Raw genomic sequence first — 50,820 nt, 5'->3', positions numbered from 1 at the left:
AATACTCCACATGGATAAAGTTGTATGTATGCCAATGATACGCAGTCGGAAATGAGAAAACAATAATTCATCTGAGCTAATGATGAACAGGAAATTCCCTCGCCTATGCTGATGATGGATTATAGCAATATCCATTTCTCTCAGGAAATGTAAAATATTCCGCTACCGATCTCCTTCCAAGCCTTTTAGAATGTAAGTCAAATCTCTACAGTCTGACTGAAAAGCAATGAAATTTATAATCTAGCCAGATATAAAAATAGGACAAATAAGTGAGTGAAATATGTTATGCCCAACAGAGTTATAACAGAGGACAAATGACATAAAAATTATAATCAAGTTTATGTTTTGTACTGTATTACAGTCGCGAAGCTGAACGATATAATGCTTTAATCGTTTAGGCAAACTGAGAATAAATAGTTTGCTGTATATTAATCGATTAATTTTATATGATTATGCTGAGCGAATCATGTAAATACCAGAAGTAAACACTTTATTATAGAGTATCTATTATAGATTTGGTGTTCCGCGTAATTTCAATAAACTTGTCATGGGTACCATACACCAAATTTATAAATCTTTCCATAGATAAAATCTTATTAATTTGAGATGCATGAAAGACGATGCCATAAAATATATCTATATCACGCATACAAGATCCCAAGTGTTTTCCTAAAAGCTACGCCAGTATACCATATTTGTTCTGCACTGAGAGAACTTAAATTTGATGTCTGATTATCCTTCATGTGTCTGAAGATACCGTATTAATAGAAATTATGCAAATAAGAATTTAAAAATAGAATTAAGATCACTGCATGTATATATCCACACCAAATAAGAAACGCAAAAGATTAGCCCAAATCCACAAGACATGAATATACGAAAAAGATCCCAATTTATGGTATTATGATATTATTATGGTGATTATAAATATATGAGCATAGTTGATGATACTGATGTACTTTAATATTCAAATCACCCAAAAATCCATGCAAAATGTCGTTGGTTTACACATAGCTGGTTTCATAAACTTCTAGCTGCTGTTCAGTATCCAAAACAAAGTATTCGAATGCAGTCAATGACTTATCATGTTCGTCCCCATTGGAGTTGCAAATATTGTAAATGAGTGTTTTACTATATAATATGGTAGATACTGAATTGTAATGAAACTGTAATTGAAGTTGTTCAACGTCAAAGAGAAGAGTCTGTTAGTGAAACATTAGCTTTTATTTTAATCAAAGAAGTATCAAGTACAAAGAAGCCTATCATTCTGATAGAAGGGACTTGATATCTGCAGCTGTTCACAGCCTTTAAATTGCACACGTGTTATTAATAAGTGCACTTGAGTAAATCGTTTTTACTTTGCAAACTATTTGTTAACTTGAAATGAAAGCGTTATATCACCAATACAAAACGGTATTTGAACCTTCAGTACCAAATGGCGTGAGGGATTGAAACAGCTTCATGCATTGTTTTATTGTGATAATTACAAGAAGAAAAAATGGTTTTCTTTCTAAAAGTCCACAGCTACAAAGAGGTGATCCAAGTTTAGTCTTTCTACATTAAAAATGATTAAGTAAGCTGCAATTTGTCATAAATCGAAATTTTCTTCTACTCAGACACAAGTGTTAGGAGTCATGAAAGTCATAATTGTTCAATACGCTTTGAAGGTTTTAAACAGCCCCTTTTAATAATCTGCTTATACAATGTGTTCCATTGTCAAATGACGGAAGAAACTAATTGTAACAAGGACTTATTGTACTTTGTATTGGAAGTTGCTTACAATATTTCATTTTTATCTTGTAATATCACTAACAGATGGCAAAATCAGAGATGTGATATATGGACGGTATAACCTGTAATCATTTGTATAAAGCAGTAATTTTGTGTTTTGTTGTTTGGATTCAAAGACTTTTCACATTCTATTTCTCCAGGTGAAGTTTCCAATGATGTTATTTTAATTTTAACAACCGCGATCGTGGCAGCCATACTTTGCATGGTTTTGTGTTCATTTTCTAAAGTAGTATTACAGTTTTCCCCAAACCTCATCGTCATATACTAGAACAGGTTGAAGAGAAGACATGCATCAAGGTTTCATCTGAACCTGAAATCTGAGTCTGCGCGTTACATCAATTCTTGACCCTGCATTTTCATTTAGATGGTTCAATTGTTTGTTTGATGAACAGTCATTCTAGACAAATACTCAAAGATGTCTGTTTGAGTCACGTTCCTCATCTATGTGGTTCAATTTATGAAGCATTAATTGTAACTATTTAATACTGTTCTAGGAAAATTGTCAGTGATTCACATTGAGCTTGGTTAAAAGGTACCAGCCAATTATTTGCCGATTGAGACATATTTCCTATATCAAAGGTTATATTATTATTGATCTTTCTCTAATAAAACGTGAAAGCTTTATTTTCGATCATAGATACTGTTCCAAAATTACCTCTGATAAACTGTTGACATTGTCTGAAGTATTATAAAAGTGGTAATCTAAAATTTCAATTAGAAAAAATATTTTAAAATTGGGTCAAAATTAAATGAGCATATCCACCTATCGGTGGATGGCGGTTCGTATTATGTGTATGTGAGTGTGTGTGTGTGTATGCATGTATGTATGTGTGTGTGTGTGTGTGTGTGTGTGTACAGATTATTCACCAGACAGAGCGAAGAGTGTTGTCCTAAATGATGATGCATGATATTATTGATGCTATAAAGTAAAATGATATATTTAAAGGATGAATATTATCATACATATCAAAGGATTTTATATTCTTTCCCTACTGAGATTCGAAACCAGATCAGCGGGTTACAGCAGCAATCACCTTGCCTGCACGCACCGATTCCTTATACATTATCGACTTTGTGTTTTTCAATTGTGCATTAAAACTATTGGGAATAAAGTCTTCCTTCTTTTCACTTTAGTCAATCATAGCATTTTAAAATTCACTGCTTATTAATATCACTCTCTGTCCTCTCTTAACACACACACACACGCACGCACACACACACACACACACACACGTGTCACCCCCCCCACCCCCCAGTAAATGTGGTTCCATACATATTTTTGATCTTTGTCTAGTGACTATTGTTTGACGGTCATCTGTCATCCAGTTGATCTCTGACTAAAACCAACTCAGGAATCGTAAAAATATTGTGTTTTAAAACTGTGACTCTTTGAATGAAACAAGTGAATGGAAATGTTTAAAAGCTGGATCACCTAGGAACGCCAGAATTTAAAGTCGGTGATCAAGACCGCATTATGTTAAATTGTCCGTCATTATTCACGACTGATAGATCTTTTCTGCATTTTGTTGAACATCATCATAAATTTAAGACCGTGCTAAATTCTTTCCGGCAAAAGTTATTCCTGCGAAAATTCTAAAATTCTAAAATTGAGTTCTAGAGCTGATGTAGACTGACATTGTCATGAAAATTAGCCGCTTCGTTACCTTCATATAATGTGTTCACTATTGTGTGGCGGAATGGCAGACGGATCTGACCATTCATTACTGTAGAAGTGTATTGAGGTATAAATTTTAAACAGGAAATGAAATTGATTTTATCTTCTGCATAAGGTTATAACTTAAAATCTGAATCCCATACATTCATAATAATTTTGAAATTTGCCTTCCTGACTGAATAAGAAGGAGATAAAAGCCCCTTTTGCAAAGATTAAAGTGGTGAAATGTAATTTAAACAAAAGCACTACCCTATGTTAAATCATGTTTGCGTGTGATTTGGATTTTTTACGTAGCTTTAACAGTTTTTAAGTCATATCGCTATGATGTCTGCAGTGCTGCAGTTTATAGTCTAGCACTGGGGCATCATGTCACAAACATGAAGCACGATTGCCCACTCAGTCACATTATATTGACACCAGGCCGACCAGTCCTAACACTAACAGCGAGGCAGCTGTAAGTACCATTTTCGAAAGTCTTTGGTATGACTCGGCCGGGGTTTCGAACCCGCGACCTCCAGCATCCGAGGCCAACGCTCGAACCAATAGGCCACCGGAGTGGTTACTGAATTTACTGAAGATTAGTATGGAAGAAATATTGTCGAAAGAATGTCTTTCACCCACATATTTTCTCCTTTTGACTTGCGTAAAAAGTTACGAAGTACGCCTGCAAATTACCAAAGTATTTTGAATGTCATAACTGTTGATTCTTGTCCGAATTTTTCGAAATTTAGTTTTATTTTGACCCTTTTCTTTCTATACTGGCATTGGTCATAGGCTATTTCAGAATCTTCAAGTTGTATGCTTTTTTCTCCAGGAATACAGTGTCTCGGAAATGAAGATTTTCTTGACATACTCCAGAGGCTGTCGTAACATCTATGATTTAAGTCACATATATTACGTCTTACTGAATATATCATTCCTGCAAGGTTGTTATGGCGATTTTAGTATAAAACCTACTATCTTGTCAGTATTGTTCTTAAACAATACTGGTGTTAATGGTGTCGTAAACGATTATGGTGTGTAATTACTACTGCATGCAGTTGGAATCAGTTCACAATTAATACTTCCAGTTCAGTACCCACGAATGTAGTTCTAGTCTATTTTTAGAACATTTTTTCCTCTCTCATTTTGGTGGTGATAGAAGAGTTTTATTTATGCATTTTTGGTAGGGATTTAAAGGTAACTGTTTATTCTTCATAATATGAGCTCAGGGTGTTGTTGTATGTGTGTATTTCGGCGACAGTGCACAGTGAGTAATAAGGCCTTGGTGATGCTCCGGAAGTGAAATCTGTGTTCTGTTTACATGGTGATGTGTTGACAGTTCAGCATCTAAAAAAAGAGCAGGTCAACCTTTGACGAGAACTTCACCGTGAAGTCATCTTTGAAGGTAGTTTAGATTAGCATATGATTTGTATTGATTGTCACACAGTGGAAAGGTCAGTACTGAGAAACCAATGTAGATAACATATAGTAAAATTAATTGTGTCCTATGTCCTGTCAGGGAAGCATTGATTCAACTTTAAATTGCTATAATATTTTTATTATTAATGATAGACACATGAGATTTTCACACCTTGTGTATATTGACTGTAGCAATCCGAAAATATAATTAAAATTTTAAAAAATTAATTAATTTTTTTTAAAAATTAATTTTAAAAAATTTAAAAATTAAAAAAAAATAATTCCCTATAAATTCACAGAAATGGTATCTGTTGGAGATGACACTCATTATTATTAGCAGCAATGTATTCCTACACCATATTAAAGTTGCAATGGAGGATTTTTTTGAAAGCCTGTCAGCAAAAATTTCATTGAATTCTGTAATAGCACATAATAGTGTTTGTAAAATATGGACAGGAAATGTAACAGCCAATGGATTATATGGCCTATTGTCATATAAGGATCCCACAACAAACACGTGGAAGAAAAAACATGTTCACAGACTGGCACTGATGGTGAAGTTGAGAAGTCTGACTATACCAAAGGAGCTAGATGCATCCCATTTATGCCATAATAGTCTGTGTGTGAATGTGGATCATCTGGTTCTAGAGCGTCATTCCATTAATAATAATAGACAGTATTGCAAAGGTTATGGTCATTGCATTGGCCATGGTGACTATCCTGACTGCATGTTAAAGTTGAAATTGTAATATGGAATAAATTCAGGTATCATGATATATCCTTTACACCCACCCACATCCATATCAATGTATGTCTGGCATGGATGGAAGGAAGGAAGGATGGATGGATGGATGGATGGATGTATGTATGTGTTGAGTAACAAGGAGAAAGGAAAGAGTGTGGTCTTTATTTTAGTAGACCATGCTGGTATGACAGTGCTTTCTTAAATACATTCCTTCCTTCCTTCCTTCTTTCGTTCCTTTTATTCATTCATTCATTCATTCATTCATTCATTCATTCATTCATTCATTCATTCATTCATTCAGCTAGTCTAGTAAGTCATGTCTTGTCATGTCATGTTATTTTAATTTTGATTTTTTTAATCTTTATTTATTTTGCTTTTTAATTTCTTTATTTGTGTCTTCATATTCAGAGAAAACTGTTTCGACCTCTCCATAGGTCTCATCAGGTGGTAGTAAGTAACACAACTGCACATAACATGCGTTGTGTTACCTACGGATTTCCCCACTACAGTTTTCCCTTCTGTACAATGTGTTATTCATGGTGTATTTGAGCGCTTTCATTTTGCACATGGAATTAAGATAACTTTTTCTGTCTGCAGTGTCCATTGGCTCCTGCTAAACCTTTGCATAGGAGTGATCGCCCTTGGTATCTAGCAGTCCTTTGCAGTAGTCAGACTTCCTATTACCTTGCTGTGTCCTGTACCTCAGATGGGCCTGTATCATATTTCCTCGTCTTGTTAGAATACGTTTCCTGGTTTTGGGATGCTTTTGATACAACTGCTGGTAAGTGCAGTCTTTATCCATTGTCTCCAGTGATCTCAGAGTCCTTGTTGAAAGTTTACCTCCCAAGTGTGTCACTTTTTTTTTCAGTGATGATCCCAGGCTGTTATTGAGTCTGTGTATTGTTGAATGCACTCTTGCCTCAAAGTTTCTGGAATAGTTCACATTCTTAGGTAATGAAACACTGATTGATCTGTTCACTGCCTCACATTTCTGTGTGTTTGTGTTCAGTCGCAATCTTTCTACAACATCACAGGAGAGTTTCATTTTCAGAACTTCTAGCAGGATGTTCTTATCATTTTCTGTCATGTTGAGATGAGTCATTTGATGAGGGCCCAGGTAATGCTGATCGCATCCACCAGCTGTTAGTACTTCCTCCCCCACAGACCTTTGAATAATGCCGGCATTTGGAGCAGTCCCCTGAATAACAGCGCAGAGTGGCATCCAATACTTGGGGAAGTTGACATTTAATTTTTTTAACATCACCACTATTGTCCTCCATCATTTGTTTGAAGATTAAACCGCAACGTGCTTTAATGTCTTGGCTGAAAATTTTCTGTTTGAGCCTTTTTCCTTCTCTTGTTCTTATTCCTGGAAACATGTTTTCACTAAATATTGCAGAATTACACCGTTTGAACTGTAAACGACCCAAATGGATGGGATCCGACAGTCTTTCTACTTTCCACATTGGATGCAGAATGGTATAAGCATTTTGGAAGCCAGCAGCAGCCTGTGCATCTCCATCTGTTGTTGCATGTCTGATGAGAATCTCTTGCAGAACAAATTTTTGTCCCATTTCTCTTGCCATTTCATACTCTGAATGTGGTGCAACTGGTGACAGATTTGCTGTGCAATCAACATGGCCTCCTGGACATTTCACATCAAAACCTTTTCCCTTCAGCCATGCTCCAGTCCAACACAGCTTGTTTTCTATTGTAGTTCCCACAATGTATTGCTTCTCTGTAACAGTTTCGCAGGCAATTCCAACAGCTTGTGATGAACTTTGACCAGGTTTCTTTTCATGTCCAAAGCTAATGGCATTGTATCTCGCATCAAAAGCAACATTTATTTGCTCAGGATGCTGAACACCACGCATAACATTAACTTGTCTGACTAGTTTCAGCTTCTCTGTCATGTCCATTTCATTCAGCTCCACAGTTGCTTTGCCTACAAGGTTGGAGGCCCTTTGCATAGATGTTCTGCTAGGTGGCGGAATGTCAGTGGCTGCAAGCAAGTATCTAGCCCTGGTGTTGCCCATTGGTGTATCTTGTAATCCAGCTTGAAACATCATATTTACAGCAGCAGGATTTGGCCCAGGTTTATTTGTTTTTATCTCATCATACAACTTATACTCTGGTGACTTAAAGCTGCAGTTTTTACACATCATAGTATGCTTCCAAGCAAGTCCCCATTTTATTTCATTAGCAATTTGGAACTCTGGTCTACCACATATGTTGACTTGATTGCCATGGCGATGAATGATATCATTCCACATTTCAACATTTTTTTTCATACAGATCATACGTGTCCCATCATGCTCATTCAAATTTGTCTCTTTCAGGTCCAGTTTTGCTTTGGATGATGGTTGTAGAATGTTTGCAGTCCCAGGTGTGCCATTACAGTCTGGTGCCTGAACTGACTTGAGACCCCCATTTGTCGGCTTTGTCACTGCTGTGAGAGAGAACTTGTCTGCATCCATTCTTCTTGTCACTGGAACAGATGCAGCACTGGAACTTGGTAGAGTATTATCAGTCAGATATGTGACTCCTTTGTTATGTGGAATATATCCAGGTTTAAAAAAAGTTGTCTTCCTCTTCTTGTACCCTTTCATGGTTTCAGTTACGATAACTGCATGTAAAATACAAGAATCATCCTCTCTCTCTCACTTATATAGTTAGGAGAAGGCATGCTAGCTTGGTTTCAGAGAACTTCACCAACTCTTCAATACTACTGGAAGCCTGACATCTGAAGACTCCTCCCCTTCATGGGTGAAAATGATGTCATGTACTTGGTTAGACCTAGCTTGCGTATTTAGATGCTACCAGATTTCAGGTGTTACCTTTCATTGACAAGCTTTGGTTTAATTGCTTCACACCTGATAAGGAAAACCATTGATGTTTATGACAAAGGATTGGAGAGACTTTGCCATAGAACAAAATTTGTCAACTTCAGGTTTTAAAATTTCATTAAAATTTAAGTTAAATTTAAATTTTCATATCAAAATATGTATGATTTTTTAAAATTGAATTTTCTAAGAAAGTTAAACAGTCTAGTTTAATTTCTAGTAATTTCCAGATTGGTGTTAGAACTAAAAACTAATTACAGTTTATTTGAAGTGTTTATCTTGATTAGCAAAATCACAATTAAACTTTAAGTTTTGTGCATTTTTGAAATTCGGCCATTTGGAATTGAGTTGTGTCTGTGTTACAGTGGTGTCAGCTAAAAGCCTGTATCTGTCCTATTCATGGATGAAAGTCCTTAAAACTTTGCAGCAGCATTTAAGAGACATTGATTTGATCATGGATGGAAGTTTTATCCATGGAGGTGAAATTGTCTAACCCTGTCAGGAATCAGTTCACAATTAATACTTCCAGTTCAGTACCCACGAATGTAGTTCTAGTCTATTTTTAGAACATTTTTTCCTCTCTCATTTTGGTGGTGATAGAAGAGTTTTATTTATGCATTTTTGGTAGGGATTTAAAGGTAACTGTTTATTCTTCATAATATGAGCTCAGGGTGTTGTTGTATGTGTGTATTTCGGCGACAGTGCACAGTGAGTAATAAGGCCTTGGTGATGCTCCGGAAGTGAAATCTGTGTTCTGTTTACATGGTGATGTGTTGACAGTTCAGCATCTAAAAAAAGAGCAGGTCAACCTTTGACGAGAACTTCACCGTGAAGTCATCTTTGAAGGTAGTTTAGATTAGCATATGATTTGTATTGATTGTCACACAGTGGAAAGGTCAGTACTGAGAAACCAATGTAGATAACATATAGTAAAATTAATTGTGTCCTATGTCCAGTTGTCCCTTCTTGCGAATGAAATGCATGATCTCACGAGAACATTATCTCTGTGTTTGACCCAGTTTAGTTGAAGCAGTTGAACATAGCTTTAACAATTTCTCTGTCATATTGCTACGATGTCTGCAGTGTGGCAGTTTATAGAGATGTCTAGAACTGGGGCATCATGCCGCATACATTGAGCATGATGTCCCACCCACTCACATTAAATTGACACCAAGCCGACGAGTCTTAACACTGAGCGCCAATCAAGGCAGTTGCTAGTACTATTTTTACAAGTCTTTGGTATAACTCAGCCGGGGTTAGAACCAGCGACATCCCGCATCCGAGGCGGACGCTCTAAGCACTAGGCCCCCGGAGCGATCTAGTTGTGGCAGGCATACCCAGATCTATACTTTTCTTCTGGAAGCTGAGCGCGCATTGATATTGTGGAGTTAAAAAAATTGTGACCTATAACCTACTGATTATTTTGTACCTGGATATTCAGTGATCGATTTACCTGGTGAATATATGTTTTTAAATAGTTTTCAGTGTTATGTATCATAATCCTTTAAAATCAGATTCACAATCAGAAGATCGAGATTCTGGAGTTAAAGGAAAATAAATCAGCTGACAGCGCAGAACAAGCACCTGACAGAGCAGACGTCCAATGGAAGTTATCACTCGCAGATCTTGTATAGCAATGATTTACATATATGGGGAAACAATACCTCCTTTAATATTAGTTAATGTCTGCATAACTGACCATCAAGTAAGAAAAGCCTTTAAAATGAATTTATTTATTTATTTATTTTATATATATATATATATATATATATATATATATATATATATATATATATATATATATATATATATATATATATATATATATATATATATATATATATATATTATTAAAGCTCCGCGTTGGGATGCAGGAAACATATCGTAAAAAAGAACTATTCCTTCAATACGACTAACCACAGGTTTGCCTGTTCATTTTTCTTGTAATCAATAAACCTCTGCAATTCTCTTGCATAAATGGATGAAGTTTGATAGGTGAAGTGTTACACGCAGATTTAGAATGTTTTGTCGATTCAGATCCAATTTTGACGGAAGTTTTGCTCTTTCTGCTCAGTCTTAAATCTCATCTATGGGAGATTCTTTCAACCAGCATGCCCTAGGAATCATTGAACATATTTTGCATTTTAGTGTGCTCCTTCTCTTAAAATCCTAGAGGTGTTTTCAGTGTGCTATGTCTTGTCTATTTTATTTGTATAGAATTATAACTCTTGACAATTAACTTCATACTTTCAGACGAGATGTTGTTTAAAAGAGGTATACAGAAAAAAGATCATTCAACGTATTCTAATATAATTCGCTATAAACGATGTATAAGAGACTACGATGTGCCTTTTATCAGTTTTGTCTCATCTCCATCTCTATTAATTTTAGAGTTATGGCCCTTGACAATTAACTTTTTGTTTTCACATGGGATGTAGATTGTAGCCATCATATCTGTAGATATCCTGAGGTGGTTTACATATTATCTCATTGACTTACATATATTGTTTGATGGCCTGTGTTTCGTCTATTCCATTTAGACAGAGTTACTGCCCTTGTCGTTCAACTTCATATATTTTGCAAAGGGTATTGCTTGCATTCAGGAATTCTCAAAGGAGTTGGGGTTTAAGCCCCCAACTTCGTTGTTTATAGGAGTCCTGGTCATTGAATGCCAATCTCCAAAATTGTTTTCCATTTCAAGTGCTTTAGTCGTAAAAAGCTGTGCCATTTGGGATACATCCGTCGCTATTATCTTTTAGTTCGTTCGAATATTTATGACGTAGATTTATGCTGTAGAAGAAACAGTTAATTCAGTGATGATTCAGTGAACATTACATACACAGGAATGAATTACTCATGATTAATCTAACAGTTCTTGTGAAACGTTTACCTTCAACACTTTAAGAATATGCAAATGAACTCGACATTTAATTTGTTATGGGCATTATTGAAATGTTTTGTCGATCTAATTGTTATTATGGATGATCTATACATGGTGACTCACAAGTTACACTCATTATATCCAGTAACGTGTCGTGTTATGTTATGTATCCTTCTTTCTTCCTGTTTGATGTAAATCATCCATGACTCGCTGTTTCCTTGGAGCAGCTGTCCATTAAAATTATCTCTTGTTCCGTTTTTAAATCGTAAACCAGTGATTCTTGAAGAAAGAAATTGCAAAGTGATCATATTAAAATAGATGAAACATCTTTCACTTCTTGTTTTTTTAACAGTTCTATCCTTTTTAAAATTGCATTTGTTTTCCAGAAGCATTCGATCCACATCTTAGCGGTGTCTTCACTTACATAAAGTTCAGATAAACCCTGCGCCTGGGTAAGCATGTATCCATCTTAGATGGTTTTGAGTATGCCTTGTTTTGTATCATCGACGTCTCAGTCTTCTTTCGACTCATTTTCATAGTTAACAGCAGATTCTTCAATTGACGACAAGAGAGAATGTCTTAACGACGACTGTTCTATATTCTCATCCAGCAAGTCTGCGACATGGGGTCGGTTATATTTCGAACTGACTTCAGGCAAAGAGATGTATTGTTATTTTCATTTGTTTTTTACTTTTTGTGGGGTGGGGGTTGCGATGAGGTGGCTGAGGTCACGACTATGATAATCAATGTTCCTTCTTCTCCTTGGAAGTAAATTTTGATATAAGACCACACAAAAAAGTAGTACGAACTCAAAACCGTCAGATTCGCAGCTGATCTGATTTGCCGTCCAGTTTTTACTCTGTCACTAGTGACCGACTTAACGGAGTGAAATGTATGTAGGAACTAGACAGCGTCTGTGGGCTTTTGTTGAACTTGTTTCGATACTAAATCAATAGTCATCCATCATTACTGTATTATAAAAATGAAATACACCATATAAAAAAATGTAAGATATCCATAAGAATACGTTCCAACTACAGAACTGGAATCTGTCTCTACCAGGCAGGAAGAACATAAAGTCATACAAGCGTCGGTCAGCAAAACAGTTCTTGTCAGAAAATAAATCGAATGAAAGTATAAACCTAGGTAATTAATTTGTTCATCATAAACATTTATCTACATTACTAACTATTCATATTTCACTGGTCTTTATGGAATAAGTAGTCCTATTTACAATGTGACAGATGAGAGACCGAAAGTATCATGTTTACAACTGTTTCAAGAAATATTTCGTGACGTTAGTCAGTACGTGGAAGCATACGAGGATAGTGGACAGTAAAGACTGTCTGATGGGGTCATGGTTGGGAAAAATACAAGGATGACATGGCGTCATCCTAATGAATCAAGTGCTGCATTCGAAAATGAAAGAATGATACAATAAATCAGTCGATTCACCATGAAGACAGCCCTGTGTTCATATTGATGCTGAAAGGAAACTAACGAAGAATATTGGATACGTAATGGTCTAAAAAATTCGTTCCATTTATACTTTTATACTGACTAGAGTGTTTAATAGGCTAAGCAACATGGTGTTATCCAAGTTAGACTTATACAGACGAATCAGCTCTTGGGCACACTACGCGTATTTATAATCCCATTCCTGGAAAATAGGTTACCAGAGCCTAAGTATATGCATTAATGATTATCTTGCTACAACCGCAATATGAATACTCGTCTTAAGTCCCACCATCAGTCTTCAGCTTTAAAATGTCATCTTACAGCTATTTTCCGTTAGTAAGTTAGTTGGCCCTCTTTTATGGAGTGCTTAAGAGCAAAGTATTGATTTGCATCTGTATTTTGATTGATTTGTTTGAGCGTATCCATAGTTTTATAGGTCAACCCGACTTGGCTTTCGTGCGAAAAATGGTCATCCTTTGATCTTGTAACTGGTCTTTGATCAGTTCGTGCATCATTTAGACGGCCTAGAGCCACAATTCTCGAGAAAGAAAATCCAGTCTATTATAGATTGTATTAACTGATAATCCCAGCTGCTTTCCTCCCACCAATGTTGCTTTGAATACGACTACATGTTGAAGCTCTGTGTCTCTTCTATACCCAGTACACTTTATCCACCATATAGTATGGAAAACGAGGTTTATTTGCAGTCTGGGATTACTTTCGAGATAGGTTTAATGTCAGAAATTTAGAGCGTGTATTATATTGATCAGTATTGATATTAGCAGTGATACTGAAAGTAATTTAGACTATTAGCTGATATGTGGTCCGCATTCAGAAGAAATAACAAATGTATGTTATCGTGGTTGATTAAACGAAAATAATACAGTACTTCATTTTTTATCCGGTGAATCAGCGTTACATTAATCGATTCTGGTATGCAACCCATGAAGTTAGAGAAAATATTATCAAATTTATTCATTTCTATGTAAGTTTAATATTTTTTGAAAGGCTTGGATTTTACGATGATTGAGTAACTTAAGAATTGGCAGATATAACTTGCTACTGCTTAATAACGCATGCCAATTTTCCAGCTTGCAAAAGGATTAACATGAAACACCATTGAAATTGGCCACTGTTTGGTAATTCCAAAATTAAAATAACTAATACTTACATGAAGTTTGAAGTAAAATAACATTTATTATTTGGAAAATTCAGACAAAACTTATAGTTTACCATGATTCCGTTTTGCATTTACGTTTACGTTATAAGAAGTCTCCGTAAAATGAATATCTTTTTAACCAAAAAATTATCCTTATTTCTATCTGAGGCGATGATAAACGTCAAGCATACCAATTTCTCACCCAAAAATAAAAACTTCCACTGCGCATGCCGATATTCCATCTCGCTCCATTTAGTTTTTTAAAAACAAAAAACACTGCGCATTTAATACTTACTGCGTGCACTCAAAAAAAAAATGAAAATAGAAAATGGTGCACAATCTGAGGTCGAGAGAATGAGTATGTTATATTTCCAAGTTAAGCCTGGCTGAAGAGCACGTGTAGAAATAAATGTATTTGATATCAATGACAATAGTTTCGGATGTTTATAAATTAAGTATCCTGTTTCTTGAGCAGGAATAGCTACTGACGAAGCCTGTGTCAAGCATCTATTTGTTTGGTAAAATGAAATGATAGAGCACATTAGAAACATCATTATTTCTTTCAGACTGGAGCAACTATTTCTAACGCCGGTCACAACTCCCTTGTCAATGTAAACATCAGTGATAACCACGAGTTAATGTTTAGTGATTGATAACAAAAATCGCAACTCTTCCGACACGCATTCTGTGAAATAGGTTTCATTCTTAACAGTGATGTTCTGAAACAAAACGACCTAAATAAATAGGTTAAACTAATGTCCGTCATGAGTTTTGTTTTCATCTTTTTTAGTCTGACCGGAGTTAAAAGAATAAGAATGAGGAAGGTAGACTGGGTAAAAGCTAAATCACAGTGATCAACGAGGGCTGAATGGATACAATTGTGGGTTTGTGCAAGAGACACACAGAAGGATGTACGTTATAAAGGTTATAAAGGGATAAGCAAGAATCTGCATCCCATCTTTTACCCCCATGCACAATATGATGCATGCATACACAATCTCTCTCTCTCTCTCTCTCTCTCTCACACACACACACACACACACACACGGAAAATGCGACCTTCCCAGATCAGCGACAGTTCGCTTATTGGCTCTACTCTGTTTCTGAAACAAAGACAACTAGACTACATTTAAGGTCGCCTTCTATTGGTTTAACAACCTGTGTTCTGTTCCTGTTCATTTCAGTCAAAATCACACTAGGAAGCAGACAATGAGTGGCCAATATTCGCCAATATATAACATCGGGCATGCCCGTATGGGCGAAAAAGTCTATAGTTTAAATGATGATTATTATTGTTGATACCTGTAACCAGTCGTTGACACTGAAAATAGCACTCTCTGACATGTTTTATATTCAAGATACACGCGAAGTCGTCTAAGGTTTCCAAAATTCACCATGAAAAAATTCATTGGAACAAATTACATCCATTTATATGACAGCACGTTACTCTTCTAAACCGTAGCAATAAACCCGTATGATCGTTACAATCTTAAAACCGTATGATCTATAGAAAAATATACATTTGGATTCTTGTCATAGCCGAACACTATTTGATCCCGATGGGACGTTAAAACTAATGCAGTTTTAGAATTGTGGTATTAATTTTGTTCTAAAAGCACACTTCTGAACAATTTGTATGCCATAACCCTGCTTAAATTAGAATAAAATAAAACGTAAGATGAACTTTATCCAAATGCATACAATTCAGAGTTTCAGCAAGCCTCATATCGATCAATCTTGCAATCCATCAAATATATAACAGGTTACTGAGTGGAAACAAAAGTCGATATACGTTGCTTTAATCTATAGTCATGATAGATTCAACATAAGGGGAGGACGACAGCTGTAATTATCATTTAATTCAATCTAAAATAGACTGGTTTTATTTCCTACAAATATGGCCCTAGGTAGTCTATATTATTCATGCATTGATCAAAGACCATTAGATCAAAGCCGAATACTAATTACTTGATTAGAAGGATGATTATATTTCTCGAACTGATAGTCTTGACTTATAAAACTGTTGTTGCGCATAAGCAAATCAATCAAACTAAGCACGCCAGAAACGAGAAAGAATAACTGCGAGCCGAAAATATGTTAGATATCGTTTAATTGCTGAGGATTCTTGGTAGATCTCAAGACGATTATCCGTATTGCGTTGTAATACGCATGCTTAAGCTCTGATAACCTCTTTTCCAGGGATGTGATTATTAATAACGCCTGGAGTGCCCACGAGTTGCATAGTCCTATACAAGGCTAATGTGGATTACAATATTGTGCTTAACACTCAAACATAATGATCATAATAAAATGATAAATGGAACCAGTTTTGCGGCAATTACGTATCCAAGGTGCTTCCTTCATTCTCTTTAGTCATCATTCAGAACACATAGGTGTCTGCAGGATGAATCGGCTGATTTCCTGGTACGCAATCGTCTTCCCTTCAAATACAACTCTTGATTCATTATGAAGTCTGCATGTCACTGTTTTATTTTTTCCCACCCATGACCGCATCAGAAATTCTGAACTGTCTGACATCTAATATGGCTACTACATCAGCCAGGCTTAACACCTTGTTAATGCTCCTCATCCTGAAGGAAACGTCGTATCGGCATGGGGCTTTCATCAGAAGATTTCTTATACGGTATGGTATGATTGACCTTAAGCAAAAATCGTGCCGAGATAATAAGGGACGGCCATCTTGAAATTTCATCGCTACTCATCCAGGATGGATAGTTATATCAACATTGTCGTATGATGTCCAGTTGGTTTTAAATGAGGATAGTTCCTATCTGACTTCCAGTGTTGCCTCCAGTGCATCTATCTCGAAAATCTTGTTACTGCTGCTCCCCATAAATGGAAAGTCATATTGACATTGGTTTTCATCGGAAGAGTAATTCTGATACCTGGCTCGACCAGAATGACCATGGTGGCCATTAAAATTCAGATATGGATGCCACAATGAACATATTGAAAATCTTGTATCTAAGCCTCCTGCATGAATGCTCATATTAATTATCACATTAACATAGGGTTTTACCAAAGGTGTTCCAATGGTGCCTAGTTTGTCCTAAATTCAATGATGCTGGCCAAACATTCAGTATGGCTGCTACAATGAATAATTTGAAAATATTATCCTTCAAGATTGTCAGAGATGCTTTCACCACTCAACAGTTGAAAATAATACACTGTTTTACTCTGAATTCCTGAATATTAGTTTCAGCCAGGAGAGCGTTAACCCATTCAAGAGACTCTTGTTTTATATCATGGCAAGGTACTTGCAAGTTTGATAACTTGTAAGGACCAAATTAGTTCAATCCATAATAAACAAAACCACCAAATAAAACTGAAAGAGGCTTATTCACCGTATGGCATAACCAAAGCGTATACCGTAACCAATGGATCCAAGTAGATATGGAGCACTGAGAAACTTCACGCAAATGTTACCATAAAATGGCCAGGAAAGTCTCACAATAATACACGGAATTTGGTATTAGAATATCTTCTTTTCGTTAACACTATTTAATAGTGGCTGAATATTGAAAGTTTATTTTGAAAGTTATCTATATAGTTCCGAAATGGAAAGATGGTTCGCAGCATTTTATACTAATTTCGGAGTGTAACTTGTGTTCTTCATTAAACGGTTTCTTAAGATATTATGGGGCCATATTATTTATAACTTTGTGAATAAGTGTAGTTTTCATTAAAATTATTTAATCACGTACAGTTAACATTTAAATATTATTCAATGCATCTTGGATGTTCTCATTCTTACCTAGGATGAGTCTACACGTTATATTTTTCAGGCAGAATGATTTGTAAAAGTTCTTGTACGACGTATTGTCCCCAGTTCATTACAGTATTCTAGCTGTTGGTCGTATACATTATTTGTATTATATTTATGTATGTTTAGTTCAAGAAATGGCATTTTCTTACGTAATCATCACACAGATGAACTGGCTTTGTGACATATGACTACAATATGTTTTTCCATTGCAAATTGTTGTTAACCATTATCCCAAGGATTTTGTCAACCATTTTTAGACACCTTCAGATTCATATTACATTCTATTTTGTTTCTGCAAATTGTTCAGAAGATGTAGCATTCATATCAGAAGACATCGTAATATTTACATCACCTAAGTGCTGCGAAAAATATAAAATTCATAAACAGTGTTGTACAAGAGGAAAACTGACCAAGAAAAAGAAGGAGAAGAAGAAACCCTGGTTATCATAGCCGTATCTGCATCACCGCCACCTAATATCCTCAACCATCGGAAGAAAAAGAAACCGCAACGAAACAATATAACTCTGTGCTCAAGGTCATCTGGAAATCAGGTTGTTAGCGCGTAGCAGACTTGTTGGAAGGGAACCTAGGAAAGTCGTCATTGTTACATTTGTGCATCGTTGTCAATTGAAGGATCTACTGGTAACTATGAACAACGAGTCCAAATAACAATGTAATGTCGATGATACAAAACAGAACTAAGTCATACACTAAGCTATCTAACTACCAAGTATCTGTTTAACATGACTACGATATATCTGTTGAACATGACAACCATGCACCTGTCTAACATGACTACTATCCATCTGTTTAGGTGGAGCTCTACAGTTTCGTATTTTGCATAGGGGTTATACTTTTTTTTAAAGTAATTTCCCCGGGTTTCTTCACTGGTTATACCGACTATTTGAAAAAGACCTTGTATATCTTAGGTATTATTCAAAGAACCTTCAATTCCCTTTATTTTGGTGTATGATTGATGGGTGTATATGGGCTATAGAGCATACAGCTTGGCCTTACTCCAGATGTGCACCTTTCAAAAAACTGCTAGTTCCACTTGGTCATTGTCACTTCTCGGACTTCAGAGGTGAATTGTAAAAAAGGAGCCGATAACTTTTGCACATTTTATATATTTGATAATGTATTGTCTAGTTGGGCAAAATTCATTTTCCCAGTTTTAATAGGTGCTAAAGATAATGTACTTTTGACTAATTCAGGGTGGTTTGTTTAGCACAAGGGTGCAGTCATTTTAATTCGCAGTGTGCTTTGATCATGTACAATTTCCATAAGTACAATATCCAAAGAAATGTCAGCCATATTACATGAAAGTATCATAGAGATATGCCAACATTCTCTCAAATGTGCATGTTTCAAATGCAAACAACGTCAGCTTACATACGTCACTCTCTCAAAAGTACATAATAACTGGTGAGCGCCCCTTTAACATTACAACCATGCGTCTGTTTAACATGATTACAAAGCATCTGTTTAACATGACTACCAAGCACCTGTTTAACATGACTACCATGCATCTGTTTAATATATGACTCACTGGTTCAGGTGGCAGAGGCAGTTTCGAAAATTGGCCCTTGGTAAATTTCTTAACTTAAGGCTATGGTGTGACTTTTTCAGCTATTATTGTTTACTAATTAAAGATATGGCTATATTTGTACACTAGGTGTTTCGGGCTTGTGTTCTTCTTGAAATTGACGTCGAGCATGTACATCATCCATAGTTACTCTGCAGTTTGTAGATAGTGAAATATCAATAGTCGGCTAGGAAGAAGAGCTAGCCTCCCATATCATAAACGCGTGGGTTCGGGGTAAGTAGAATATTTAAAAAACGGCTTGGAGGACAAAAATTTTCAATTGCATCAGCCTGTTTAGAACACACTGTTTGCAGAATTATCATCTAGGAAAAGGGCTTGCGTTTGCACTGTGAAAATCATCTGGTGTCAAAAATGACATTCGGACGTGAAAATTTCAGGTATAAATTTGGGATTGGGTGCATAAATTTCTTCTGCTTTGAACTGCCATTGACTTCTCTGGTCAAGTGGATAATATTCTTATGCTATGTTTTAATATAGGTATCCATAAATATGGACCTTTTTGTCCTCACTTGTGTATTTTATTTTTTTTAATGATTTTTTTATACTTGGCCAGTGATTGAGGCATTAAATTTGTGCATAAATATTGGCCCTTGCCCCTTTATGATTTTATAAACGGTTTCTGAAGGCAAGATACGTTTATTCGACTGCTGCTAAAAAGAGGGAAAGTGAGAAATCGATTAGTTACATTAAACAGGAAGAAAGAAGGATGATAAATAACAAAATAAGAAACCTCACTGGACATAATAGCTTCACCGTGACATGCGGTGGAGATTCACTTCATAAAGAATATTTGTAAGAAAAATAAATTTGATTGACAAAACATTTCAGAAATATCCATACATTTTGAGTTGATTTGCCTATTATGAAGTTTTTACAGTAAATTTTTCAGGAGAACGCATTAGGTAAATCCTGAGTACTTCTCACCCGTATATGTAGTGTCTATTGAACCAACACAGAACTCACTAAGTGTTTCTTAGACAAGATAAATCTACAACGTAAATGTATGAACAAAGAAAAGCTAATAACCCAAATAGCACAGTTTTCTCCAACAGAAGAATATGAAATGAAAGCTAAAGTTAGGAGAGGGGCATTCTGTAACCATGACTACTCTCAATGAAGAAGCGTGGTGCTTAAACTCCAACTTCTTTCAGTATTCCAACTTCTTTCAGTATTCCTCAGTACAATCAATATTCCATACAGAATATACGAAGCTGGAATACAAGGGCCGTAACTCTATTAAAAATAGAGTAGACGAAACACAATCCATTAGACATATATATGTAAGTCTATGAGACAATGTTAAAACCAAACTGCATCGGAATATCTGATCAGAGATATGCTGGTTACAAGCTATTAAAATACGCCGTTAATTGTGAAGGATCATAGCCCTATCCAAAATGAATGTCAAATGTCAAAGCTATGTCGTAACGATGTATATAGCGAATATTTTGGGAATATAAGATGCCTCTTTCGTTGATTTATAGGGGGAAATCGTTCTGTGTTGTCACAGCGTCAGGATTAAGTTGCCTTCTGCATCCATCTACCTTTATATATCCTTCTACAAAATACGGAAGGCTTTGTGATCACCTGATTGCACGGAGACTGCTACTTCAGTAGACTTGTCAGGTCAAGTGTGTGATATAATTATTTCGTGCTTTATAATGCCTATCCAAAAATATACACATTTTTGACCTCACTCATGTATTATTGTTTTGGGATACATCTTTATATTAGGCAGGTGCGTGCGACATTGCATTTGTACATAAAAACTGGCCCCTTCCCCCTAAGCTTCTGCTGAATATATGTACAATTGGACTGGCTTATTAAAATAACAGGAAATACAATCTTTGTGTTTGACAGTAATAAAATCGTCGGCTTAGTCTGTCGTTACGTCACACACTAGTTTACACATTGTGAAGAGGTAAAAAAAGTGCATGATTCGGTCAGTGTTACTCTATATCAGCTCTGATGCTAAATTTAGAAAACAAATTTAGTAGGGATAGGTTTCACCGGGACTCCCCCCACCCCGGTTTTTTAAAAGTACACATTCAGTTTCACAAGTTGCTTTACCTAGAATTTCCCTACTGCAACCTCATTTCAATCGAATCAGTAAGACATCTCGACATAAGTATACAACCTGTGCACGTAATCCAAGGTAGAATGTAGCAAACGTGACTTAATTAATGAACATGGATGGAGATATCTGTATCATAAATCACTTGTTTACAAATTGGGGCCTGGACGGCCGAGTTTAAAACTTCCGTCTTCCTAGGTGTTCCGTGCCTGATAAGTAATAATGTACCCACAAAGCATGCAAAGCGTAGTTTTAACAGGGACGTCTTCATATAGATTGTTACTGCAGTACAGTTAGCCGTGAAAAATGGTAAGCATCAAACACATATCCATAAGATATCCGGAAACACATTGGCAGACGAACATGCGGGTATGTTTGTGTATACGAGAGAACGAGACAAGAGTCAGAGAGAGAGAGAGAGAGAGAGAGAGAGAGAGAGAGAATTCATCAGCATTGATTTTCTAATGCTATACGTGAGTAAGGTGTACAGAAGCAAGAATCATTTAAGACTTTTGTTCTCGTTGGTATTAATGTAATACACTATTATCATTCAGATTATTATGTTATTGAATCATTTCATAAGTCGAGATAGGGTTGCAACTGTGGATATTAACAGATGAATGCCGATCGATATATATATATATATATATATATATATATATATATATATATATATATATATATATATATATATGTATAATCCGTCGTTTGATTACCATGCGTACACAACATTTGTACTGTATCCATTCAGAAACAAAGTAATATGACCCAAATCAGATACATCCACAATGCCCACAGGTATTTCCAACAAACAGAAAATACAAATAAATCTTTACCTGTTGAAATGATATCATACTTTAAGACAGGGGTATTTTTTTAATGTTGGATGTAAATTAATGCATAAACAATAAATAACCAAATGCAGAACAAAAGAGACAATGAATGATTGAGAAAGTGTCAGAATTTGTGTATATAACTTTTATACAGGTTATTGCCAGGATGGATGGAAGCAATAATGCATATATGTAAGCATTAAGTTAGGCAGGTACGCTTAAATCTCCATTAATGTAGACAAATATTTACATAAAAAATGGAGTCCTAATTATATATTCAAAAAACTGATATAAATATAGATATGAAAGACGTCCAGTAGTTCTGCGGCCAGACAACTAAACAGACGAACAAAGATACAGATCAACGTATAGATTGATTGAAAGACATTAACACATATGAATACATTCTTTCCGCTAATATATTTTGGTTTTATAGGAACTGAAGAAACCACTTATGGTGGTTACCATCGATTTTGGTACCACCTACTCCAGCTGGGCATGTTCAATGAGACACGAATATGAGGACAATCCCACCAAAATATTTGTTCGCCAATGGATTGGTGGAGAGCATTTCTCACCGAAAGCTCCCACAACCGTTCTGATCAAGCCAGATGGGAAGTCCTTGGAGGCGTTCGGTTATGCAGCACAGGACAGATACGCTGAACTTGTGGAAGAAGGACAACACAAACCATGGTATTTCTTCACAAGATTCAAAATGAAGATTTTCGATAACTTGGTTCGTACTGATTCACTCAATTTACCTTTTTAAGTGGAATAGTTGGAATGATAAATAGGTATAGTTTTAAACCACACATGCACCCATGTCCGAATGCCAGAATCTATGTAGACATGTATATTCTTTCGGCAGAAAATCAGTAATATATTCATGCTGTATTCATTTAAACCCTTTAGCATGACCGCCATCGTTGTGGATGATATGTGATATGTATGTATCTACATTATACCAATATCACTGAAAAACTTTGAAAGTATAATGTAACTACTGAAGCACATCCATGATGATGATGCAAAAGAGCTTGAAGGAATAAAATATAAATATATTACTGAATCTCCTGTTGAATTAACACACACACACACGCACACGCACACACACACACACACACACATATATATATATATATATATAGAGAGAGAGAGAGAGAGAAAGAGAAAGAGAGCTCTATAAAGAAACAGACAGAATCCAAATGCCGAATACCTAATGCCAGAATGACAAACTCGTTAATTTTATTATTATACTTTTGACACTATCAACAGTCTTATCAGATGCAATTTTGGAATAATGGAAAGGATGCAAAATATATATTTCTAGTCTGAACATCTGACAGGTAAATTCCTTTTATTCTCGGAAATCCTCAGACTTCTTACAGAAATAAAGCAAAGGGAAATATAATGCAGTAGGACAGTCAGTGTTACAGTATGTTAGACCCCAATGTCTGCTAAATCTTCTATGCAAAAAGCACGGTTACAAGGCAGAGACTACAAAGTTAGTTAAATATCTCAATCTGAGACTGAAATTTTGAGATGTTTAATATAAAATAAAATTTCAAGGTTATACAAATATCGTGGTCACTTTTGTTATATATGTCTGTTTGGTGTGACAAAATAAGTGATATGCGAAACTTTTCATCTTGAAATAGATTTCGCACATGATTATGTCTTCGAACACGTTCCTACATAGAACATAATATAGTAACTAAATAAAAGTAACTAAATAAAAACAAGATAGGACTATTTCTGATTTGAAAATGTTCTGTTTGTCATTAATTTTGCAAAAATGAACAACGTGAAGTGAAAATTACTTTGCAAAGTATTCATCTGTGTGTCCAAAATACAGGGTCGGAAACAAATGTTCCATGTTTGCTGATGCTACCCAAGAAAATGTTTTCAGAAAAGTAGCAATTATTAAGTGAACTTACTTCTGCTATGTTAAGACATTACTTACCAAACTCTTTTCATTTAAATAAGTATATATTTTTTTTGAAGTACTGAATAATTTTTCAGTTACCAAATCGTTGTATCATGACATTCTGACTTGAACCGGCCTATGTCCATAACTCTTTGATACTAGTCCCGTCCATATCAAAAGATTGGACTAAAAGAGCATGTACCACAGAATAGATTTTGCAATAAGTTCTCCTTTATGCAAATGAAAAACCAAGTTGTATATTAGTGATATGCAACGAGAACACAGTATTCCCATACGTCCCGCGACGAGATTTGACGCTTGAGTGTGTTTAAGCTGTTGGAAGATGCTCTGTATTTGTACCTTTCCCCACTGTATGCATTCAAGAATAAGCATGAGATGAGAAATAGAAATCTTAAATACTAAAAATCAGATGAAATTAATTTATACGTTTGTCACTGCATCCGATAGTTTTGTAGCACCATCCGCACACTCTTTTATAACATTGTGATTATTTAATATATGTAATATGGAATTCAATAGGGCTTACAAAGTTTGAAAGAAGATAATGGTTGTGACACATTGGAATGTAGAGAGTATCGTATAGATCGCTTGACAACATTGTTGCTGTAGCGATCAAAAAAACATTTAAATATTTGCTATTTTCACATAGGAATTATCCCGTCATACGATGATAGAGGACATAACTGGAAAGACACTTCCCGCCATGACAGTATTTGCTCGAGCCATAGAATATATGAGAAATGATTTTCTGAGTCAGTTCAAAGGCAAACTCGAAGAACAAATCCAAGACCGCGACATATGCTGGGTGTTGACAGTTCCCGCGATCTGGAGCGAGTCCGCCAAGCAGTTCATGAGGCAAGCAGCTGTAGTGGTAGGATGTACATGGCTTTATTGACAAACTTACATCATGCGATTGAAACAATAGCTTTGTGCCTTTTACATGACTCCTTCACTTTTCTATCAAGCCGAATCTCTACCTGGTCCCGGGTCTCTCATATACTTCCACACTCACGTTCGTTGGACGATTTATTTAACTAGAGAAATTATTTATGAACTTTCCTTGGAGCTAACTTCTGGCTTCCCACATAGACTTAGACTGACTAATTTCGCGAGGGAGATTACTTAAAACTTGGATTTCGTATGGGAAACACCCACCTCCTTTAGCTTGGCCAATTAGGGGGGGCGAATCCGACATTTTGTCCAAACGTCATTTGGCTTAATTAGTACTTTCTGCACTCAGCGGATCCGGTGTAGTCAGCGCTGGTAAAAAAAAAAACGACGTCGTCGTCGACGGGATCGTCGGGACGTCATTTGGTTTAATTAATGCCTTCTGCGCGCCGATCCCAGCGTCGTCAGCGTCCGGTAAGCACATCGACGACCGCGTCGATGTCATCGCCCCCCCTGCTGCTATGATCTTACAAACAGAGTGATCACTAACTCCTCCTCTTGTAGATCAATTAGGTTATTTGACTGATCGGTAATTCTAAAATTAATTCTCGTTAAAAACCGATCATGGCATCGCATATAGACCGGATTAATCGGACTCTCAACGATTAAAAATCCCGGAGGGGCTGTTGGTGAAAATGAATAAAGGATATATCCCTGTTGAGCCTGATTTGATTGCTTGGTATCCACCTGGTAACTCCCTTCGATAACATCACATACTAGATTGATTGCTATCACCGATGCGATATTTACGTTGTACGGGGCAATATGCCTACCATCATCTCCGTTATCGTGTCTGAGGATATAAGTTGATGGGGGGGGGGGGGGGCGTCCGCGGGTGGATTCTTAGGCCATCCTAGTATGGTTCTTATTGAACTGTTATAAATATCAACCATATACCCCGGTGTGCTTATTTCAATCGTCGACGATAACGTCGGTTCATGAACCGTAATAGCGATTTTTGATTCTTTTCCTGTGATCGATTTTATCCTGCGTTGAAATTCTTTATTGATTTGCTCTATTTGGTATGACCCAGTTGGTATTGTAACCTCCTCCCAGTTTGGGGTCCCATCGGGTTTATTTGTCCGTGCAAAAACCAGCGAGTTATTAGGTTGTTGTCCGTTAAATGCGTTCGCTCGAATATTAGGCCAACTGTGATATATTCGCAATTTTGCCAGCGCTATTTCCTTCACTGGAACCGGCGACGGGAAGTTCACACTGAATTCGGGTTTCGTTGACGTTATCGATATCATATTTGTTTGTACCGGAGTGGTGTTCTCCGCGATCCGTTGAAGCAACTGAAACCCTTCGGGGTTCAGCGACATTATTATTATTCGTTGTCTTTAGTGTCTAATTTCAGCAACCAGGTGGTTCCGGCTTCCAGTTAAAAATCCTCGATTTTTGACATCGCGGAGCTATACAACTGGACCATCGTGGAGAATTCAACATCGGATACGAACAAATTATCAATCGATAATGAGATCAACCCGGATAATTTCGAGTATGCGTCGGATACTATTTGATGTTTTACTGTATACTCGTTGAGTTTTTTCTGAAAACACGATGATATCTTTCTAGTGATTGCGTTGGCGACTCCAGCAACTGTTGTCATCGCGGAGACAGCGATTGGAACAGCGATCGGGGCTATCGTGGTCACCGTGGATAAAATAACACCGGTGCCAGCTACTATACCCGACACCGAGTACACGACCGCGTCGATGGCGGTTATTTTACGACGGTATTTTTTTATTTTTGCACGGTATTGTTCGGAAAGCGTTTTTAAGTTCGCGGAGAATTCTTTTGCGGTATCGAATCGATATTGATGTGACGTCGGTGATACCTCTGATTCAATTACCCTGGTGGTCATTTTATTCTAAAAGAGCTAGTGTTTTTAATTACTTAGATTCGCTACAAATTCCACATACCATGTGATGTTTGCCCGGGCTAAATTTCCATCAACGGCATAAATTGTAAACTGTTCAGTTGCGTTCTTGTCTATAATTGTTGATATTGTATTGTTAAACCCGGATGAACTCGACGATAATATATTAAACTGCATCATTGAAACCAGTGTCAATCGATAAATGCCCTTAACAGTTGCGGTAGTATTTACTGTATTCTGTGTAGGAGTCCAATCGAATGATCCATGCCGAATTGTGTATACTGTGTTGATGATGTTCTCATGAGGAATTTTTATTTTTTCGAATTGCTCTGCTACTCTCGGTAGTCCGTCTTTAATCGCTTCAACATCAGTTCCGATTATTTCTATTCTCCGCAAATTCGCGTCTATATTATTCTTGTTCGCTGCAACCCTAGTAATGAGTATATCTATTTCCTGTATATGCGCGTCCACATTTTTTTTGTTCGCTGCAACCTTAGTAATGAGTGTATCTATTTCCCGTGTATGCGCGTCCACATCTTTTTTGTTCGCTGCAACCTTAGTAATGAGTGTATCTATTTCCCGTGTATGCGCGTCCACATCTTTTTTGTTCGCTGCAACCTTAGTAATGAGTGTATCTATTTCCCGTGTATGCGCGTCCACATCTTTTTTGTTCGCTGCAACATCAGTTTTGACTGTTTCTATTCTCCATTCATGCGCGTCTATATTATTCTTGTTCGCCACAATATCAGTTTTGATCGTTCCTATTCTCTGTTCATGCACGTCTATACCTTTTTTATTCGCTACAATATCAGTTTTGATCGTTTCTATTTCCCCTGTATGCGCGTCTATATTTCTTTTGTTCGCTGCAACATCAAGTTCGATTGTTTCTATTTCCCCTGTATGCGCGTCTATATTCCTTTTGTTCGATGCAACATCAGTTTTGATTGTTTTTATTTCCTGTCCATACACGTCTATATTTCTTTTGCTCGTTGCAACATCAGTTTTGATCGTTCCTATTTCCCCTCTATACACGTCTACACCCTTTTTGTTCGCTTCAATATCAGCTCTGATTGTCATTATGTCCTGTGTATGCGCGTCTATATTCCTTTTGTTCGCTACAATATCAGTTTTGATTGTTTCTATTTTTCGTCCATGCGAGTCTACATTATTTATGATCGTTGCAACATTAGCGCCGATTATTTCTATTTCCCGTTCATGCGCGTCTACACTCCTTTTGTTTGTTGCAACATCAGTTTTGATTGTTTTTATTTCCTGTCCATACGCAGTGATATCATTTATAGTTGTTGTAATCTCATCCAGCTTGGTATTTTTTTTACCAAAGAATTTATCAAAGTTGTCATCGATCCTGTTAACATTTTTTCGCAACGTGTAAAATTGGCCCGACAGCGTTGCAAAATCCAAAATAGTATTCCTTATTGTTGTAATATTCGGTTCGGTTACCGTCGGGGTCCCGAAAAAACTAGCGGTAGTGAGCTGTATATCGGTGATAGATTTTTTCACCTCGGTGGCAGATTTTTTCACCTGCGCGTCGAGTTCGGTCACCGATCTATCCAACCTTATAAAACCGTCTTTGACTAATGTTACCGCCGATATATGTTCACCCGGTTTGAGTCGTCCGTCGCCGGTATACAACGCGATAGTGTCCTCGGCGGCATCACGCTGTCGTGTTAAAACATCATCCAGGGACACATTACTGGATTTCAATTTACCCTGGCGGTCTTGAAATACGACTATTTCACCTGGGTCAACACTGGTTAAATTCAACGTATCGGCGATTTCATCCTCGATTAGTTTTTTTATGTCATCGGTGGCGAGCGTTTCCGTGGATTCCTTCAGCGCCGAAACCGGTCGTCCCCAAATATCAATCATCGTTATTGTAAAAAAAAACGGCGTTTCTAATTAACCCGCCGGGCCTCTACGACCCCACTAGTGTATTCGTTTACAACTACATGAGGTGGTTTTCGCGATGATGAAATCGCCGCGAGTACGTTCAATGCCTCACGGCCACATATCGGTGGGTCACTTAATCGCTGTGTTGGCAACGTGGAATAAAACGCCCGGGCTGAACACGCCCGGATATACCGCATGAACTCGTTTGGCGGGGCTAACCCGTATGAATCAAAATAGACGATTGCACGCGGATCAATCGCGTATGCAACCCAATGAGTTCCCGCTCCGGAGGACCCATCGAGGTTAATTATGCCTGTTTCAATATTCCTTGGTGCCGCCGGTAATTGATCCCTCATAAAAACACCTCTGAAGTTTTTTATCGCTAGCGCGTTTGCGGCGTCTATTAAATCAAAATTAGACATGGAAGTCATTGACTCAGGAGTCATTGACTCCCGAGTCAATAAACGGTTCCCGGTAGTCTTAGACCCTTTCCCGAGTACCATGAATACGGGGTTCCCGGTAGTCTTAGACCCTTTCCGGCCACGGATCGTTTTTTTTTATAGCCTTTCCCGGTTGCCTTCTTCAATGCCATCCCCGCCGCGGTACCAACGGCTCCTAACGCCGCCGCCTTCGCCACTGCTGGTGCGGCCGCGGCAATCAACGCTGGAATCGCAGCTAACAACGGAAATATCCCGCCGGTCTTTTCCATGTTTTTAATCGCTGCGGCCGAGAAATCTACCTGAACACCCTTTTTATTCTTCATCGCATCATTGAAATGTTTTATTTGACGCGCCGTCAACGATATCTTATGATTACCACCCGCCATCTGTGACGGCTTCAGCGTTATTGTGGTCCCGCACTGTTTAGCCGACTTTGATCGTAATTTCTTGACTTGACCATCAGTCAACTCTACACTGACGACACTATACGACATTTTATTGTAAACGTGTTTGTGCTTTCAATTACATGTTTTCCACTGGTGCATCAACGATTCTCATTCGTCCACCAACGCCTTCTAGCAGCATTGATTTATCGCTGAGAATGACAGCAACCGCTCTATAATTAACACCAGCCGGGTCTATACGAGCTCGGAAGTGTATATCAACGACGGATTGTCTCGTTAAATCAAGATGTTCCAACGAAAAATAATAAATCGGATACAGCTTTTTAAAATCAAGTTGTGATATTTGCAAACCGGTGTCGACGTTTTGATCACGACCCATGTATGACAGCAATCGATGATACACACGTGCGACATGGTTGTCGCCGTAATTAAGCTGTATATCCTCGGATGGTTCCTGTTGTCCGTTTATTCTCAGCGAAACATCCCTGACTCCTAATTTATCAAATATCATATGGCTGCGTTCTTGACTGCCCAATCGTTCTCTATTCTGTAGCGCTATAAAAATATGACGCGGGGCTGAAACACCCTGTTTTGATGCCAGGTGCCATGTAAACGTATCGGCGACGTTATCCTCTTTAGCATCAGTTGTTACCGCTAGCCAACTCAACAACGATTTTCCTCCCTGTTCCATAAATGCTAACAATCGTGCTTCCGTGGTAACTGATGGAGTCAGCACCGGCATCCACAATGCCATTTTAGTTAAAATGACTTTACCGGCAGCGACGCCAGCAGCATGCCATATTGCATTGTTATCATCGCCCCTTCGCGTCAGCGCGATTGTATGCTTAGCCCCATAGATAACCCTCCTGACATTTCTGCAGAATCCAAATATGTGATGGAGTGGAATCGCGCATGAAAACTGTCGGCGTGGTCTTTGCAACATTGTTACTCGTGCTGTGAATCCCATATTGTAATTATCGTTAAGACTTTTTATAACAGTGAAATTAGCGTCTGGTCTTGCTCTGCGGTCTGGGTTATTTGCTTCAGCCTGTGGGTCAACTGCGGTATCTCTTTCCACCAGCACGTTAACGTATTGAAGATGATCAGCGTTATCGGTGGTGTCCTTCGCAAACATCATAGATGGGCCCGTCGATCTCGTATAATCGTCCGAGTATCTCGCTAACCCAATTATCGTCGTTGCAACATCAACCTCGCGTTCTATTGATTCAATTTCTCGCCCGTCAATAAGATATCTGGCGCTCTCAAATAACGCCATGATACCGTTGTTAACGAAGCCAACTCGAACACGATCGTTATCTGCGTATGGTGCATTATCGGCGGCATTTGTCACGAGTTCTCCCTCAATTTCGATAAAATCTACTGGTATCTTGGACTTGAAGTTCAATTCGCGATCGTAGGTCGGGTTGCGCTGCATAATAAGAATAATATTGATAATCACGGACAGAATCATCCCTGCGCACTGGGGCATCCATATCAAACGCGGGATCAGCGGTTCGCGCAAACATTTTATTATTTATCATGTTGATGTTTTCAATTGCGATTTTCTTTGAATTCTGTTTAAGACCACTCCCCCGCTATTGTGTTAATGGGCGCGTTGGTGGATGACTGAGCCGCCAACGACTCTAGTTTTTCTTCCACGGCGTTATTTATTACTTTACTGACATTTGCAGGCATCACCGTCGTTGATGGCATCACCGGTGGTTTCTGTTTTTTTCTTGAAAATCTCTTGGATTTCACCAACGACATTAGTTTGTCCTTTGCTGCAGAAAGCGCCTTTCCGGCAACATCTCCAATAGCACTAATACCCTTATCACGAATAACATCAATAGCCTTCATTCCTAATTGTTTGGCTAACGGCGCTACTTTTGGAGCCATTCTTGTAAATAACCCCGCAATGGTGCTACCGAGACCATCTCCATAGTACGCGCGGTAAACAGGCAATCGCGAGTTTACCACGTAGACGAGTACTGGTTTATCGTGGTTGTAGTGTATGATCATCTTTATTATAAAAACACCGGTTTTTCAATTAGTGATTGTGATCACCAGTGATTGTGATCACCCCTTTCCCCTTTCCCACCGCCGTGTGGAAAACCGGAATAAATTTTATCAAAATTTCCTGGGGTTTTTGCCCTCGATAAAAATCCGGTTTTTTCCTGATTTCTAGTCATTTTTGGTCGTTTTTTGTTGCCTATAGTCGTTTTTTTTCGATTTTTCAGCAAAAACATCGATTTTCTCTAAATGATTTCCTGGGGTTTTTGCCCTCGAAAAACGGTCAAAAATGGCCAAAAAACGGTTAAAAACAGTCAAAAAATGGCAAAAAATGGCCAAAAATAGTCAAAAACGATAATAATTTTATAATTTTATAATTTTATAATTTTTTTAATCATCCACGAGTTCGTCTATGAGCGTTCGATACGCACTAACGTCCATGATACCACCCGTAAATAACCGCTTGCAAATATCAGCGGCCTCATTGATTATTTCCGGAGAGTTATTTCCGGCTCGTTTTCCTCCGATTAGTACCTCTAGCCGTGATATATCACTGAGAACACTGTTAGGACAGGTAACGCCGTAGGATTCTTTACCAACAGAGTATCCTTTTCCTTTTTTTGGTATTCTACTTTTTACTTTATTGTGGAATGCGTCGTAATCGGGGCCATCACCACGTAGTAATGCATTCTCGTGTTTACTCGCTAAATACACTATTCTTGTCCAATCCTTTAACGACTTTATACTTTTCTTGTAACCGCTATTGATATGCTCCTTATCTCGTATGCTCTTAGCAAAATTGGAGGCAGTAAAATCAATTAATTCTTCCCTCCTGTCCCTGAGGTCTCTAATTTGATCTATTGTGCTCTTCTTAAGTACATTACGGGGTATATTCCTCTCTTTTTCTTCTTCTGGTATTTCTTCTTCCGGTGTTTCTTCCGGTATTTCTTCTTCTGGTTCTCTTGCGGTAGCACCTAGTTCTTCTTCGTCGGCCATTGTAACATAAGGTTCTTGTGGTTCGGTTATAGCGAGTGGCGGTGGCCTCCGTGTTGTAGCAGCCGCTAGTGTTTCTAAAGACCTTTTTGTTTGTTCGGTCTGAGCCGCTATCTTTTCAAGCGCATCGAGGACGGGTACAGTTGCCGCCGTAACATCTTTGGTCGCTTTAGTTACCGGGGCAAAGAGTTGTTCGCTTCCAACAGTAAAATCGGTTTGTAGTTGCTGCCGCGTTTGAAGTTGCTCTCGGACCCTGTCTCGTAACGGTATGAACTTTTTAAGCGCCGCTAGCCGCTCTCTGGCTAGCCGAGTAGTAAGTGATTCGCCTACCATTATTGCAATTGCGAAGCAATTTCTAATTTCTCGCCGGAGTTTTCGTCTATAATCCTTCTAATGTTTTTGATCTTGCTAGAAATCTCCCGGCGTCGTTCATAAACACGTCCGAGTTTTTTTCGTATTATTTCAACGGCAGTAAATAGTCCAATGAATGCATTTGCGTCATTGTGGTACAAGTTTTCATTAATCGTATGTTGTAATCGTTTTACAAAAAAGTACTCGCGGGCCAGGGTAAAACGCCCCCGTTTTGATTGCTCGTTAATAATTTCATAATCGGATAATATTTTTTCACTGTCGAGACCATCAGATAATTCAATTCCTTGATTTTTTAATTTTGAAATCTCGGCTAATATATTATTGATGTCTTCGATATTCATTATTCCTATAAAACATCTTGTTTTTAAATAAAAAAAAATGAAACCCCCGCGTATCAATTCCGAAGGTGTTTAATAATTCGTTTTCTTCCGGAATGGACAATTTATTGTCATGGCGACTTCGTCAGCGCCATAGGCGCCGGTGACTTCGTATCTACATATGAAAATCGAATTCTATGCCCGGTCTTTTTTGAGATTGCTGTTTGATATACTCGTTCTGCTACTTTTCGTATTGAGGCGATACAAATGTCAAAGTATCTACTGGCTTCATTCATCGACTGAAATATTTTTTCCTCGTGAGTTGTTGTATCAAATGACTTTACGGGTTTTGCTTTCTTTGGGTATTTACCGGTTTGGCCTTTTTTGGTATTTTGACTCTGCGAGACAGCTTGCAAGTTTATAAGAGAATTATCAGTCTTATTATTATTAATATGATCAATCACAAGTCCATTTTCGATTAATCCGTTGAATACCTCAAATACCGCCCTATGAACATGGTACTTCTTCTTTCCGGCACCAAACACCAGATACCCCTGATTACTTACGGTACCAACCGGCTTCTTCAGTTTGCGGTTTCTAACAATGCCGTCGCGAGATGCCTCGTAATTGACGAGCACAGGATGCGGCTGAAATTCTTGGTCCATTTGTATAATAATACTATTTGTCTAATTTATTATTTGGTTTAATTATAAATCTTTCAACGTAGTCTTGGGGGGTTTTGATGACGAAGTCGGCGGTGGGGTCAATGACGGCGTTTTTAATTCGCTTGTCATAATAGCGTTTTAGTTCCCTGTATCGCTTTCCGCCACAATTGATACACAACTGCGATTTTCCTCTTACACCAACGTGACAAACCAAGCACGGGAGGGGGCCAAGAGAACCATTACGAACGCTTTGTAAATGATACCCGCAGAATTCACCTCTACATGATTTATTGCACGGGGTTGTAGACCCAATCATCAACCATTTACAGTGATTCATTATACTATATTCTTTCATTTAAATACTTGTTTTAATTATATGGATGAGTTCGAGAGATTAGCAGCAATTAAGCCCTGGAAAAATATTAAGTTCAATCTCGATAGAGTCCTCAAGGACGCACCAAAAGCGTTAATAAACGATAGAACCCTGTTGAGTAAAATACGCGATTGTATCAATGAATTCAAGCGTGATGGTGCATCTCATAGTTGGTCAACATTTCGAATTGATGGCGTTGTTGATGCTACCATGAACGACAACCGCGCAGCAACGATAATATCACAACTTGACGGTAAAAGGTATTTCTTCAGAGTAAAATTCATTGTCCGGGTGGAATCAGGTGATTGGATCATACGTGATAAATTTGAACCAGTTCTCAGCGAAAAGAAAACAGTCATTGTTAGCCGCGACTCCAAGCCGGGGTTGTTAACCGGAATTGACAGACCATACTATGAACGAGCGTATCCTGAAACAGCAGTTGTTTATGGAATATACCCGTTAAATAAGAAACCTGATATCGGAAAACTAGCGCCGATGAAACAGTCAACGGGGATAAATTGTGTAGCAGAACGAGTAACAGAGCATTTTACAAATGCGTGTCGAGGAAACAAGTTGACTGATTTACGACGTAGCAAAATCAACCGGTGGGAGGAGACAGTGCGCGAGCGTGGAGCAACCATCAGCGACATAGCGAGATTAGAAACGTCGTTGAGATTTCCAATAACCGTTACAACGATAACCGGTGAAGTATTATACGAATCGAAGTACAAATCAAATGGATCCCCAATCAAAATTATTGATCATAACGAACACGCGTGGACGCCCGCGATCACAGTGTTTCCACGGGATAGAACGGTAAAGTATATCCCGGGGGAATTCCTGGAAGAGAACGGGTTTCTCGCGGAGAGGAAACTATTTGATGCTATCGCTTATTTGTGTAAAAACGACCCTGTATCAGTGTGGTTACTTCGCAGCGCTGATACCTTTGATCAGTTTGTAAGACCAAACGGCGAATTATATCGCACTGAAGCGTTTCACAACAGGATGAAAAAAACCGCCATAGAATTTGAAGAGCATGATGAACAACTGCTAACAAATTGTTTTACGATTCCATCGGTTGCGGCTCATGTTGCAGCGAGGAAAAATGCGTGGAGTCCAACACGCAAGGAATTTCTACCGGATGTACAATCCAGTTGTTTGGAATACTATCACGGTGGACTATGGAACACTGAATACAACCGCGACGCTATGATTTCCGTTGATATGGTTGCCTGTTATCCAGCGAGTTTTCTCGGGTATGGATCCGCCGCTGAGTATTTCAAACGATTTGGACACCCCAGACATGAAATGACTCGTGTTGCTATTAATGGACCACTGCCTGATTTTGATTTAACCGGATTCGCTCGCATAGTATCATTTGAGTTCGCGGCAGGACTTCATCGCTGTTGCTATATTTGGATCGGTAGACACATGGCTGAAAAGAAGTGGTTGCCAATAGCGCTGCTACGGTACATGATTGATTGTAGCATGCTTGTATCGTTGATTGTCAGTGACGCGATTATATCATACCGAGCGCAGACTGAAGTCTGGTTACCAGAACCGGAGCGTCTAGATAGCATAATTGACGAGTCCAAAAAACACATCGATGCCGACGAGGAATATATCATCGAATGGTCCAGGAGGATATTCAACCAACGAAACCGCGAGGCAAAAGATCTCGGTAGAAGAATAATTGGTAAGTTCACACAAGGTGGAAAAAACTGCGATTACAAACGATATTGCTCACGGCTGATTATAGATGACGCAGAATATGATTTCGTAATCAAGGACGCAGTGGCGAAAAATAGATACGTGAACTGCGAAACAGCTTTCTTGTCCAATGGAACAAGGTTGGGTACAGTTGTTACCTACAGCGACGGAGACAGCCCGGCATACCCGCATTTGAGGGCGTCTATGCTGGGTTACGCCGCTATCAATTTATTCTCGATAATAAATAGATTCCCCGACACCGCGGTTAGAGTAGCCGTTGATTCGTTTTATGTTGACGTAGCGTATAAGGAAAACGTAGCCGAGTTTACTAGTCCGGACGAGAGTTGGGGTACATGGAGAATTAAAAATGAAATACGACGCGATTATTCCCCGTCAGCAGATGTCACCGTTGAGAACAATTACCTACGCGGTGATAAATTGTCAGAATGGTCTAATGCACCATCGTGTTCTGATCCAATTTGTAGACACAAGACGGTTTATTTAAGCGGCTGTGGCGGGTCGGGAAAGACGACTCGGGCAATTGAATTATTTCGAACGCGGGCAAGTATAATCGTGCTTACACCGACCCATAGACTAGCGCGAGAAATAAAACAACGAAATGTTGACGCCGTTACTTATCACAGCTTTTTTCGATACAGCGGCGGTGAGTGGACTCCTGATCGAATGGGTGAAAAATTTATTCCTGGGGTTATCATTTGGGATGAGATATGTACTGTTTCGTTAGATGTTTTACAAATGTTTCTTGATTGGTTGCTGCGCGCGAATACAGCGGTGATCATGTGTGGCGACCATGGCCAACCACCACCATTTGTCGGCGAGGGTCCACATGATTGGTTAAAGGGTTTTGTGGACTATTATGAAGAAACCGATACTGATTACCGGGCACTTGATGAACAACTGCGCGGGGTTAAAAAATTAATCAGATTACAGCCGGATAGAATTCAGTGTGAAATAATCCGCAAGGTGATTCCGGAAACGCCGTTAAATGAATTCTGGGAAACATGGAGACCAAACGATTTGATTGTAGCGAGTAGAAAGATAGTCAGAGACACACTTCAGCGGAAGTTGTTTACGTTGCATAAGGAAAAGTTTCCAACGCGTCCAGTGCCGTTATGTTATAGACCCGCGGATACACGGCGGCAGAACATTGAAGTTGAAATCCCGGGCCGGACAGAAAAACAAATTCTCGTGCTGAATGATATTGTGCTCGTTGATATCAGCGTCGTCGAGGACGCGCTACGTGCTGATAAATCCCCGTGGACGCTAGGATACGCAACAACAATACATTCCTCGCAGGGACTAACCATCACGGACACAATTGTTTGGATGGTTGATAATCGCATCGAATGGTCAAATCTAGTCTATCTTGCAGTGTCCAGAGTACGAAGGATAAATCAGCTTCGAAGAATTGTTATTGACGAAGCCAGTGACAAAGCCAGTGACGGAGTCATCGATGCAAGCGTCATTGATAGAAAACTCTCGGGTTACCGCCAACAGGATAAAAAAAAACAGCGGCGTTTTGATATTGATGCCGAATTAATAATTGCGTTACGACAACAACAGAATAATCACTGCGCAAGTTGTAATTGTGTAATGCGCTGGCGTTATTCGGATAAAGACGCTCGCCAATTTACCGTGGACAGAATCGATAACAGTCTCGGTCATGTTAAAAACAATGTGAGGTTGACCTGTCTTGAGTGTAATAGACGCAACGGCGCTAGTTAAGACCACGCGGGGGTAATTGAGTATCGTCAGGTATCACTTGTAGTTGCTCGCGTGTAAATCCGCGCTGAGGAGCAGTTGAATCCAGTCTATAGATCGGTGGTCTACCAGTTGATCGTGTTATCGTTGATATGTTATGTGTGGTAACACTCCAAATAGGATCAGTAGCTCTTTTTTTACCGCCTTCAAGCTCTCCTGGTTCATATAGATATCTAACAGTGACATCGCCGAGAATCGGCTTGGAAACGCTATCTATTTTTGATCTTCCGGGTATATACTCGTATTTAATCGCGTCGCTGGGCTTCATGTTGATTGCTCGGGTAATCTCGTTATTTAACGCTCCAATTACGCCTGGCAACCTTTTGACCCATTCACGAGATCGTTTTTCTTGGATGAATTCCTTCGCGTATTGATACCCAAATAACCGTTCAGCAAGAGTCCGATTGAATCGTTCAACAATTGCCTGATCACGATGTAGCGCAGTATGACCTCGTCGTATCGCGACGCTATGATGTTTCAGCGTTGATAAAACAGCGCCGCGAAATTCACTACCGGGATCAACTTGTAGTAGATTTGGCCAGCGCAGAGGACCTCTTCGATAAATTCTTTCAAACGCAGCGGCTACTTCAGTTGCTGACTTTGTTTTTAACGGCTCCGCTTGTTTGTATCGACTCGCAACATCAACTACGGTTAGCGCGTATTTGTAACCGTTGTCATGCGGCAGAAATAATATGTCAGCTTGATGAACTTCATTGGGTACGCTGACATCAAAGCGCGAGAAGTTGATTTGTTTAGGTGGTGGTAGATAAATTTGCCATATAGCCTGTTTGGATAACCAATTAACCGCAGTGGCCTTTGTTACCTTTGCAGCGCTTGCGAGTTTACCAATTGCGGCCTTTCCTTTCCAGTATCCTCTCGGAGAATAATAGATGGATTCCATGTTGTTATTATAAACGCTAGCGTTTTCAATTACCAGCGCGAGTTGCTCCGCTTCCAATCATTAATTTACCTTTCATAGCCGATTTTACCAACCATGAGGCCAATTTTTCTTTGACGGATTTATCGGGAATAGCATTTAACGCGTGAATTAATTTTACATCCGCGATATGACGCTGTTGCAGATCACCGCTACGATAAGCTATATCATGTATCCGACATGCTTCGTCGATAGCGTTTATTGGATACTCACCGGGTCGCGGCTGATTTTGATCATCGAGTCTGATATCTAATCGTGTTCCGGGGCCACAGTAGCTATATCCTGGGAGGTGTTTTTCTCCTGGATACTTTGCCCACGGTGTTCCGGGGAGTTTTGATAACTTGGCTGCAATATCACCTCCTCGCTTTTTTTTAAAACATCTCCGGGTCTAGCAGAAATAAATCTAAATTTCTTTGTACCGCATTGAACACACTTACCAGTAAGCGCCGATCTGTTATTTCTTGTTGTAACGGTTGTCATATCATTTGTGCCAGTACGCACTCTACACTTCACACAATATAAATCCATAATTCATGTATAGAGACATGAATATAATTGACTTTTCAGCGACTAAAACAAGAGAACCAGTTAAGCATGTTGCAGCGTTACCAAACTCGATCCGGATGATTATCATCGGACCATCTGGATCCGGCAAGACGCAATTGTTACTTAATTTAATAATGAGATGGATGAAGTGGGATAAGTTGTATTTGGTTGCTCCTAGCGTAGATGATCAACGATGCTACGAGGTGTTGAAAGATTTTAACGAGAATGCATCAGCGATCGCTAAAAAAAATGTTATTGAGTTTATTACAGATATCAATGATGCACCAGGTATCGATGATATTGATGGCGACGTCAACAATCTAGTCGTGTACGATGATGTTATGTTAGACAATCAAAAAAACCCAGCTAGGATATTTTCCAGAGGCAGGCATAAAAACACCCACGTGATATATGTCACTCAACGATACACTCAGATTCCAAAAGTAATCAGAGACAACTGTAATATTCTTGCTGTATTCAACGGCGTTGATACACACACGCTACGAAATATTTGGCAGACATGGTGCGGCAGTGACATGAACTTTAATGTTTTTCGAAACTTTTTTAGTCATGCTCAGTCGACCCCACATGGATTTGTAACGATAAATTTACATGATCCTCGGACACGATATCGTATCGGACTTGACCAAATATTCGGTTAAATTGCAAATAGCCACTTAGCAGCAGGGGGGGGGCGATGACATCGACGCGGTCGTCGATGTGCTTACCGGACGCTGACGACGCTGGGATCGGCGCGCAGAAGGCATTAATTAAACCAAATGACGTCCGGACGATCCCGTCGACGACGACGTCGTTTTTTTTTTTACCAGCGCTGACTACACCGGATCCGCTGAGTGCAGAAAGTACTAATTAAGCCAAATGACGTTTGGACAAAATGTCGGATTCGCCCCCCCTGCTGCTACTTTGTCTCACCGCCAACACATTTTTAACACTCCAATCGAAGTCAAAATAACTCTAGCTAGACCTCTATTATTAATAACCAGTCTGGAAAACATAATTTTATGACACCTGTTTCGTTTGTTATAGCTTTATCATTTCCAGCTACCTGACATTACTTTAACATATCTGTCTCGCCGATGTCGAACGGACTTTACTTTAAAGTCGCTTATGCCTCCAAACGAGAGCTGTTAACCATCACGAGCTACCAAGTTATTGCGCGCCCAGCGCATACATCAATATATATATATATATATATATATATATATATATATATATATATATATATATATATATATATATATACCACATATGTACAAAACACTTAAAATCATAGCCGTAACATATAATCTGAACATAGTTCACTCTGCCGCCGTCACCACTGAAGCACTTCATTCATTTATGAAAAACAATCGCAAACGTTTTGCTCAAGAGTTTTGGACTAAACGCTTAGATTTACTTCGTTTTTATTAATGATTTGTGAGTATAGAAAAATTGTTTTTTTTTAAACGAAATCATCAATCATTGATCTTAGAGGATTAGGAACACAGGTTTACGGTCTATTAAGATGATACCCTTTTAAAAAAGAGGCGAACATTTATAACGATATCTATCATATTATATGTTGTGCACGAAATTAAAGGTAATCGCGTAACCCTGATGTTCGTACATAACGTATCTCGAATAGTTTGATTTGAAAGATTCGTTGACTTTATTACACTTCTATCTATAAAGGCTGGTATCGGAAACGAATACCTACGCATAGCACTGGAACCAGAAGTGGCATCTCTGCTATGTAACTATCTTCCAATGAAGATGCTCTCCATCGATACATCGCAATCTACGTTGAAGGCCTTTAAGAAGGGGTCCAAATATATGGTTTTAGATGCGGGAGGTATGTCTTGTGGAGTCGTTTGTATCACGTTTAGTCTGTCTTTAGCCATTTCATATATGTTTCCTGTATATCTCTCTCTGCAATTGCCTCCATCTATTTAAGTCAGTTCTACAACTATTAATATCCGCGCTTTAGTAAGTACCTCGTGTTAACGAATTTTAATGCTGTCGAGCAGCTATGCGAAACCATTAAACAATCCTTCACTACGCAAAAGATATCAAAGATATTTTTTTCTTTCATTTCCTCGTGATACGTATCATCGTCCTCATCTCAACGTATGTATCGTCGTCGTTGTCATCCTCATTATTATTATTGTCGTCATCATCTAATGACATGTACTATTGGGTCCTATATAGAAATATTATCAAATGTTTTCTCAAGTGATATCTAAAACAGTTTTGTATCTTACATTCCTTTTATTACTGGATACCTTAAGAAGTAAGATAACTCGGCATGAAACTTTTGTATTACTACAGGTGGCACTGTGGACATAACCGTGCACGAGGTAGAAGGTGATGGCCGACTTAAAGAACTATACCAAGCCACTGGAGGAGCGTGGGGAGGTACAACCGTTGACAAAGCCTTCCACGAATTCGTTATTAAACTGGTAGGAAATCCAGTTTTCCAGAAATTTTCAAGAGAGAACACCGACGATTTGCTGGACATGTTCAGAGTGTTCGAGGTGAAGAAACGAGAAATGCGCCTGAAGAAGAAATCCATAGTCACAGTCAGGATTCCCATATCTCTCATTCAAATATTTGAGGACCAGACCGGGAAGACGCTGAAGGAATCTATCCGTCAAACAGAATTCTCCGATAAGATCACGTTACATAATGACAAGCTCAAGGTAGACAGTGCCATCATGAGAGGCTTCTTTTTAAAATCTGTTCAGAGCATCACACACTTTGTCGATGGTTTGCTAAAGTCCAAGCAACTGGAAAATGTGAAGTCCATCATAATGGTTGGAGGATTCTCTGAGTGCCAAATGCTTCAAGAATCTATGAGATCAAGTTTTCCAGAAATGACCACAATTATCCCACAAGATGCAGGCTTGGTGGTACTGAAAGGAGCCGTCATATATGGCCACAACCAAGATGCAATAGTTCAGCGTGTATGTCGGTACACATACGGCATAGCAGGAAAAATTCCCTTTATAGAAGGGAATCACAAAGAGGAGTATCGAGAAGAAACCGACGTGGGACCACTATGTACAAATATATTCATTAAAGTTGTTGAGGCCGGTGAAATCGTAAAATTGCATGAGCGCCGATTTGAAAAGTACTTTAAACTCAGCGATGAAGACCGACATGCACACTATTGTCCAGTATACGTTTCGAGTGAAACCTCGCCAACATATATCACAGATGACGGATGTAGAAAGCTTGGATGCGTGGTAATCTCGAATCTGGATAAATCTGTTCCTTTGAAGGATAGGCACATCAAAGTGAGTATTAGTTTTGGGGGAACTGAAATGGAAGTGGAAGCCAAGGAGGTTCATACAGGCCGAAAGTCGACAGTAGTCATAGACTTTCTCCAGTAATTGTTTAGATTCAATCCACTTTAGTTTACCACTTTTTGTTTCTTGTTTTTTAAACATTCGCGAAGAAAACCCAATTCATGAGACATTTTCATTGTGGATAATCATATATCGGAGAATAGCATAGTATTTCAAGCTATGTGCTTTATATTAAACTGAACGTGTTTGAAATAATACGTGCAAACTATTACACAGCACCGGATGAAAAAGGAAGTGATATGCATTAAATGAAAATTTAAAAAGATACAATGAGGAAAGAAGCAATTAAGTATACAGCCATGTTTTTGAAAGACTCTAGTTTCCCTATAAATTTAATCTATTTTAATTTCGTTTCATAGGATGTCATAATGTACAAGATTATCTAAATTTTCGGTTATCCAAATTAGCTGCTCTGCGGTTTCCTTGTGACATAGAACGAATTAAATTTGTGATTAAATGATGAGACAACATACGCTCACAGCGGCGTCGCTAGGGGGTGCGGGGGGTGCGGACCGCACCGGGTGACACCATCTCAGAGGGGTGACACCAAAAATAAAAAACTGCAAATTTTACAGAGCACACACTGCTCGGTCTAGTCGGATTTCATAAGCGGATAACCGATCATAATTAAATACATGACTAGCAGGCACAGCAGTGGCGTCGCTAGGGGGATGCGGACTGCACGGGGTGACACCATCAGAGGGGGTGACACCAAAATGACATTACTAAGGATTCCGTATGGTCTGTTACGTAAGGAGGACCATGGGGATGACACCATGAGCTACCGCACTGGGTGACACCAACCCGAGTGACGCCACTGTACGCTCATCATGGTTCCATCACAGTATTTTACATTCCAAGAAACGTGTCAAAGTAAATGAACTCAAATGAAAATAACTTGATAAGACCCACGCGAATATCACCTACTAATTCCAATTTTACCATGGTTTAATGGAATCCTTCAAGTACATTGTAAATATTGCCTTCATTACAAAGACCGATCGCAAATCTTCAAATATTACGCTGTTGTCGGTAAGCAAGGATTTTAACTACCCAGTGCAACGCACGTCAGATTTTTTTGGTATTTATATTTTAAATCATAGAAACCAGGAAATAATGATTTTTACTTTTTGAAGAAATATTGAAAATGTATTCTTCATGACAACATTAATATCGAAGAAATACCTCGGGAAACCGAGCCTTTTCCAATTCAGCTATTTCATCCAGTGTCCGTGAGTCCCGTTTTTCTCATTTCAGTGAATGTGTATTTTTCGAATTCAGCTATTTCATCCAGTGTCCGTGAGTCCCGTTTTTCTCATTTCAGTGAATGTGTATTTTTCGAATTCAGCTATTTCATCCAGTGTCCGTGAGTCCCGTTTTCTCATCTCAGCGAATGTGTATGTTTTCTAATTGTTTCGTGTCTTATTACAGCATACATTATCTAGCTTTTTTTGATAAAATGCGAATCTGATAGAGATTCCTAGTTATGTTAGATTTCTTATTAATAAACTTGTTTGAATCCCCTTTTATTTTCAACAACAAGGGTTCGTGAATAAGTTGTGAAATGGATATTTTCTGTCTCTTTTAAAGGTACAGTTTGTACAATGTCATGTACTAGATGATATTAATCATCATCTGTTTGCATTTCCTATGTTTGCTCTTTTTGGGGAGGGGGAGAGGAGTAGGCAGGAAGAGGGTGGGAGTCAACTCTTTCCTTTTCTAGCTGACGGCTAAATGCTGCGAAAAATTAATGTATTATGCAGTCAAAGTATCTGTACACTTCATGATGCTAAGATCTTTCGCTATATATATATATATATATATATATATATATATATATATATATATATATATATATATATATATATATATATATATATATATATATATGTATGCAGCTCCAATATTGTCCGTTGGAAACAATAACCATAACCGATTCCTGTTCTTCGAAAGACTGTCATTTTGTGAATGTAATGTTGAATGGTGCAATTCAACTGAATTGGATTTGTTTGTGCTATAATTTTCACACTTTTAAATTTGCCTGAAAGTGAGTCAATATTGTCTGTTGAAATATATTGAGTCAAAGGTACATAGAGATTTTATAGCTCCTAGTGTTTTATACAGACACAGTCTAAGATCCGTTTGTAAAACTTTGTTGAAATGCTCGCTGAATAGAGTAATGCATCCAGTCACCGTACCTAAATAAATACCGATGGATCCATTCTCCTTGGCTGAGTGTAGACTGATGGCCAATTGTACACTGGCTGATCTGAAATAAATTTCAAATACAGTTTGGAACCGGAAAGACTTTTCAGTGAACCATAACCCTATAAATCCACCATTATGTTGCATAGCATGTAAAGAACAGTTTTCATTTAAAATAAACTTTAACATAGTTAGATGATGATGTTATTTGTGTTTTTCTTCTTTAATTTACAAAGCAGTTTTAAAAATCCTGATAAGAATTCAGCCTAAACGATCACGATCCCTGATTTGGTTACAACTTTGACTAGTGTCATATTACTCGTGGGACGTGATTATCTGACAATGCAAGTAACTGGTAACCGAACATCAACTTGTCTGAACAGTAAAATGATTTTCATGCTTAAAAACCGAATGTAACGCTTCTCTTTTATTTCTTGAAACCAGTATTGCACGGTCAACTTAGAAAAAATACGAAATATGGGAGAAATAGACTATAAGGTTCATGAATCAATAAACAAACAGCCACACGTGGCGATATAGTACGTTTTGCGAATGACAGTTCTCGTAATGCACCCACTCACTGGACTATATTTCCTTGATCGTGATTCTAGAAGCCAAACAGCTACATATTGACAAATGAGCACACGAGCTTAGATCTGGCACTATATTTTCTGAAGACCGGTTGCTCGCCCTTAAGATTTGCATCAGAGCTCACGGCACACATTCTACACCTTATCTTCAAATGTTCGATACTCATAAATTTGTTTACAAAGTTGAAGCGTTTAACAATTTTTTTTATAGAAAAACTATACTGGATGAATCAAATGCTAATATCCTGAGACCACAGTATGCTGAACCACAGAAATGACTCACACAAACATGTTGGAATTGTTTTCTCAAACATCTGCTTAGGGCACAAGCAAATGAAGCATTGAGAAGAAAAGACACAGTCAAAATTTAATGCATCGCGCGACTCAGATTTTAGCTTCATGTGAAATCTTAAGAAAATTAGACATGTTTGTCTTTTGTATGGCATATTCTGTCATATGGTAACGCAGTTTGGGACAACTGTATATTAGCTGAGAAAAGTGAACTCAAACAAATGCAAAATGTGCCAGCCACAGTCGTGACTGGCGAAACAAAATTAGCATCTATAGAAATTTTACGCCTAATAATAGGATGGAAAAGTCTTGAATCACGACGAAAGAAAACACGGAATTTTTCTTTTATACAAGAGAAAATTATACAAGAGAATAATTATTCTATATAACTTACATAACATCAGCAAGTTCCAATCAATGAAAGATACACGACATGTTTGTTACAACCTGTTTCTTCCTTCAGTAATTCATGAATGGAATTCATTATTTATCCAGATTCATCAAAGCGACTCCATCATAAATGTCAAAAGTGCATTAAATAATTGTGACTTTTCCGAGACACTTTTGGGGGTGGGTTGGAAGCAATTTTGGTTTTCAAAACTCTCGGGACAAATTGCAGCTCATTTAAGCAACACTTCTTTGGGAAGTATATGTTTGTATCACTTCTTTGTACTTATTTTTTGTCGATCACTACCAAAGAAAACAACACATCAAACTTTTTCTGTTCCTTATACCATATGGCAATTTGGCTTCAACTGTTTTTCTGTACTAGTGACATAACACTTACATATTAGGTAAACATTACCGATGTTGATGCTGTTCATAGATCTATTTGAAAGTCAAAATGATTTAATTTCAAAATGATTTAATTAAGTGCACATATTAAAAATACTTGTGCACTTTTCATAGTTATGAGCAGCTGTAAATAGTAATTCCCTTTTATCAAATATTCAGCATCACTTCTGCAGCGAGTCGCTGTACAAGGAAGCACGTTTAAATTTAATTTTAAACCCGCTTCCTTCACTTGGTTATTGCCATTCTTTATTTTTATTCTATTCTCAACTTTATACACAACGTCCTATACATATTAGTACAGAATGACCTATAATTTTTATTTTAATCTGTTCTTTTGTGCACAATTTTATTTTGTTCTCTTGTGCATATTTTATATTCACCAGATATGCCGAGACATATAATAGTTAAGCCGACATCAAATTTTAATTAATTAGACGTGGAAACAATAAGGTGACAGCGTAACTCAAAGGAAAAGAATCATGATCTTTTATCAGTCATGTAGGTATATTTTGTGTCATTGTCTTTCTCACATTTCTGAGAGACTCACGACATTAGAAATTTTTTTTCAGGGATCAAACATTTTTAGATTTAGTGGAATGGTACCCAGGACATACGTAACAGAACTTTACTGATTTTAACAACCATAGAATGCCGAATCTAGACGTTTAGCTGCAATTTCCAGTTACTGATGTTAACAACCATAGAATGCCGAATCAAGACGTTTAGCTGCGATTTCCAGTTACTGATGTTAACAACCATAGAATGCCGAATCAAGACGTTTAGCTGCGATTTCCAGTTACTGATGTTAACAACCATAGAATGCCGAATCAAGACGTTTAGCTGCGATTTCCAGTTACTGTTATAGTTCGAAATAAGAACTGTCTTTCAACTTAATGCTTCTATTTACCCAAATAGCTCAGCATAGTTATATAAGATCAATCAATTAACATTCAGCCGAATCTTTATTCCTAGGCTGCATGAAGTACGACATGGAGGATATTACTATCTGTAATACGCCATAAAGGATACAAAAATCATGTCTTTCAAGTTGTGTATTCTCGTTTACAAATTGTTTGGACATTGCATATTTCAAGCACTTATTTTTCCTATATTATTTATATGGCTAGATTATGTATTCGATGTTTCATCCCATCTCTTTCACTCATTCCGCAAACATTCGACTGGTATACTAAACTGCTTGAAAGGAGATCATTAGCTGAACATTTTACATTTCCTGACCACAACTAAACTTTATAGAATACATCATAAACATTGGTGTGGGAATTCCCTACTCAGCATCAACACAGATGATTTTTTTTTACTATTTTCATTCCGTCTACGTTACGTCGGATTCAATGTATTTTTATTGATGGAGATCATCTTCAGAAAGATTTACGTCATTAGAAAGAGCATACAAATTTAGTTTACTGCAAACAGTTTGTTATAAGTTAATACTATTGTTATTGACTGGTGTAACAATACTAGGTCTTAAACTATGTAGCACAAAGAAGCGAAATCAACATAGTTAGTAAAATAACAAATAATTTATCGCACTAAGTTACAAAAGTTAAAATTTAAGATAGATTTACGGTATTGCGAATTAAATCATCCCACATAATCCTAAATGTCCTATCACAAGTTCAAATGTTCAGAATGTTCCCAACGAATTCCAATAGTCTCGAGTATCATGATGTACCACAATGATACAATCCAATATGTGTTTTAATGCGTTCTCAATAATCCCACCGTATTATTTTAATCCAAAACGTCAATGAACACTTTGGCAATTACAATGAATATATTTAAATAAACAATTCCTCTGAAATTATATCTGAAGACAACTGTAAATGATTACACAGACCGATCTTAAAACAGGAATGAATACTTGTTTACCTAACCTTTATTTATAAATATTTCACTTGACCTTCGTCGCAACAAAATATTCTGGAAAACTAATAATTTTGATGGAAAATTCCATTAACCCTTGAACCCAAATTTCTAAAAAACATCTTGTTAACCAATTTAAATCATGACATAAGTCAGGAATCAAAAGCTATATCAACAACCCTCAGTCACGGATATATACAAAAATCAAGCACACAATATAAATTAAATATTACACTGGGAAAATTATTTTTTAGATATTAAAAACGCATGAAACATGGCGACAGTTACATACATCATAAGCATAATGGAATTATCTTCAGTGTCAATAGGTACTCTCATGTGGGATTACTCGAATAATTCATTATGAATCGAAGTAGGATCGAATAATTCTGATCCCGAGGGCGTTTTTTTCCTGCAGAACACCAATTCAAAGTCATGGGATATTTTTCTTACATCCTTGAATGAAACATCAGCGTCGATGTAACGAAAAATCAGGATCGATGGAACGAAAAATTAGGGTCAATTGCAAAATGATGCATTGTGAATACTAATTCAGCTTTAAGAAATACCAGTCGAAAAGTTCCACATCTTAAGCGAAGAGAACAACAAGTTAGGCTGACACGTAAATAAATGCAGTGTAAAGTCTAACTGAAGTTTTAAAATATAAATAGGGACCGTCGACAACTCTGCACGAACAACGCCCAAAAGTGTTAATACATAATAATTACAACGACTTCTTCGACTAGAAACTTATCAAACGAATGCGTACATAAAGATAGGTTGATCAGTGAAAGAGTCATGCTTGACGGAAACAAACTCCAAGCCTTGTATGATTCAGGAAGCAAATGTGTTGCTATTAATATTTCTCTTGCTTATTGCGAAAGAATGATGTATTGATGATTTCAGTCAGAGAGATTTAGCCTTTTCGTGCGCACTATGATAGCAGTCGGGTGATGAAAGAATGCATCATTTGCTGGAAAACAGATTCTTCTTATGACCATTTCCCACTCGAAAACCACACATGCATACATACATACATACATACATACATACATGCTATGCTACCTCGTACTATGGATGTATGTTCCTTATACACCAATATCACGGCCTGCAACAAATGGAGGGGTAGTCGACCTGCTCATTCTCCTCCTATGGATAATTTGGTGAAGTATTAAACCCATATTCTTAAATTTAACAATTTTATATTCAACAAGCAGCACGTCCTACAACTGAAACATGAAGTCACGAGCAATATACCCCTAAATGATGACCCTGTAGACTTCTAAGCTGGTGCATATTCATTGACAACATAGAATCAAATTGGATTAAAATGGGCGACACAATATGTTTGTGATTCGCCAAGGGCTTCGACTACCGATTAGATTTACACCAGTTATCAAACAGGTCCAGTCTTTTTTAAATGTTTTATTAACATAAAAACAAGTGGCATGTCATCAGTTGTGGGTATGATAACCATTTATTCAGTAAAATGATCTGTCCATTTCAACCGGTCTTATCTTCAAGACTCAGTTAATCCACAAGGACATAGAAGCAATGGAAATTATCTGACTCTTGAAATTATCTGTTTCATACCAGCTGCCAAATCAAGTACTTACTTATCACCAATCTTTCTTAACGTGAACTTACGCACCAAACGCATATGTTCATTTCAAAAGAGACTGGGAGAGCTCTAAGGGCACATTAGCTGGAGAGGATAAAGAAGGAAATGCATTGAAGAAACTTTTTTTAAAAAAAACAAGACTTTTCGATTAAAGAGACATATTTAAATACAAAACTAAGAAAACAAGCAAGCAAATACTATTCGTGGTTGTCACGTTATAAGTAAGGAACAATAGCCAGATTGCAACATGTGCATGCTAGACCCTGAGGCTAATTATTCCCTTCATAAATGTTGCGAGTGTCAGCCTTGCGAACAATGAGTGCCAAAGCGATGTGTACACAGCTGGCCGGCCGGCTTATGTTACGATAGTGTAAGCCGACATCAAAAGGACGGGTGGGAAGCCAGTTGTATATAACATGGCCATAGGATCTTGTTACTGGCGCCTTATTTGGCTGCGTGCGATTCACAGGTAAGTGGCATGAATTGGCCGGTGTTAGGCTCAAAGGAACATCAAGTGGGGGTCGTAAATCCACCCTTAACAGACTGCCGGGGAGGGGGCAATGTCTGCTAATTAT

General features: G+C 37.9%; 2 protein-coding genes across 4 annotated transcripts in view; both read left to right on the top strand.

The window, feature by feature from the left end:
- Nucleotides 1-8,741, top strand: part of LOC149769511 (uncharacterized) — a 12,529-nt gene extending 3,788 nt beyond the window's left edge. The window contains exons 2-3 of the mRNA XM_089949860.1: nucleotides 6,210-6,393; nucleotides 7,952-8,741. Coding sequence (XP_089805986.1) covers nucleotides 6,210-6,393; nucleotides 7,952-8,034 — 267 coding nt within the window. The 3' untranslated portion in view covers nucleotides 8,035-8,741. The remainder of the gene's footprint in view (nucleotides 1-6,209; nucleotides 6,394-7,951) is intronic.
- Nucleotides 8,742-21,478: 12,737 nt separating this feature from the next.
- LOC149769510 (heat shock 70 kDa protein 12A-like) lies at nucleotides 21,479-50,150 on the top strand. 3 transcript variants are annotated; one of them, XM_089949865.1, is made up of 6 exons: nucleotides 21,479-21,789; nucleotides 22,690-22,989; nucleotides 24,851-25,072; nucleotides 41,181-41,340; nucleotides 41,817-42,784; nucleotides 47,307-50,150. In XM_089949865.1, exons 1-6 carry the CDS (start codon nucleotides 21,727-21,729, stop codon nucleotides 47,367-47,369), a joined length of 1,776 nt encoding a protein of 591 aa, XP_089805991.1. In that variant the 5' UTR covers nucleotides 21,479-21,726; the 3' UTR covers nucleotides 47,370-50,150. The 3 variants fall into 3 exon arrangements, with proteins under 3 accessions (XP_089805991.1, XP_089805992.1, XP_089805989.1); XM_089949866.1 differs by lacking the exon at nucleotides 47,307-50,150 and having other exon boundaries at nucleotides 21,479-21,729; nucleotides 41,817-44,721; XM_089949863.1 differs by lacking the exon at nucleotides 47,307-50,150 and having other exon boundaries at nucleotides 41,817-44,721.
- Nucleotides 50,151-50,820: the final 670 nt, after the last annotated feature.

This window comes from Sinohyriopsis cumingii, unplaced genomic scaffold (genome assembly GCF_028554795.1).
Source record: "Sinohyriopsis cumingii isolate HCF-2022 unplaced genomic scaffold, ASM2855479v2 utg003621l, whole genome shotgun sequence".
In the NCBI taxonomy this organism is placed as follows: domain Eukaryota; kingdom Metazoa; phylum Mollusca; class Bivalvia; order Unionida; family Unionidae; genus Sinohyriopsis; species Sinohyriopsis cumingii.
This window is presented reverse-complemented; position numbering and strand designations above follow the sequence as displayed.

What these genes read in the sequence shown, in the direction of transcription:
- LOC149769510 (XM_089949863.1), top strand. Translation starts at nt 21,727, where the DNA reads ATGGTAAGCATCAAACACATATCCATAAGATATCCGGAAACACATTGG. An exon ending in TGAAGATTTTCGATAACTTG is followed by an intron (nt 22,990 to 24,850) that starts GTTCGTACTGAT and finishes ATTTTCACATAG; the next exon opens with GAATTATCCCGTCATACGAT. An exon ending in TGAGGCAAGCAGCTGTAGTG is followed by an intron (nt 25,073 to 41,180) that starts GTAGGATGTACA and finishes CTATCTATAAAG; the next exon opens with GCTGGTATCGGAAACGAATA.